General features: G+C 35.0%; 3 protein-coding genes across 3 annotated transcripts; 2 read left to right on the forward strand and 1 right to left on the reverse strand.

Annotated features, from left to right (window-relative positions):
* Positions 1-6,655: 6,655 nt before the first annotated feature.
* On the reverse strand, positions 6,656-32,609 carry LOC111064430 (alpha-taxilin). Its single transcript, XM_039433376.1, is given in 11 exon segments — positions 6,656-8,518; positions 9,315-11,166; positions 13,392-14,434; positions 18,149-18,290; positions 18,292-18,363; positions 19,691-19,849; positions 21,717-21,845; positions 24,703-24,897; positions 27,035-27,181; positions 30,841-31,047; positions 32,213-32,609. Coding segments are annotated over 10 exon segments (2,211 nt in total). The 5' UTR covers positions 32,306-32,609; the 3' UTR covers positions 6,656-8,518; positions 9,315-11,142.
* A 3,598-nt stretch (positions 32,610-36,207) lies between these two features.
* LOC111064437 lies at positions 36,208-43,216 on the forward strand. Its single transcript, XM_039433377.1, has 5 exons — positions 36,208-36,481; positions 37,438-37,582; positions 40,145-40,339; positions 41,600-41,711; positions 42,955-43,216. Exons 1-5 carry the CDS (start codon positions 36,379-36,381, stop codon positions 43,165-43,167), a joined length of 768 nt encoding a protein of 255 aa, XP_039289311.1. The 5' UTR covers positions 36,208-36,378; the 3' UTR covers positions 43,168-43,216.
* A 6,410-nt stretch (positions 43,217-49,626) lies between these two features.
* LOC111064438 (negative elongation factor A-like) lies at positions 49,627-64,853 on the forward strand. Its single transcript, XM_039432020.1, has 4 exons — positions 49,627-49,702; positions 55,669-55,732; positions 58,429-58,559; positions 62,835-64,853. The coding sequence occupies exons 1-4, from the start codon at positions 49,627-49,629 to the stop codon at positions 64,769-64,771; spliced, it is 2,208 nt and encodes a 735-aa protein (XP_039287954.1). The 3' UTR covers positions 64,772-64,853.
* The last annotated feature ends 7,236 nt before the right edge of the window (positions 64,854-72,089 follow it).

Genomic DNA, 72,089 nt, shown 5'->3' on the forward strand with positions numbered 1-72,089 from the left:
CAAAACAAGAGCATTTTTCTCATTGTAAAGACATAGAAATATCAAATATCAAATTTGGTAAAACTAGAAAAATGCAGTTACAAGATTGTTTATTTTGAATCAAGGAATAAAAATCTAGTTTTTATGCCAGTAGGCCTATTGAATAATACGAAATAAACATTCAAAACAAGAGCATTTTTCTCATTGTAAAGACATAGAAATATCAAATATCAAATTGGTAAAACTAGAAAAATGCAGTTACAAGATTGTTTATTTTGAATCAAGGAATAAAAATCTAGTTTTTATGCCAGTAGGCCTATTGAATAATACGAAATAAACATTCAAAACAAGAGCATTTTTCTCATTGTAAAGACATAGAAATATCAAATATCAAATTTGGTAAAACTAGAAAAATGCAGTTACAAGATTTTTTATTTTGAATCAAGGAATAAAAAACTAGTTTTTATGCCAGTATTGAATAATAAAAATAAACAATCAAAACAAGAGCATTTTTTCTCATCAGGGAATTCAGTTTTTCACGTTATTCAATAATGTTTATTGATATTTGACAAAAAATATGAAGGAGCTGAATGATTCAGTTCAAGTAGTCAGCATGTGGAGAATAGGAAGACATGCTATACTTTTTAATTGTCTACTTCCAACTATTTGAATCTATAGTAAGATCCACGTTATAATGGCAGGGGAGAAAGATGAGCGTTGCCGATTCTCTGCCTTGCCACTGCTTTCTATAGAGGTTAGCTGATCCTGATACCGGTATATCTAATGTAATATTAACTGTTCATAATTGTTTAAAATAATCATATTTTATTCGTCAAGAATATATACTTTTCAATAATTTAATAGTGAATTTCAATATTTTGTCAATTAATTACATTTCTACATTGTTGAGAAACGATCTGGCAACGTTGCGGAGCTAGAAAATGATATCCGATTCTCAGTCTTATCAATGCCTTCTATAGACGGTAGCTGACACAGGTTTAATGATGCAATATCAACTGTTCATTCTCTTTTTAAATAATCCATTATAATTTATCTATATATATGTATAAAAGCGAAATGGCACTCACTCACTGACTGACTGACTCACTCACTCACTCGCAGAACTAAAAATCTACCGGACCAAAAACGTTCAAATTTGGTAGGTATGTTCAGCTGCCCCTTTAGAGGCGCACTAAGAAATCTTTTGGCAATATTTTAACTCTAAGGGTGGTTTTTAAGGGTTTAAAGTTCGTCTTTTAGCATGTATATTCTTCTTCTCCCAATCTCTTAATTATAATTGAAATTTCCATATCATATATCATATGTTACTATAGAGCTATAATCTAGATAGAGTACCTCTTCGAAACAGTTGTTAACTGGCAACTAAATTAATAATTTTGTCAGGTTGGCATTAAGTTGAGTTGACTTTGTTAGGTTGGCATCAAGTTGAAGATTTAAATGCATTTATCGCGGAAAAATTGATTGGGCACTGCTACTTCAATCCTGGAAATATTATATTACTAGCCGTCAGGCTCGCCATATCCGTTTAGCCAGACGTTTAGTCTGGACCCCCGACTGGATTGTCCTAACATATGATAAAAATGCTCAAATGAAGAATGCAGGCGAGCGAAGCGAGCCTGCTGATCTCATTCTTGGACGACCCAGTTGGGGGTCCAGGGGGCGGAGCCCCCTGGCTAGACGGATATGGCGAGCGAAGCGAGCCTGACGGCTAGTTAAGCAATAAATTATATTTTTCAATAATTCCATAATGCATTTTCATAATTGAGATTTAATATTTTGTCAATTAATTACATTCCTACATTGTTGAGAACCGATCTGGCAACGTTGCGGAGCAAGAAAAGGATAGCGTTATCTGCTTTGTAGAATGACAGACAAGGATAGCAACACCATTTTAATCAAATACTGCCATTATAACGTGGACCTCACTATAGCCTGATTCTCTTTAAAGCTATGTAAGATTCATTAAGTTCGAAATAACTAATCAAATTGACAAACATGTTAGCTTTAAAGCTGGGTTTACACCAAAGTTATTAACAAAATCCTTAAAGATTCTATTAGATTGAACGGAACTTGACAAGCACTATGTTTATCATGTGTATGATAAGTTGTATTCAATCTAATAGAATCTATAAGGATTCAGTTATCAACATTTTGTTAATAACTTTGGTGTAAACGCAACTTAACTCTCCGTGTCTTTGTGTAAGAGTGATGTTGTCATAAATATCCATATTTTATAAAAACAATTCGATATCGTCAAATCAATGATCTATTGTACTGTACATTATTACAAAAACATCCGTTAGGTAAATTTTGGTTTAACCTATCCAATACTTTATTAGAAAATTCAAGTAATATTGTCATAAATATCCATATTTTATAAAAATCTGGTGTGGCGCACTCACACAACTTTCCTTGCCGTTATGAAAATTGATCATCTGACGCTAGTGTTCCCGCGCATCTCAAGTCTACTATTCAAAGATTTGAGCCAGCTGGTGACAGGGCAATAACGCTGGAGACACACATGAGGTCTGCTATCTCTTCATAGTGAATGATTTAATAGAATCAACAATAATTTGCAATTGAATAATCACATTTTCTTGAATTTAAAGCTTATCTTCAATTTTAGGTGAAAATGTTACAGAACATTAATTGTAGAGATTTTCATGCTCAATCTACTCCACTTGATTTTTTTGTTTAAATTGTATCTGAAGCCTGATAATTGGGAATCTATCTGCATTGATGGGGTGGAGCTTCTGAAATTTTTCCAGATATGGGACTTGTGGCAGTTGATAGAGCTTATCGATAACTATTTTAGGTATGAATTTGATCAAAATCGTTGTAGCCGTTTCCGAGAAAATCACGAAAACCCCTGTTTTTGACAACATTTTTGCCATTTTAGCCGCCATCTTGAATTGCATTTGATCGAAATTGTTCGTGTCGGATCCTTATAGTGAAAGGACCTTAAGTTCCAAATTTCAAGTCATTCCGTTAATTGGGAGATGAGATATCGTGTACACAGACGCACATACACTCATACACACACACACACACACATACAGACCAATAACCAAAAACCACTTTTTTGGACTCAGGGGACCTTGAAACGTATAGAAATTTAGAAATTGCGGTACCTTAATTTTTTTCGGAAAGCAATACTTTCCTTACCTTTGGTAATAGGGCAAGGAAAGTAAAAACGACTTGATATCGTCAAAACCAATGATCTATTGTACTGTACATAATTATTAAAACATTCGTTAGGTAAAATTTGGTTCAACCTATCCAATACTTTATTAGAAAATTCGACCTCTCATATTTAAATTGATTTTATTATAGAATTAAACTAAGTGTTTACAAGTTTGTGTTTCTTCAATGGTTCCAAATTTTTTAAAAATAACTCGAAAGTATTAGTTTCAAGTGGTAATTGAGTAGAATATTACTTATCAATTTATTAATTCAAGTCATATAAATTCAAAATTTATAGTTTTCATGTTTATTTTGGACTAAAATTTTACAAAAATTGTACACGTGAAATTCTAACCTCATCTTGGACTTTGTCACCTATAAATTTGGAAGAAAAATAGCACAAGAACTACCTTATTATTTTGTCTTCTATAATTTTATTGCATTAGTGTCATTTGAATTGTAAATAAATAAAATCAATAAGTATTTGGTACGTTCTCAATTCTGAGCAAAACGTCCTTTACTGTATCAAGATATCTAGATTGTTTTTGAGAAAAATATCTTGGGTTTTTCAGAGGAAATGCAGTTGAAATAAATCATCAATATTTAGAGATGACATTCAATTCAACGAACTACCTTGAATTTCAGCTGAATTGCATTGATTAATCACAATGAATGATTGTCTATAAATTGCGGAAGGAAGGAAGTCTATCTTATCGGCATAGGAAGGTTGCAACATACACTTGAACTATAATGATAAAAAGATGCACGCATTGTCCCTAAAACAATTATTTTTCAAGAATAATTATTTTGAAACAATTGAGAGTTTTGTTTGGTGGTAGATTGGAGTATTTCTAGTCAAAATATACTTTGAACCACAATTGAACTTTCTATTATGATATGACGAGGTCTTATTGCAAGGTTGGGTTGGGAATAGGGAAAAATAACAAGGCTGTTTGAAATCATAATTAGTTGGATTGATTTGAGATTATGATTTTTAGGCTATTGGCTGATGTTTCTAGATTATCTCTCCTGAGAATAATGGAATAAATATTGATACCAAGGTTTCCATGAGCCAGCAAAGTCACTCAGAATTTACTTTTTCAAGAAGTTCTAAGTAGGCCTACAACATTTAAAAAAAATCATTGGGAAGAAAATAGGAAAGGATATTTGAATACATAAGAGAAATAGCTCATTCTTCAGATTATTTTATTCAAAATTATTGGAAATATTAGTTCTGTGAACAGTTAGACCTCACGCAGTTTTCTCATCCACAAGTATCTGATGTCACCTGTTCTACAGTAGTTGATTCAGTTGAATCATAATTTACTCTTAAAAACTGTTATTTGTTTTCTCCAAGATCAAAAACTCACTTATGTTGATAAACTCAGTTCACGTTTGAATGTTTATCCCATATGATAATTTATCCAGTTCCGTGATAATCTTTCCATCTGATAAAAATATTTCTCAACTATTTTAAAATTAATTTTTGTCAATCAAGAATATTATAATTTCTTGAGCATTATTCAGTTTATTTAATTAATTTTATTTTCAATCACCGATTTGTTTTTCAAATGTGAGAATATTGATACTGATAGGCACGCATCATAAAAAATATTTAAACCCTACCTCATAGAAATAGAGACGGCCAGACATCTGTGTAATGCATGCAATGAATTCACTTGTGAGCTGATTGATTGTGAATAATTCTATAGTCTGATTGACTTCCTACCTTCAAAGTAGATGATATAGTGATATCAGAGTATGGAGGATTTTTTTCATATAATCCTTAAAATGCAAAATTTCAAAAAACCTTGTGTATACATCGACGCGCAGTTGAAAAAGGAATATTCCTGCCAAATCTCATCGAATTCTATCTACGCGTTTGGCCGTAATGGCGTTACATACAGACAGACAAAAGAAAATCAGAGATGAAAGTTAGACCTCACGCAGTTTTCTCATCCACAAGTATCTGATGTCACCTGTTCTACAGTAGTTGATTCATTTGAATCATACTTTACTCTTAAAAACTGTTATTTGTTTTCTCCAAGGTGAAAAAAAACTCACTTATGTTAATAAACCCAGTTCACGTTTGAATTTTTATCCCATATGATAATTTATCCAGTTCCGTGATAATCTTTCCATCTGATAAAAATATTTCTCAACTATTTTAAAATTAATTCTATTCAATCAAGAATATTATAATTTCTTAAGCATTATTCAGTTCATTTTATTAATTTTTATTTTATTTTCAATCACTAATTAAATATTTGTTTTTCAAATGTGAGAATATTGATACTGATGAGCACGCATCATAAAAAATATTGTAACCCTACATCATAGAAATAGACACGGCCAGACATCTGTGTAATGCATGCAATGAATAATTCACTAGTCAGCTGATTGATTATGAATAATTCTATAGTCTGATTGATCCTGTCTTCAAAGTAGATGATATTTATATAGTGATATCAGAGTATGGAGGAATTCCTTTTTTTTTCATATTATTCTTAAAATGCAATATTTCAAAAAACCTTGTGTATACATCGACGTGCAGTTGAAAAAGGAATATTCCTGCCAAATCTCATCGAATTCTATCAACGCGTTTGGCCGTAATGGAGTTACATACAGACAGACAAAAGAAAATTAGAGATGGAACATAGACCTCACTACGTTCGGTCAATAAATGTTGATACCGAGATTTTAATGGGAAATAGTAAAAAATTAGGAAGGTTGAAATTCTGTGAGGTCCACGTTATAATGGCAGTATTTGATTGAAATTGGTGCTGCTATCCTTGTCTACCATCCAACAAAGCAGATAGCATTATCTTTTTCTAACTCGCTTGCCATATCGGTTTTAAACAATGTAGAAATATAATTGATTAACAAAATATTAAATCTCAATTGAGTAAATTTATTATTCAAAAATGAGCCAGACTGGTCCACCAATATATTCCGCGGAGTGGAAACCTTAGACCACGAAAATGTGGAATTTTTTTTCTTTTTTGTGTAGTTGAGAAGTTGATATTATGGTAATTATTCATATTAAATATAAATACAAAGAAATTGTCAAAAACCACAGATTTATTGATACTTAGAAAGACCGGTTTAACTGGTTTATCAGAGATTGACAATGGTGTAACAACCGCAACCGGTCTTTCTAAGTATCAATAAATCTGTGGTTTTTGACAATTTCTTAGTATTTTTATTTAATGTCGAAATTTAATAACAATAGGCGACCACTGAAGGGTCACTAGAGTTTCTACCTGTCCATCCATTGTTTTCAGATGCCCCGTCTCGTTTCTTCAACCCGCTTTCTTCTTTAGAAGGCAGTGGAAAGGCAGAGAATCAGTAACGCTGTTCTCTCATCTTTCTTCACTGCCATCATAACGTGGAACTCACTATAGAAATAACTGAAAAGGATATTGGAATACGGATACATTAATAAATAAATCTAAAATGAAAAGCTGAAACATTGAATCAAAAACAATTTATTAATCAAGTCATACAATGAACACCAACATTGAACATTAAATAACCCTTCGAGCGCTCAACAAAACATTCAATATTTTCTACAATAACTTGACTTTCAATATGTCATCAATATCAATTGAAAATTCTTCGTCGACTTCAATAATTATACGGACATTCATTGAGATTAATATTGGTAGACAGTTCTATTATTAACAAGAAAATATCCAAGACTTAATGTACTATGAGAGATCTAAGGTAAGGATAATTATTTAATTCAATTTCTTAATTTTATAAGGGAAACTGAAGTTTGTTGAAAAAACAAAGATGAAAGATATGAGAGAATACTTGTTTTTGATCAATACTTTTGTATGAAGATAAAACATTCAAGTACCCAAGAAATTTGTTGAAAAAACAAAGATGAAAGATATGAGAGAATACTAACTTGTTTTTGATCAATACTTTTGTATGAAGAAGATAAAAGATTTAACTGCCCAAGAAGTTTGTTGAAAAAACAAAGATGAAAGATCCGAGAGAATACTTTTGTATAAAGAAGATAAAAGATTTTAGAAAATACTTTTGTAAGATAATTGAGGAATCGTAATATATTCCCCAAAATATGCTTTCGATAATTTGAAGTAATCAATTTATTAACCAACAAAACACAATAAATATTAAAATTTCAAAAACTTTATAAGAGCTCAAAATCCGAATCTTCCAAAACAAATACTGGTGCAAACGGTGAGATATACAATAAATATTAATCATTAAACAAATCCTAAATGATTCTAATGAAATAGTTCTAAATTACAGAGATTCATTGCAGAATATTCATTTCAATTAATTAGAATAGTCAAACTTACACCCAATCAATAATGATAAATTTGCCAGGGGATAAAATGAATTCCCAATTTTGTCAAGATCTCAAGTTGAGTGAACAATCGAGAGCCGGTCGCACAAAAACCGGTTAAATTTTAACCGTGACTATTTTCACAAGAACCAATCAGAGAAGCCGTCTTTTCTAAAAGGCCTTCTCTGATTGGTTCTCGTGAAATTAATAACGGTTTAAATTCAACTGGCTTTTGTGCAACCGTAGAATCATTTATCAAGCTAGACTTTTCAAAGTAAATTATTAAAGAGTAATATTACAACAAATAATAGAGTTAAGTTACATTTAAAACTTGTTTCTTGAGGCAGGGAAAAGGGAACAACAACATTTGAAAAATCTCTCTCAAGATTTCAATAATTTGAAAGCATATCTAGACACATCGATGACACATAAATTAGACATTTTAGGTTCAATTCTGTCATAAATGATCATGGAAATTTTCATAGATTTATTACAGTACACAGATTTGAACCGAACATTTACCTGCTTACAACTTTTCTCAATTAACCATGGATTTACACTATAAACAGAGGTATTGTGGAACTTCTCCATATCAAGGTGGAATGAAAACGGTATTGTCTAATTCTGTGGAACTGACAATTCACCTTAAGCATGGATTCCCATTTACAAACATAGAAAATCATGTAAATAGAAGATTTCCATTGGATGAACTACTTATTAGAATTTTTATTTACACAGGACGTTTTCAACATGACAGCTAACACGAAATCCACCAATTATTTATTTAAACAAAGTATTATTCCTATTAATTCGTGGAAAACATTAATTTATTCACATCGATTCAGTTACTGATGATTTTTCTAACCCTACAGGGAATTGGATGAAACCTACAATCGATTTCCATCGTATTTCAACATTTTCATGTATCCAACAAACTATTTCCACCAATTTTCATACTATTTAATAATTATTATTAAACGAAAATCCAAATTAAATGCCGTGAATCACCCCGAAGACCTACAATTCCTACAATTCAAAAGTAAATATAATTCAGTAGAGGATAGAGAAATAAATGTGTTTGTAGAGGAAAATGAATTAGACCAAGAAGAGAAAGTAGCATTCTTGGGAATTTTATTGGACAGGAAATTAACATGGCATCCTTACATTGAGAGGATATGTAATAAGATATCATCTGGGGTATTTGTCCTGCGGCAGCTTGCTAGGCTGAATGATAAAAAACTACTGTTAACTGCTTACCATGGATTTATACTATCTCATATTAGGTATGCTATTTTAGTATGGGGTAATTCATCTCAACAAAATATGGACAGAGTGTTTAAGATTCAAAAGAAGGCACTCAGATGTATAGAGAAAGTGAATAGGTTAGACTCTTGTAGGCCTTTATTTAAAAAGCTTGGTCTATTAACTGTGCCATCTTTGTATGTATATGAAGTTGTAATGCATGTGAAAACGAGTGGTGTGATCCAGAATTCAGATGTTCATAAGTATAATACGGGAAACAGAGTATCATATAATGGGTCACAATAGTAGGTTATTTGAACAAAAACCAGATTATATTGGTAGGAAATTTTATAACAAGCTACCTCAAATCTTGAAAAGTAATGATGATTTGAAGATTTTCAAAAAACAAATGAAAAAATATTTAGTTGATAGAGCTTTTTATAGCGTACAAGAATTCCTTTCAAACCTAAACTAGGTTGAACTACTTAGTGTTAGAATTATTATGTAATAACATGACTTGTCTTATACTCCATGACTGGAGTCTTTAGGACGTAATCTAAAAAAAAAAGACTTCTGCTACTGCAAATATTGACAACAGGGTAAACAGCTAGATAGAAATTCGATACCCTACTGCAAATATTGACAACAGGGTAAACAGCTAGATGGGAATTCGATACCCTGTTGTCGATATTTGCAGTAGACTTGCAGTAGGGTATCGAATTTCCATCTAGCTGTTTACCCTGTTGTCAATATTTAAGTACCATAGCAGAAGTCTTCGGGGTGATTTACAGCATTTATTTTGGATTTTCGTTTAATAATAATTATTAATTCATTAGATTTTGAATAAATGCAATATCTCAGTAATTTCCATCTGTAGACTTAATACTAGTTGAGGCTGAAATTGAGACGTCAAGATAATACTGTACTATACGCTAAGGGGTGAAGAAAGTTCCTATAGTCAAGGAAAATATGATTACGTTGAAGAATTTTACTCAGAATTCTACCTCATCTACATCGTATAAAACGGATGTTAAAACATTTAAGCAATGATATTACAAGTACTTATTTCATTTCATTACACTTCTACTAACTACCATTGTACAAATATTGGTTATTATTCAAATCCAGCTCTTGATTGAGAATGATTTGCTGGAGACATCTGTATTTCAAGATAAAAATCTACCAAAATTCTCTCATATTGGAGTCATCTTGATTGAGACTGATTTGCTGGAATCATCTGTATTTCAAGATAAGAATCTTCCAAAATTCTCTCAAATCTGATCATTTTATATTTTGTTCTTTAGAATGATTCAAAAAATAGTATGGACAGGATGAAATTGATTTCAATAATACTGACTACATCTTATCATGTTGAATATATGAGAATTATGAAGAAAATAAGTTCTAAGAGTTATGAATTCGTATGAGAAAACAATGAATTATACATAAACCAATTCAACGACCTGTGATCTGTTCCTCCTCCCAAAAATTTTAAAAAGTGTAACATTATGAAAAAATGATAGATTTGTTGGTGGAAAACCTGAAGGGTGTTCAGGGCATATCTTCTTTCAAGTTTGCCTTCTTGCAAGTATTAAAGAAATCCAAAAAAAGTGTTCGATTAAGAAAACATGATTTTGTTGTTGAGAAAAGCCTGTTCAGGACGTTACTTGTTCGTCAATTGCATCTTTACAACTATTAAACAAATTCAAAAAAGTGAACAATTATGGAAAAAATGATAGAGTGAATTGTTGTTGAGAAAAAGTTGTTCAACAGATATCTTGTTAGTCATTTGCCTCCACCCAAATAAATTTTAAAAAGTGTAACATTATAAAAAAATGATAGATTTCTTGGTGAAAAAACCTGCAACAGTGTTCAGGGCATAACTTCTTTCAAGTTGGCCTTCTTGCAAAGTATTAAACAAATTAAAAAAGTGAACAATATTATGAAAAAATTATTTTTTTGTTGAGAAAAGCCTGTTCAGGACGTATCTTGCACGTCGTTTGTCTCTTTCCAAGTATCAAACAAATTCAAAAAAGTTTACATTTATGAAAAAAATTATAGAGTGCATTTTTGTGAAAAACCTATTCAGCATGTATCTTATTCGTCGTTTGCCTCCTTCCAAATATCAAACAAATTTAAAAAATGAACAATTATGGAAAAAATGATAGAGTGAATTGTTGTCGTGAAAAACCTGTTCAGGACGGTTCTTGATCTTCGAAGAACTCGTCGAATCCGGCAAGTAAGTCGAAGAAGTAAAGTTCGTGATTGAAATCGAGCGACCTCTTGTGCAGGTAGAAACAGAGAGGGATGAAGATGAAAATTAGAACGAGAGCGACGAAGTAGAGCCGGAAGATCCAGTAAGGGTTCTTGACAAAGAACTCAAACAGCGATATCAACTGTCATTTCTTCTTCTTCTTCGAGTCCTGTAACCGAAAACAATGAGAATTAACACACAAAAATAGAAATTGAATCGATAAAGATATTCAAAAATTGAAGGTAGACCACAACATGTAAAATTAACAAACAAAAGTATAAATTAAATTTATAAAGTTACTAAAAACTGAAGATCAACTATGTTTTTGTTCTTCTTGAGGTGCGTACAGACTAAAGGTGCATTTCCGTTTGTGCGTCAATTTCCGCAGTAGACGACGATTAGCATTTGTTGACATTCATATTATCCAAATTTCAAGTGTGCTAAAACAGCTGATCAATAAATAACTTTTCGCCACACTGCACAGAAAGCAGCTGTTTTTCAGTCCCTACGTAGATCTGAAAGACCTTGTTTGCAGACGACTCTCGTCTGACGTAAGAAACAGGCCTAGGCCGGAAAGAGTACCCTTTCCAGCCGCTAATATGGAACTAAGAAAGGTGATTTTATTATTTATGTTCATTATTCAATAATTAAAACATTTATACACTAATAATATCATCTTATTGTCATTTGAAAGAATAAAAAAGTATAAACTCAACCTCCCACATAATTGAACATCATCTTTTAGGTTATTTAGACAAATCAGAATAAAAAATAAAAATACTTGACAATTTCCTGATATTCAGATTACCTCAGATTTACTAGAGCTATGACCTTCCACTACTGCTTTCGGAAGTGCTTAGTAAACAATTATTATTATTTTATATATATATATTGTTTATTTTTGTGTGTGGCGAAAAATAGCGTTCGCACCACGGGCAAAAATGTTTTTCCGGCTCTCAATCTTTTCTAGTCCTCGGCCTACGGCCTCGGACTTGAAAACCGATTTCGAACCGGAAAAATCTCATTTTCTGCTCTAGATGCGAAATATACTATTGTTCGTACGATATTTTGCCGTCCTTATAAATTCGATTATATTAAACAGATGATTTCAAACAGATGATGTTTGTCAAGTTCCCTTCAATCTTATAGAAGTCATAATACGGACGGCAAAATATCTTAGGAACAAAAATCGATGTGTTTGTAGCTAGCCTTAAGGGTGTTATCACATTGAATGCGTACATGTGCAAGTGTAGAACCATGAATAAGCGTCCAGATGAGAAACAAAATCTAGAAAGAGCATTAGGAACACTCAACGCAGTCAGTGCACGCGTTCAGTCTGCTACATGCAAATCACAATGTGTTTCAATAGCAGCGATTTTCAAATTATAATAGTAGTTCTGCGAACAGTAGACGTCGCTCATGAATAGCCTACAACTTTCAAACTAATGAGAAGGGCCATTAAGAAAGTACAGTATATTGTGAAGATTTATCCATGACATCTATTATTTTCTCATTTGAAAGTGCTAAAGACATTGTTTCCAGGGACACCGGACTTATAAATGTCTCTCAAGGAGGTACCTTCATATCGTCCACATATTTACAATATTACAAATTTTCTAACAATTAATTATAAGAAATCGGTCAACTGACAGAGAAATGGAATATGCAGTAAGCAATTTAGACCATAAATCGTCTCACAGACGATAATGAGACGGAAATGATTCTAAATAACATGGGTTTGTTGTGACAATGACAGGAGGTTGCTAATAATGTTTTTCATAAAAAGTGGATTCAATGTTATGGCGGCTTGTTATGCCTATGCAGAATGTTTATGCTCACAAGTCGGTTTCCGATCTCATACTAAAACGAAAACAAGAGCTAACTAACTAAGCTGTGATGTCTCCGGCCGGTTTGGTAGGTCTAGAAACTATGAAACAAGGAAATATCGTGTTGAAAAGGGAAGAAATGGTACAATCAAGTGAGAAGTTTTCTTCAATTAATAAATACAGTATGATTTGGAGCGGCTCAGACGTTTCAAGGTTCACCGCTGACAACTCTTGTCCTCTATCGATAGCATTTCAACGATACCATTCATTCAATACAGCACATTTTAGAGCGGCACAATTTATATTAAAACCGGAGGTCTTATCAAAAATCGTTACACATACGTTTCTACGCCTTGTTTCAAAGAACTAGCATACCAAATTTCATCCAAATCGAACAATAACTGCGACTGTAACTGCGGTACAAACAAACAAACAGACAAAAGCCGATCGAGTCGAAACTAAGACCTCAGCTTCGCTTCGGTCAAAAAACAATATGATTAATCGAAAAATCAGCAAAATTCGTCTCAACTCACCACAAATGAAACTAACAGATAAAATATCAACTAACCTTAGCCTTCTTAGCGTCACTGTTGGCAGCTTTCTGTGAAGAGGCTCCAGCTTTGGTTGCTTCCAATGATGTCGCAATACTGTCTTTAGCAGTCGTCGGCGATGACGGTGTACTCTCTTTAGCGGCTTCGCCTTTCGACGGTGTACTCTCTTTAGCACATGCCACTTTCGGGGGTGACTGCACTCGTGGTGGACTTTTCTGACACGTCACTGTACTCTCTTTAGCACATGCCACTTTCGGTGGTGTACTCTCTTTAGTACATTTCGGTGGTGACTGCACTCGAGGTGGACTTTTCTGACATGTCACTGTACTCTCTTTAGCACATGCCACTTTCGGCGGTGACTGCACACGAGGTGGACTTTTCTGACATGTCACTGTACTCTCTTTAGCACATACCACTTTCGGCGGTGACTGCACACGAGGTGGACTTTTCTGACATGTCACTGTACTCTCTTTAGCAGCGGCGACATCTTTCGGTGGAGAAGTCAAACGAGAATTTCTCTTACAAGCTTTAGATTTCGGCTGTTTAGAATCGGCAGGAACATTTTTCAAATCACACACACCTTGCTTAGGATCAGCTGGACTTTCTTCCTTCTTTACTTCTTGAGAATTGGCACTTATTTGCTCAGAACCTGGTTTATGATCGACATCAAGGTTAGCAGTAGGATCCTTCTTCAAACATACATCGCCCTTTAGAATATTATCTTGAGGTTCACTACAAACTCCATCGTTCGACTGATCTTTAACCTCACTTTTGTCATCAATTTTAGGAGGTGAACCGTTAACATCACTCACTGCCGTGCTACCGTTAACCTCAGATTTCAACTCGCCGTCACCTGATTGGCCGTTAACATGGACCGCATCTTCACTAACCGGCGTTCTATCTTTTATGCACTTTTTCGCCGAGTTTTTCAAACATTTGGTGGACGTTTGATCGGGTGTTGGTTTCTTGTTGACCACCGTTTGAGGCTCCTGATCTTTGTCGGCATCGATTTCAGCGGTTGCATCACCATTAGCCATTAACGGGTCATCGCTTTTGAGACCTGAAAAAGGAGAGAAATGGTTGAAAATAGAGGGAAAATGGTTGATACACATAAAGAAAATTTATCAACGATTATTTGATAAACAGTACAGTATTAACAGCACAGTACAATTCAATTACTAGTAGTTCTGTGAACAGTAGACCTCGCGCAGTTATAAACGACGTCCCAAACCATAAGCACTTCCACACTGATACACTATTCATTTGATCAGATCATCCTTACACAAGATTTAATTATTATCACAAAACGCTTTCCGGAATTTAGCGCGAGAAAACCAGAAGACATCTAGGCGCCCAGACGAGCTGTTATAAGTTCTTTGCATCCTATTTAATAGTGCATAAAAATTGCATTCAATGAGGCATGCAATTTATAGTCTACACAGCTGCTAATTTGCTGCTAACTTTTTACCAAGTTACATTGAGATATTGAATTGCATGCGTCATGGCATGCAATTTATAGTCAACTCGACAGCTGACTTATGATGAATAATTCTATAGTCTGATTTTCACTCTAATATTGACGTATGAAGGAGGCTCCTTTTTCCTTTTATATTATCCTTGAAATGCAAAATTTCTAATTGTATATACGTCGACGCGCAATTTAAAAAGGAATATACCTGTCAAATTTCATGAAAATCTATTACCGCGTTTCGCCGTAAATGCGCAACATATAAATATATAAACATATAAACTTTTAAACATTAAGAGAAATGCCAAACCGTCGACTCGAATCTTAGACCTCACTTCGCTCGGTCAATTATACTGTACAGTATGTTCAGTACAGTACAATTAAACAATTGAACAGTATAGCACAATTTATCATGCCCAGGCCACACTCTCACCAAGTAGCAAAGTGGCTTGTAAGATTGACCACGTTGGTCTTGAAATGTTCAACTTTTTAAACTAGCGGATGGATTCCTTTAATTAGCCTGTACTACAAAACAAACTAGGGATGAGGTATAGGGTGGTGCATAGGAAACGCATGTTTTTCAAACCGCTAGTACTCGGCGACAGGAGGAGGTATTGAGACTTGGCCCTCTATAGAATATCACTTCTCTCAGAATATTATTGGATGTCGTTATGAGTTAGAATTTCATATAAAATTAACGGGGAAAATCTGTCCTCTTTAACGGTGTCTTGATAATTTTATCCGGCCTAGTAGTTCCTCTAAATATGATTTAATTGCTTTCCATGAATGTGCAGGATGGTGCTGAAGAGACGCATGTTTTTCGAACCGCCAGTACTCGGCAACGGGAGGGGGTATTGCCCTGGAACGAATGTTGGCAGACGGCCCATACTATGCCATTTCAGTTGCTATGATCGTTGGACCGTACAAAATCGTGTGTTCGCTGTCGAGCAGTTTTCTTTAAAAACAATGAATCTTTAGTGACAGTGCAACGCTTTACCGTTAATATTTTAGAGTTTGGCGTCGAGGTGCAATGCTTGATCGAAATACTGTACTCGGATGGGTTGCAGCGTTTGGAAGTACTAGTGCTGTGATGAAAAAGAAACCACCTGGTCTTCTCCGTTCAGATCATACTCCTGAAAATATAGACAGAGTCATTGTCGTCTAGTCCTGAGACCATGTCATCGAGTCGATCGTCTAGGACTAGTAACAACTGCGGTTCTGACTCGGTCTACATTCTCCGGAGTACGAACTGAACGGGGAATCCAGGTAATTTTTTTCATCACAGAGCTAGTACTTCTGAACTAGTAATTCGATCGGGCATTGCACCTTCACGTCCAACTCTAAAAAATATTGACGGCACTGTTTCTACAGATTCCTTGTTTCTAAAATACTGCTCAACAGCGAAAACACGATGTTGTACGTTCCAACGCTCCATAGAGACTGAAATGGCATAGTATGGGCCGTCTGCTAACATTCGTTCGAGGACAATACCCCCTCCTATTGCCGAGTACTGGCTGTTCGAAAAACATGCGTTTCCTCTGCACCACGCTTTATTTCTATTCTAGATGCGTCGACCTACCAGCTTCCTTTCAACTAATCAACATTGGTCCTAACCTATGGAATATCTTCTTATGCTATCTATGCTATGTCTATGGTATCACCATAAATGATACAATATCAACACACATGATACACTATCAACACAGAATGATACAGTATCACCACACATGATAAAGTATCAACACAATATGATACAGTATCATCTCAACTTGATACGCAACACCATAATTTGATACAAAACTTGCAAACTTTGAATGAATTCTAGAAACCATGGAGTATTTTCTTAGGCCAGGTACACACCAGTTAGTCAGGACAAGACATTACATGAAAAGACAAGGCAATACCGACAACTTCAGTGATATTGAAGCAACACAAACCAGTCACATTAATCATGTCAGAACATGACGTTGTTGCCGGTGTGCTTATGATTCGGTAGTGGATTTGCTTGCAAGAAAGAGCAAATAGGAAACACTGGATTCATCCATATAATAGGAAACCGGAAGAAGAAAACATATTGCAGAATTTTATTCTAGAGCTGAAAAGTGATGAAGAAAAATTTCATAATTACACACGATAAACATTGGAATCATGCAACTATCTGCTGAAACTGTTATAAAATAGATTGAAAAAAGTCACAAATTCTAGGAGAAGCTAATTCTAATTGAATTAATATCGGGGAACCGAGTTAAGTTCTGGAGTACAACAGCATAGAAAATTTATTACAAAGAGGACATTATAATATATATTTATAGTTTATACGGAGAGGTTCTATCTAATCACAGTGGATTGAGATTAATTTCCAGTGGAATGCAAAAATCTCTCTCACAAAGGCCCGGTTGCACAAAAGCAGGTTAAATTTTAATCCACAGGATTAATTTCACGTGAACCAAATCAGAGAAGACCATATTTCAAAAATACGGCTCCTCTGATTGGTTCTCCTGGAATTGATCAGGATTAAAATTTAACCGGCTTTTGTTCAACCGGCACTAAGTAATTGAATGATTGCAATAGTTCAAACAGCTGAGTCATAATTCTGTCTCAGTCCCACACACATGCACTCGCTCACTCACTTCCATCATAAACAGACGACAAAATTATCAGCTGTTTTTCCAAGGATGAATAATAATTATCCTTTAAATGTCCTTCAGCGAGTTTTCCCAGAGATGAGACCAGGCGCAATCGAATTTTTATATTATAAACCTACTTTGTTCTGAATTTCGTGAGAATCGTTAGAACCGTTTTCGAGATCCGGTGATATACAAACATAAATATAAACAGAAATTGCTCGTTTAATAGTATAGGATTATAAACCAATTCTTTCGACCATATTCCTATTATGGCGCTCCGTCAGTCTTGGATTGTAAATCAGTTCTTTTGATTGAGCGAGCAACAAAAATTGTTCATCATCGGCCATCATGAACACTGAATTTACACTGACCACAACTACCGATTGTCAAATGATGACTGATAGAAATGGTGCACGCTCTGTAGTACACCTGTAGTACACCGGTTTAGTCAAGACAAGACTAGTCATGTTTAGTCACGCTTAGTCACAATATTTCACATAACTGCTTATGAAGACAAAACATGTCTAATTGCAATGACTAATCAGTGTGAGTGGCGTCACAAGTAACAATGTGAAGTATTGTGACTGAACGTGTCTGATTATCTCTTTTCTTGCCTTAACTAACTGGTGTGCGCCTAGCTTTATGCTATCTTATCTCTATGGAAACAGCGTCAACCTACCAGCCTCCTTAAGCCTCGCCAACATGGCGGTGCGCTCAGCCTGCAGCGTGCGACACAATCCCTGCAGTGCGCCCAGCTTCCGGCTGACCAGACCCAACTCCTGGTCGCAACGCTGCTTGTCGTCGGCCATACTCAACAGCGCCCTGGTGACTGTTCTCCCACCGCTGTTTCCAAGTGATCGTCTCCTTCTCCAGCTTAATGATTTTCTTCGACATCTGAGACAAACACAACAACAAAATTACACATTATTCAAAACACACAAAAAATAAAAAGAGAAAAAACAATCTCTAATACAGAATGAGCATAAATTACTGAACACATTTCACAGGTGGATAAAATTTTTTTTTCACCTATGAAATGTGTTCAATAATTTATGCTCACCCTGTATTATAAAGGGAGGAATTGGCCTACACATGTACGAGATGGGAAATCGACGAATGACGCATCATCACGTCTGAACAACTCAATTGATTAACTTGCAATTTTTCATTAAGATTCTGAAGTCACCGAGGATGGTTATAGGCTTATTCTCATTGCAATAGATCAATAATTTCAATCTAATAATAATTATTGAGACAAATTTATTTCTAATTTACATAAATACAATTTCAATCAGATCTTCATCATAAGTTACTTCATCTATCTAATTTTCTATATATCTAATCTTCATCTATTTATCTTCAAAGACAATTTTCCACAAGTATTTTAAGCCCAGGTGATGAATGATAATACAGTACAAAGATGTTACTATTACTATTTGTGATGATTTCATGAATGGATCAATATAAGTGGCAGTATTGGAGTGTTTATTCATTACTCTGCTTGTACTAGTGACCCCTTGGGTTGAAGAACTCGCTCAAGAACTGTTGTATTGTAAAATTTGAAGCCTGCAACTTTAAATTATACAGAGTTGATGAAAATTATGAAAATAGCTAAATATTTCTCATACAAGAATCATTTGACAGTAGGTTTCATTGGGGATCCTATTTGAATTGAAATATTACTTTTCAAATATTACTCAGTCGCTTCAACGTCTAATATTAACCAGCTGGAATCATGTGTCAGCGCGTGTGATAGGTTCCAAATAGCCTCAGCTGATGTTATGAATGAATGAAAAAACTGTAGTAATTGCATGCAATAAGTTATTCAGTTAACTTAATCATAACATTTTTTTGTTATGCACTTTCAATGTTATTTTTATATCCTGAAAAAGTGTGAAGGAGTGAGTGAATTTTGTTGTCCAACGATCTTGACCTGTGAAAAGGTTCGAAGAATACGTGCTCAAAATTTGAAGCTGAGTGATCAATTCTTGCTAAAGTTATTGTAGAACATACACACAGACGGACAACGATTTTGGCCTTCAGTAAGTCAAAAATGAGAACAATGCCTCACCAACGCTCGTTCAATGATTACATTAAAAAATTAAATTTATGATTCTTACTTCAAAGTCAGCTACTAAAAGAGCTGTTAGTAGTCAATCTAGTGTAGAAGAAAGAAAGAAAAATATAAATATCTACTGAATAATATAAAGCACAAACTAACCTTATCCATTTCGACTTTGAACCCTCCAAACACCTCATTACTTTTTGCCAGTGCCTTCTGGAACTCGTCGTACTTTTCGTTGTACAACGAGATCTGTTTGCGTAGATTGATCTCATTCGTCTGAAACTCTTGACAACGCGCTTGATACTGGGTTATTTCCTAAAAAAGACAAAAAAAGTGAGAGTGAAACTTAATAGTATATTTCGCACCTAGGGCCGAAAATTAGACTTTTCCGGCTCGAAATCGGTTTTCAAATCCGAGGCCGTAGGCCGAGGACTAGAAAAGATTGAGAGCCGGAAATTGCCCATGGTGAGAACGTTATTTTTCGCCACACAGAAAAAAAAATACATTTGAGAATCAGGCCTGTGTTCTATAGTAAGGTACACGTTATAATGGCAGTGGAGAAAGATAGGAGAACAACGTTGCCGATCCTCACTGTTTTTATTTTTTTTCAATCCAATTTATTTCACCAAAACACAGAAAACAGTACATAGATGTGACAATCAGAGAAAAAATAACAATAATTATTATTCTAAATATCTATATCAACTGTTTTGTCAATGCCTTCTTGACAGTAGCTGATACAGGTTTATTAGTGTAATATTAATTGTTCATTCTCGTTTAAAATTATCAATTATATTTTTTTAAACAAAAATTATATTTTTCATAATGAATTTTCATAATTAAGATGAAATATTTTGTTAATTAATTCAAATTCAAATTCAAATTAAATTAATTATTAATTCTACATTGTTAAGAGCCGATCTGACAACAGAGCAAAGCGAGAGAGAGATAGCGCTATCCGCTTTATTGAATGATAGACAAGGATAGCAATACCATAGCTCATCAAACACTGCCATTATAACTTGGACCACACCTTGCCATTAGTTCTAGGACACTTATTAAACCAATCAGACAGATCATTAAATCAATGAATTTAATATAGAATTAATGGTCCATTAGATTTAAAAAGTGTCCAGGAAACCGGGTCTCAACATTACTTCTTCAGATAATTCTAGTGAGACACTTTATTTAAAGTCAGCATTTGATTAAAATTGGTTTTCTATCCTTGTCTGTCATTAGAACATTGTATGTTCTCTGTCGAGCAGTTTTTCAGAAGCAATGAATCTGCAGTCACAGTGCAACGCTTTTCCGTCAATATTTTAGAGTTGAACGTCGAGGTGCAATGCCCGATCGGAATACTGTACTCCGATGGGTTGCAGCGTTTAGAAGTACTTGCTCTGTGATGAAAAAGAAACCACTTTGTCTTCCCTGTTCACTTCGTACACCTGAAAATGTAGACCGAGTCAAAACGGCAGTTGTTACTAGTCCTAGACGATCGACTAGACGACACTGACTCGGTCTACATTTTCCGGAGTACGAACTGAACAGGGAAGACAAGGTGGTTTCTTTTTCATCACAGAGCCAGTACTTCTTAAACGCTGAACCCATCGGAGTACAGTATTTTGATCAGGCATTGCACTTCGACGTCCAACTCTAAAATGTTGATGGAAAAGATGTTGCACTGTGACTACAGATTCATTGTTTCTAAAAAAAAAAACTGTTTGACATCGAACACACGATGTTGTACGTTCCAATTCTCCAAAGCAACTTGAATGACATAGTATGGGCCGTCTGCCAACATACGTTCAAGGGCAATACCTTCTTCCATTGCTGAGTATCAGCGGTTCGAAAAACATGGGTTTCCTCAGCATCACCCTGTAGAAGGCTGCCGACATACGTTCAAGGGCTATACCCCCTTCCGTTGCTGAGTATCAGCGGTTTGAAAAACATGGGTTTCCTCAGCACCACCCTGTAGAAGGCGGTGGAGTAGGAAACGTGACAACTATGCTCTTTTATGAAATTCATTGATTTGGAAACGTGAATCTTACTGCAGGGGAAGACGAGGATGTTGAAATAAAGATGAGAAATCGGAAATTACTGAACAGCTGATAAATATAGGAACAAACAGCTGATAAATATAGGAACAAACAGCTGATAAATATAGTAACTAATTGATACTCACAACAAGCAACTGCTGTTTCTCTCTAACAAATAGCTCTCTCTCAGCAGCCATTTCCATTTTGGCTTTTGCCAATTTTGCCTCGGCAAGCTGCGACTCCAGCTGCATTTGTTTTGCAATTCTGTCCACCTCCTGAAAACAATAAAAACCATTTAAACTGTGATAATCAGACTTGATAATAACAATACCTTTGTAAATAGTCATTTGTTTATTGTGATAATCACAGCTACTTTTTACTTTCCTTGCCCTATTACCATAGGTAAGGAAAGTATTGCTTTCCGAAAAAAATTAAGATACCCCAATTTCTACATTTCTATACGTTTCAAGGTCCCCTGAGTCCGAAAAAGTGGTTTTTGGGTATTGGTCTGTAGGTCTATGTGTGTGTGTGTGTGTGTGTGTGTGTGTGTGTGTGTGTTGTGTGTGTGTGTGTGTGTATGAGTGTATGTGCGTCTGTGTACACGATATCTCATCTCCCAATTAACGGAATGACTTGAAATTTGGATCTTAAGGTCCTTCCACTATAAGGATCCGACACGAACAATTTCGATCAAATGCAATTCAAGATGGCGGCTAAAATGGCGAAAATGTTGTCAAAAACAGGGTTTTTCGTGATTTTCTCGGAAACGGCTCCAACGATTTTGATCAAATTCATACCTAAAATAGTCATCGATAAGCTCTATCAACTGCCACAAGTCCCATATCTGTAAAAATTTCAGGAGCTCCGCCCATCAATGCAGATAGATTCCCAATTATCAGGCTTCAGATACAATTGAAACAAAGAAAATCAAGTGGAGTAGATTGAGCATGAAAATCTCTACAATTAATGTTCAGTAACATATTCACCTAAAATTGAAAATAAGCTTTAAATTCGAGAAAATGTGATTATTCAATTGCAAATTATTGTTGATTCTATTAAATCATTCACTATGAAGAGATAGCAGACCTCATGTGTGTCTCCAGCGTTATTGCCCTGTCACCAGCTGGCTCAAATATTTGAATAGTAGACTTGAGATGCGCGGGAACACTAGCGTCAGTGAACACTAGCGTCAGTGATCAATTTTCACAAGGAAAGTTTATGTGAGTGCGCACACCAGATTTTTTGATTAGTTATTTGCTAATTCATTTTCACAGTTTACTGCTTGGTAATTAGTTATTTGTTTGTTGTACGATATCCAATAATTATTCTATTTAATCACAACAATTTATAAGAATTGTGAGGGGGATAAAGAAAGAATTAAAGATGAGTAAAATAAGGATTAAGGAAAGTCAAAATTGAATTGATGTGAATTGGTTTAAAATTTGAATTGAGTATTCCATCTCTGCCAATTACACACAATTCTGTTTCAAGTTCGTAATGTTCACAGACACTCTGCAAGAGCCCGATTACACATAGCCTTTATTGATCAATAATTTATTACACAAACCTGTTCCCTGGGTTCGTACCATTCACAGACGCTTTTCAGACACTCTGCAAGTACCCGATTATCCATAAACTAAGAGGGTCATTTTTTCAACCTCCGATCACATATCATAAGACACAGACTCACAGACAAGTGGTTACAAACGTGATCTCTTGCATACCGGGTGCTTCAAAATAGTTATTTGTGCAACTAGTGCGCAAAGTGACAGTTTGCTGCACCGAAAGAAACGTTTACGCCCGAGCCGTAGGCGAGGGCGGAATGGTTTCTTGAGTGCAGCAGAGGAACTTTGCGCACGTATTTCACATTAAGTTTTTCCTACAGTTACCATTGAATATGAAAAGTGGGTAATTATGGGTAAAATTGCCTGAAATGCATCAAATGTTTTTCTGTGTAATTTTATTATTGATAAAAACCTTAATCCTAAAATCCTAAAGTCCTCGTTGTCCTTGGTTATAATATATAATGAATAATAATTAGCGCGTTGTGCTTGGTTGCACCTCTGCTCACTATAGCAGCCACAGCAGTCACTGTTACCAACTTCATTTTGATTTTGCTGCACTGTTGCTCCATATAACCTACTAAGTATTTTGCGTTGCCATGTTGCAAATCTGGAGTGCAGAAAAATTTTTCCCGCACTAGAGCGGAAAAGTGATTCTTTGCGTTCTGTAATCAGTGCAGCAATGGCCACTTTTCAACATAACTGTAGGAAAAAATGTATACACACTTTAAACAATTGTAGTTTTACCGCTCTACAAGGCTAATGTTATATTTCTTCGCCAGGTGGCAGCATAATCGTCCCTCTATGTTATATTGTTAGTTGGAATTTGTAATATCAACATGGCAGACGTACGTTTGAGTTTTGAAGAACGTAAGCAGGTTATTAAGTGGTACTGGAAGTTTGATAATGTAAATGAAGTTCAAAGACAGTAGAGAAGGGAGTATGATACAGAACCACCTTCAAGATTAGGGATTTATACAGTTAAAGATGAGGTGTACAAACGTAAACCACGTAACCTAGACATTCTTTGGAATGAGATTCAAGCAGTGTGTAGAGAAATCTCATTGGACGTTTTGATACGATGTACAGAATCAGTGGTGACTCGTACTCAGAATTGTATTGATGCTGCAGGTCACCAATTTGAACAGTATTAACATTTGTTATTTATGTTTCATTTACATTGGACTTTCAGCTTTCTTTTTCCTGAAATTTAACTTTGTAGAACGGTAAATAAATTTTCTATGAAAGTTCAAAGTGTGTATACATTTTTTTGAAGCACCCGGTATATCTTATGCTCATGGATCAAGAAAGATATCGATCTAGGGGATGATTTTCACAGTGCTGAACAGTTTGTGATCCCCACCAAACGCCCTGTGATGCCTCAACGGACAAATGCCTCAACCTTTACGGCAATTACGTTGAAGAATAATAATAAATGTAAGTAACTTTCAGTGAAAAAGTATTCTTATTTTTATTAATCTTTTATACATACATTCGTCTTTTATTTTTGGCTAATCGGAGGTTGAAAAACGATATAACCCTCGTACAATCAAGCAACAATCACACAAACCTTTTCCCTGAGTTCGTACTGTTCGCAGACGCTCTTGAGACGCGCGTTCATGTCAAGATTGTCATCTCTTAGCTTGGAGTTCTTGTCGCTGTTTTGCTGCATCAAGTTGTTGATCTCCGAAAGGGTGCTCTGGAATTTTGCCGAAACCTCCTTTCGTTTTTCTTCCTCCTCTCTGATTTTCGACAAGCTCTCGTCCTAAAATATGGTACAACGAAATAGACGTCAAGTGAAACAAAGAAAATCAAAACAAATTGAATAATATAAATTGACTGAAATTAGTAGAACCATTTTATTCTTATTTCAAGACCGATCGTGTCTTGAAAAAGAATAAAGAAAACTATAGTGAAATACACGTTATAATGGCAATGGAGAAAGATAGGAGATAGCCGATCCTCCATCTTGTCAATGCCTTCTATAGACGGTAGCTGATACAGGTTTATTGATGTAATATTAACTGTTCATTCTCGTTTAAAATCATCAATTATATTTTCATTAAGCAAGACATTATATTTTCCAATGACTTAATAATAATTTTTTATAATTAAGATGAAATATTTTGCTAGTTAATTATTAATTCTACATTGTTAAGAGCCGATCTGGCAACAGAGCGAAGCGAGAAAGAGATAGCGATATCTGCTTTGTTGAATGCAAGACAAGGATAGCAATACCTTGCCATTATAACGTGGACCTTACTATAGATCAGGGCTCTCCAACCTACGGCCCGCGGGCCACATCCGGCCCGCGGATGGATTTTGTCCGGCCCACCGAGAGTTATTGCAACAGATTTTTAAAAATATATATTTATACACATTTTTGACAACAACTGTGAGTTCAGTACTCTTCTCTTATTGGCCACTCCATTTCTTAATAAGTTTAAAATTAGCTGTGAACAAGCAGGGATCAAGCATTGTGAGATATTAGCAAATGGTCTGCACGGACTGTAAATGTCCCTCTTTGAACGCTACAAAGAAGGTAACCTACTTCCATTTTACAGTTCTCTCCCAGAAAAAGACTTTAAAAATATAAAAAACCATGCTAACTCAAGCTATGTTTTCTCTTTTTTGGATCTACCTACAAGTGTGAGCAGACATTTTCAAAAATGAAGTTTGATAAATCCAAATACTTTCTTGTCAGATGAACATTTGATATCAATATTAATGATCGGAACCACAAAGTTTGATCCTAATAATGGGCGGACAATTCAAGTGGAAAACAAATTCTCACTAAAAATGAGTACCTATTCTCTTTTAGCATGGTAACTTTTTACAAATTCATGCATTGTCAAGTTTTCTTATGAGCTTTTTACACTCAATAAATTGGACTTTGTATTAAAATGAAATTACGAGGGCTATTTTTTTTCAACTTCCGATCGTGCCGCTAGATGGCAATGCGAGCGGCATTGGCCAACAATGCGCGGCAGCTGACTAGTCATATCTCACACTATAACCTCACTCGTTTTCGGCCATCTATCGTCATTACCAGTTCATCTAGCGACACATAAATATGGTCAATATGATAGAATCTCCCGCCAAGTGTGAGTTGTGAAGTGTAATTCGTTTTTTGCAAGCTGAAGGGTTATCCACAGCAGAAATTCACCATAGAATGAAACGAATATATGGTGAAAGCTTTATGAGTGACAGTGCAGTGCGTGATTGGAGAGGAACTGTGCAGAACAAAAGGAGAGGAATGCTCACATCGGGAGTGGTGCTCATTCATGACAACGCCCGTCCTCACAGTGCTGCTGTGACGAAGCGTCTTCTTAACGGGTTTAAATGGGACGTTTTTGACCATCTGGCGTATAGCCCAAACTTAGCACCAAGCGACTATCACCTTTTCCCGGAACTGAAGAAAATGCTAGGAGGGCAGAGCTTCCGAACAGACGATGCGCTGCAAGATGCTGTGAAAAATTCATTCAATTACTCTCACTCGTTTCTTTTTCATACCACATCGGGAGTTGAAAAAAAATAGCCCTCATAATTGGTTTGTTTCTTCCTACTTAAAACTCCTCATATTATATAATAAGTGTACACCCCCCAAATCCCCCGTTGTGTGTGTCCCCACAAGTCAAATTCCACGTAGGGCTACATCCTTGTTATTGGCCCTCTAAGCCTCCCAAAAATTAACAATGTGGCCCTTGGATAAAAAAGGTTGGAGACCCCTGCTATAGATCATCAAGACTCAGGAGTGAGTCCTGGTGATCTGCCAGGAACCTTGGCGGGCGATCGAAGGCTATCTGGCAATGTATGGCTTAAACAGATATCTTTATTGTAATGATTCTTTATTGATTCATACAGTAATTACATCATCAAAATGATCTGAACATGTAACTCACTTTGATAGCCTTATTCTGTCTCTGGAGTTCGCGACACAGATTTTCCAGTCGACTTCTGGTCAAAATCGATTTGCTCTGGTCAGCCTGGAGTTGTTCTTTCTCACGTTGTAGCGCTCCGTTACGCTTCTCCGACTGTTTCAGAGCCAACTAAACACAGAAACAATCAATATTAAATAAATATTAAATATCAAAAGAATGAGAATACAGAATACAATAATACTTTTAACACAAAATTATTCAACACTTCAAGATGACTTTCTGTTCTGTTGTGAAGGTAATGATGTGGTGAATATTTGAATGAAAAAGACTAAGAAATTGTCAAAAAAACCACTGATTTATTGATAATTAGAAAGACTGGTTTCGGTTATTACACCATTGTCAATCTCTGATAAACTGGTGAATATTTAATTAATATTAATGGTGATGGTTTCTTGATTCATTCCGAGCTGCTTTGTATTAACACACTTTTTTTATGTATTTGAACACGACTAAATGAACAGCTGAATTTCAAATCCAACAAACTTTTAGATCACAATATTAAACACCAAAAATCTTCCTAACCATCAAAACATTTCCGGTCTACACTGTTGAAAATGATCGCTAGACGATTGGAAGTACTTCAGTCAGTGAGTAAAAGTTGTTAATTATTTACTCAATAATTGACTGCATGTCGTGTTCAAATACATAAAAAAGTGTGTTAATATTAATATTGTGTTTAATATTAAATCAAAACAACTTGATATTGTTAATGTGCTAGCTTTTATTATTTCAAATACCGTATCCAATGAAAGCACTTTCGAGGGATTGGTTGATGGCGTCAACCGAGCTCCTGAGAGAGGAACTTGGCTGACGGGGACCTTGGTTATCGTGAGCGTGCGAGGAGCTTGGTTGTAGTCTACGGTCCCGACAACCAGTCCCCCTCTTAACCAGTAGCGGATTGGCTGTCGGGGAGACTCGTTGACGCCAACGTGCAAGGAGCTTGCTTGTCGTCACCGAACCCGACAACCAAGTTCCTCGCACGGAGATAAACATTTCCAAGTCAGTTGGATTCGGAAAGATAAATAGTTTATTTCATTTAATGTTTGCAGTGATAGAAGTGACAACATTAACAAGTTTTTCTTCTAATAACCGAATTCATAGAATGTGTGAAACAGTGTCTGTGATTGTACTACTTCCCCGCCCGCTTCAATCTGGTTTCAATCCCTAATAGGGGATCGGCTGTCGGGGAGCTTGGTTGTCGGGTATGATCACGACAACCAGACCACTCATATCTTGCATGGGATTGGCTGGCGGGAAGGTTGGTTGCCGTGAGTGTGAGGAGCTTGGTTGTCGGCAACAACCAAGCTCCCTCGTTCCAGTAGGGGATCAGCTGTCGGGGAGACTAGTTGACGACAATGGTACGGTATGTTTTGCCAGGGGATCGGCTGACGCCTGTGGTCAAAACTGCGAGGAGCTTAGTTGTCGGGAAGACAGGTTGGCGGTGACCCATTTTAAACAAGAATGGACAGTTAACATTACATCAGATATACCGGTATTAGATATCATCTATAGAAGGAAGTGGCAGATGTAAGTGTAAGTGTTCTCCTATCTCTCTCTTCTTATCTCTCTATCTCTCTCTTATTTGGTAGAGAGTGGGGAGGATATTTTTAATATTCTTTTCGAAGAATGGACATTGATATGTCCAAAGCTCCGCCAATTTATGTAGATGCATAACAATATAATTATCCATAGTTATTATATTACAAATTACTTTTTCATATCATATACTTTCAATAATTATTTTCTTAGTCTATATTATGTAAATTCATCTATAATTTTGCTGTATTGTAAGCTATTGTATATAAGTGTATAAGCCAGTATATATTGTAATCTACATAAATAAAGTACTCAATCAATCAATCAATCTTAAATGCCATTTTAACGTGGACTTTACTATAATTATATAATTGGATTTGGAAATCTTGAATACATTTTATTCCATGAAAAATTGGTAGGTCGACGCTTTTAGAATAGAACACAATTATTTATTGTTATTAAAAGTAACGAACTCACTTAGGTGGGCCGTCTACTAGAACCGTTTTCGTCCGAACTAGCATCGGCCGAAAACTACCGAACTCGTCTGAACGATCCCCCAACAAAGATAGGAATAGATGCTCAACAGGTTCATACGGCCGTCTCCGGCCGATCAATTTTACGATCCGAATTGAATGGGATTATACGGATCTATCCGGCCGAACTAACTAGTCGAGCTGAGACTACAAAGTGTTCCTAACCTAAAATTGTTTCACAGTCTTGTTTTTTTTTGAAGTTGTTCTGTTTTATAAAGTTGTAACTATGGACAATGAAAGGTTGATAATTGAATGAGAAAGACTAAGAAATTGTCAAAAACCACAGATTTATTGATACTTAGAAAGACCGGTTTATCAGATAGTGACAATGGTGTAATAACCGAAACCGGTCTTTCTAAGTATCAATAAATCTGTGGTTTATGCCAATTTCTTAGTCTTTTTCATTCAATATGAATAATTACCACAATATCAACTTCTCAACTACACAAAAAAAAGTTGATAAGTTTGGTTCAAGAGCATGTTCCATTGTCAGATAAACGAGACAAAAGATATCATCGTCGTGATGTCCAAAGGAATCTGTGGACAAGATTGCTGAACAAATAGGATCGGAAGATTATTGGAATGAATAACTAATTTATTGGATATTTGTTCAATTAAATTTTCAAAATATCAATATAATTATTGTTTATGAACAATTTTGGTGACTATGATAGTAGTTAATTCAATATTCAATCAACTTCTGAACTAGATTGACGTAAACATATCCAATGGACGACCAAATTATCGGCCAAATGAACTGCCGTCAGATTCGTCCGATCCAACGGCCGAACGGATCGGTTGAATACGGTTCCAGTGGACGGTTACCCTTAGTGCCATTTGCACAGTGAAATCTTACATTAAGTTGGATCAGTTTGATCATAACGTGGACCTCAATATATTCAGCCCTTGACTCGTAGACTGCCATGTGTGCCATTTTTGTTAAACCGCCGCATTCACCACTATTCCTTGTGTACCAAAACTGGCACGCACTACATTCCTTCTTTAAATCTCAGAAAAAAAACTGGAGCTGTAGAATGAATCCGAACAGAAAGCCTAAAATAATATTCAAGGAGAGGCTACATTCAAGAAGAAAGAGAGGAAGACAGATTGAAGATTGAGGTGGGAAGATGAAGTGAGAGACGATCTCCAAAAAATGGGATGTAGAGGATGGAAACTAATGACAGAGAGCCGAGAACAGTGGAGAGCTGTAGTGGAGGCGGCCAAAGCTCATATTGGGCAGTAGTGCTAAATAATAGATAAATGAATAAACTGGAGCATAAGTGATCTAATAAAAATGGGATGTAGAGGATGGAAACTAATGACAGAGAGCCGAGAACAGTGGAGAGCTGTGGTGGAGGCGACCAAAGTTCATATTGGATTGTAGAACTAGAAAATGTATAAATAAATAAACTGGAGCATAAGTGATCTCCAAAAATGGGATGTAGAGGATGGAAACTAATGACAGAGAGCCGAGAAGAGTGGAGAGCTGTAGTGGAGGCGGCCAAAGCTCATATTGGGCAGTACTGCTAAAAAAATAGATAAATGAATAAACTGGAGCATAAGTGATCTAATAAAAATGGGATGTAGAGGATGGAAACTAATGACAGAGAACCGAGAACCCGAGAAGAGATGAGAGCTGTAGTGGAGGCGGCCAAAGCTCATATTGGGCTGCAGTGCTAAAAAAAAACTGGAGCATACCTGGACTTTTCTGTTCTCGTCGAAAATATCGGCGTACTTCTTGCACATTGCTGCCAATTTCTCTTCGGTTGTATTCAAGCTGTTCAGTGCTTTCAACACGTGCTCAACACTTTTGTCATCCTTTTTCTTCAGTTTTTCTTCGCGGGAAGATCGCGTCTTAGTAGTGGATGGTCCATCACAGCCGCATTTCGACTGACCTTTCGATTTCTGCGAAAAAAATTCAAATATTTCAATCTATTTTTGAAGAAATTGGCATGGTTTGCTGCAAAAAATATTATAATTTGACAACTTTTAATCTATATTTTAAAAACTTTACTTGGTTTTCTGCAAAAAATGGTGAAATTTGAAAAAAATGTTGGAAGAAATTTGAAAAAACTTTCAACATCTTTGAAAAAAGTTGACAACTGATGGAATTAGGAACGAGTACCATACCAGAAAAGAACGGAACACTTGAATGTCAGTTTTCACACTTAAAACTTTCGGTCGAAATTATTTATTAACAAAGTCCTCCGATTGGCTGAGAATAATTTTTTGGTGAGAATTGGCCTATCAAATGACATTTTAGGTGTGGTAAAATTGGAAAAACTTGACTATTTATTTTTGAAAAAACTTGACTATTGATAGAATTAGAAACTAGTAACGCGTACCATTAAAGAATGGAACACTTGAATGTCAGTTTTTATACAAATCTCGACCGACATTATTCATTGTCAAGATATCCAGAGAATCCTCCGATTGGCTGAGAATCAGCTGTTGGTAAGATTAAGCCTATCGGATGACATGAGAATAAAAAAAGTAAAGTGTAAGTGTGTAAACGGGCAATAAAACAAACATTAAAGCTGGATTCGCAGGTCTTGACCTGCCTCATAGCAGATTTTTTTTATTGATCTTGCCAAATGGATGCCAAAAATAGGCTATTCTATAATATTTGTTTTAACACAAATATGATTGAAGAAAAAAATGAATAAGTTAGATCTATATAGGTCTAAATATACAAGAAATCTCGTTTAATGTCAAACAGTTTTTTCTTATAATTTTAATGATAATTGTTTGTAGAGATTTCGTAGTCAGCTTTAGTCTGATCTGTTATGGAGAAAAGAGGAGTCGTCAATAATTTATTTTATGTAAAACATCTAGAGTACAGCAGTACAGTATACATAAAAACGATGGAACAAGTGAATGTGATAGCAAGCGCTAATTTACAAAACCATATGGATAGGTTTCTATTTTCATAAATTAAGAGCATTTGACTGTTTTATTGTTGAGTTCACCTTCTAATAAATCATAGAAATTTTGAATTATACATAAATTAATATTGTTTATGAGCAGAAAATCTATAGGATATAGGATTGCAACTTTTTAAATACTTTACCATTGGGCCAGTTTCTTTTGATTGCGGCTGATCATTTTCTACAGATTCAGCATCTTTCAAAATTGGTTTGTTTTCAGCTTCAGCACCTTCCATCGTGTAGAAAATCTAAAAAATTCGTAGACAAAAAATGAACAATCTTTTTCAAGAGGATTGATTGCACTAATCCTGATTGTTCACGCAAGGCTTTCGATACGGTGGAAAATAAGATGTTCCTTTTTCAACACTTTCAAATGTCTAATCGATTTAAGGAGAATAAAAGCAAAATTACATGTTGGAAAGACAGATCAAACTCGAATCCAAACTAAAATCAATTGCTACAACAATTTTCACGGCAAAAGTTAGCAGTTCATTGTTTTATCAATACCGACTGCCGACTTCTTGACTTTTTTAGGTTATGTGCGTTCGAAACGAAAAGGATTAAAACAAGTTCTACCAACAAAACAGAATAAATAATATGATTTTCTATTTCTTCCAAATTTGTAAATAAATGAAATTATTCCCATAAATTACTCATAACGATGTTTTTTATTGGATTCTGTACAAGAATTTATAAAATTAGATATTTTTAGATCAGTGAATTTAAATCAAGTATGAAGTGGTAATGCATAGCAGATAAGGAAGGCATTAACTTTTGTCGTCTGCTGAACACATGATTTAACCTCAAAATTCAAAACCCAATTTCAAAAAAAAATTATTAATTTCATAATTTGATCATCTTACTTTTTAAGCTTATTATTTATTCAATATTCTTATCTTAACACAACCAAAAATAAATATGTTTTCCTATTTTGCATTTTTGAGCTTATTTATTGCGACACCTAAAAGTGCTCTTTACATCTTGAAAGTAAAGGCACAAAGGTCATGAACATATTAATAAATATTACTTTTAAATTGTTCAGCTCAAGTAATTAATAATATTAAGCTTTCGATCTATAAGAATGGAATAAAACCAACTTTGAAGCATGTGGTTTATTAATACCAGAGGAGACTCGTGGTTACTGTAATACAAAACTTTTACTTGAACTAAAAGAACGTTATTTTGTACTGACAAAAAAGAACAACTACGCTTTGAATTAGCTCAGAAAATAGATACAAGTTATATGGTTCTTCATATAATAATTTTTTACAGTAAATAAATAACTACTTTACCTTCACCCACAAAAACTATCCAATTGAGACAATTTTTTATAAGTATCAAACACTAAAAAATACTTCAATTCTCCATCAGTTGAATAAAAGTTCCCAAATCCTTGAGATAAATGTTCACCTGTAAAACAAGCCTACCTAATTCGTAATTATGTCACAGCTACCAAACTAAACTACTTAGGATAATAGAGATGAGATGAACAAGATATTGAAACAGGAGGGATAGGGAGAGAGTTTATTTTGGTAAAATGCTATTTTCAGCATAGGCACCAAACACTCTCTACTCCTGGATTAAGCGCCCTGTCAAACGGTGGGAATTTTAAATGAAAGTGATTGTTGTATCACCTACTTATAAATCCCAAAAATTAAAAGGTGTTATAAAACATCAACCATCCAAAAAACGTTGTTTTTTTATTTCAAGGCACCTACTGAAAATTAATTATTTTTTGGTAGCACCTATAATCCTCAACACAATAAGCTTGTATTTTTTCAAAACCGTTGGATATGAACCCTAAATTGGAATTTGGATAAAAAAATGTAAACAGAAGAGATGATGAAACTACGGCATCTATTCCTACATATCTGACCTCCAATTTGTCTCAGACTCCTTTTTCTCATTAGAACCTCCACTTAGCATGATACGCAGAAGCTTTTATATTAATAATTGTTTTATAAATTTTTTAAACATTTATTATTCAATTATCTACCGCCTGGTTCACTCAAATCAAATAAATAGTATTCTTTATATTCTACCATATTTAACGACTATTTATGTAGAGTTTAAAAAATAGATACCGTAGGTAGCCTACACGCAGTCCCTGTGACAATAATAATTATATTTCTCAAATAGGCTACATATATATCCTGAATACTGCTTAATATATTTCTAAAGAAAATTCCCCCATTGTTTAATTGAAAGAGTTTCTGTTAGGTACAGTACCTAATATGGATAGAATAGGTATGCTATTTTGAAGAAATAATCTCTCAATAATATTGAGATATAATAATATATATATATTATTAATATATATTTTTGCTGGTATCCGTTTTTCTATGTTATTTTTATGTAAAATTGGTGTTGTACCGATGAAATTTTAATAAATAAATAATATTATAGGCCTAATTACTTTACTGTCTAAATAACTGGCAATGAAGAAATGTACTACACGCCTATCCCTTAAGGGTATCATTCCTATTTTTATATAACATAAAAATTAAAAATTAAACTACCCTTTTGAAGTGAATCTTCTAATCATTGTTAATTCATTTTGTTAATGTATAATAAATACCATTTATAAAATAGCATCATAGTAAGCTACCCTTTTTTGAAAAGTTTTTAATATAAAATAACAGATTAAAAACACAGAAAAGGGTACTATAATGTTATTTTATAAATAAAATATTAAGTAGCCCTGAGTGAATACATTCTAAGAATAAATATCATATTGCAATAAATAGTGATTTAGTAAACAATGGATCTTCATCAATTTACAACATTTATTGAAACTAATTATATTTTACTACATATTATTAGACTACCTACTATATCACATATAAAGACAAAGGGAACATGTACATAGTCTCTTTTACGGTAATCTATATATTATATAAAAGCGAAATGGCACTCACTCACTGACTGACTGACTCACTCACTCGCAGAACTTAAAATGTTCAAATTTGATAGGCATGTTCAGTTGGCCCTTTAGAGGCGCACTAAGAAATCTTTTGGCGATATTTTAACTCTAAGGGTGGGTTTTAAGGGTTCAAAGTTCTTCTAGCATGTATATTCTTCTTATTCCAATATCTTGAAATCATAATTGAAATGTCCATACCATATATGTTAATATAGAACAATAATCTAGAGAGAGTACCTCTTCGAAACAGTTGTTGTTCTGGTAACTAAATTAAAAATTTTGTCAGCTTGGCATTAAGTTGAGTTGACTTTGTTAGGTTGGCACCAACAAGTTGAAGATTGAAATGCATTTATCCAGGACCTCCTAAATACCAATTTATCCAATTAGCCAAAATTAGCGTTTTCTCAGCTTTTCTGCGTTTCCTCACCTTTTTCAATAATTGATGGAAATATATTTAAAAAAATTCAGTACACAGGTTTAGCTGAGGTGGAAGAATTTTGTTTGCCAAAGATACGCCGATATAGTAACAGGTGTTTTTCGAGATCAAAATGACATAATACGTTCAAATTCGGTACAGAGGTTCCGCTGAAGTCTACATGCAGGCGAGCGAAGCGAGCCCGCTGATCTAATTTTTGGACGATCCAGTTGGGGGTCCAGGGGGCGGAGCCCCCTGGCTAGACGGATATGGCGAGCGAAGCGAGCCTGACGGCTAGTCTATAATAATTATGATAATAAAGGGAAGAATCGGCTCATAATGGACTGACTGATAAATTAAAATTTTTGCATATAAATTCTTAATTTATCGAGGTTGGTTCTTGGTCTATTTTATATTCTTCAAGATTCGAGCACGCCAAGTTTCAAGATTGCTTCAATGTTTTTTCCATCATGAAACTGCTTATCATAGAATCACCTTTTGCTATTAAGAAGAACGACTAGGAGTCAGATTTTTTCCAATAATCAATCACTCACTGTGACAACGAGATTTCCTTTTAAATAGCAAAAAGTAATATTTAGATTGGCAAGTTTTTAATCAGACCCTTGCTGAGCACGGGTTACCTGCTAGTGTATAATAAAGTAAATATTAAAGGCTTTATTGTAATATAGAAGTCTACTCATATCAATTAAATAGTTTTTAAAACTGGGTTCAAGTGTTATTCATTCATCCAAAATACACATTCACAATGTACGGTATTGACGAGTGGGATATCTTATCATTCAAGTGCCTTGAAACCTTCATATTTCTACACAGTTGATCACAGTTCAACAACAGTGATCATCATTTCTGATTCTAATTTTGTGTCAATTTTATAATTATTCTACAATGTGAATTACAAATCGTCTATTTAAAAGAGAATTTTGTTACACTTTTTCAAATTAATTTGGAAAATGGAAGCATTTGTTATATTTTTACTGATGGTTACTGTGATAGTTTCAATAGTAAGCTGTGTCACTAAAATTAAAATTGTCGATCAAGAGGGGAGTGCTATAAGTAAGTACCTAATCAACTGGACTACATTTGCATTTTTACTGTAGGTTATCATAATATAGATGGAAATTGATGAGGAGTTCCAGAGGCCTGTTATACATTCAAATGTTTTTTTAGTTTAATACTAATTTTTAAGACAAAGAATAAGGAAGATTATTTGAGGAAGACAGAGAATAAGGTGGGAGGATGAAGTGCGAGACAATCTCCAAAAAATGGGATGTAAAGAGTGGAGACGAATGACAGAGGACCGAGAAGCGTGGAGAGCTGTAGTGGAGGCGGCCAAAGCTCATATTGGGCTGTAGTGCTAAGAAAAATAAATGAAAATAAGAAAATATATTATTGACTTATAGCGTAGCATGCTTTATTTCACACATTTGAGCAAGACTCTATTGCACAAAAGGCTGTTAAATTTTGATCGTGAATAATTATTGAATGCCACAAGAACTAATCAGAAAAGCCTTCTTTCCAAAAAAGGCTTCTCCGATTGGTTCTCATGGCACTTAATCATAGTTAAAATTGAACATCCTTTTGTGCAACCAGGTTCCAGTGTAAACTGCGTTTCTATTGACTACAGAGCAAGAATATTTCCTATTTCAGTTATAATAATGTGACATATTTATTATAATGTTTAGTTTTGAAGCATCTAAATTTGTAAATATACTTTGTGAAAATACCTGAAGACTAAAAATTCTGTGAATTGAAGAACTACAAGACTCAAACCCATTTCGGACTATGTGTTATCTAAATTTGGGAGAGGAATAGCACAAGGTTATCTTATTTTTCCTCTCCCTCATTTTGATAATGTAGGTACTTATTGTATAAATGAATGAATAAAGGAATGAACCGAATAAATAAATATTTTATGACGTTTATATTAGCCTATAAAATATTACATTCAATACACGCTCTATTTAACAAAAAAGTGATTGAATATTTTCAAAATATTCTCATAAATTCAGGTAAACAGGACCGTGATAGTGGAGACGATGTTGACTTGGATACCCTTCTTAATAAACTGGCCGACAAAATAAAATCAATGCTGGATAATAATGATCCTTATACTGTTCCATCCACAGACCTGAAAATGAATAATAAATTAATACGGTAAGTAGGCTACTACTATCATACAAAAATATGATTTTGATTGATGTTTTTTAAATAAAAAAATATAGGCCTAAAGATGATGAATTATTTTTTGTGTAGTTGAGAAGTTGATATTGTGGTAATTATTTATATTAAGTAAGAAAACTAAGAAATTGTCAAAAACCACAGATTATTAGAAGTTAAAGTTAGAAAGTTTCTAACTTTCAATAAACCACAGATTTATTAGAAGTTGAAGTTAGAAAGTTTCTAACTTTCAATAAATCTGCGGTGTTTGACAATTTCTTAGTCTTCTTATTCAATATGAATTATTTAAATCAATAGCTCATTTAATAGAAACCCCATGTAGAGGAGTATATTATAAATGTGGTACTTTTCTATAAGTTGTGCAATTTTGAATTATTGGTTAATAATTCAACAAAACTTAAGGGCCCCATACACTAGGGAACTTGGATCGGCTAACTTGGGTCGGAGAACCAAGTTTGTGCGAAGGATTTGCCCACACACTGTAGTGGGGAGAGCGAACAACCGTTCGTTACTTCAGTGTCTTTCGGGGTCTACAGATGAGTGTTTCAAAGTTTGCAGCTGCTGTGGGAAGAAAATATATTGAATATATATAGATAGAATATATCATCCTGGCGGACAAACCGAACAAAGTTCTTAATCCAGATTGAAGACCAAGTTCGTCACGAATTTGGTTCACGGTTCGCCAATTTTCCACATACACTAGGGAACTTGGTTCTTAAGAACCAAGTTCGCTGATCCAAGTTCCCCAGTGTATGGGGCCTTTTAAAGAAAAAGAATAAACCATCAAGAGCCTCATGCATAATCTATGTTTAAACAGAGATAAATCTGCTTTTTAAACCCGGTTTAAACCAGGAATGGAAGAAACTATAATAAATGCGACCATAAAATCTTCATGTAAACCAAGATTAGCGTTAAACGTGTGTATGGTGCATATTATGTGCCTAAGAAAAGCCATTCATAATTGTCTTTGATGAAATTCATTGATACAGTATTATCAACGTCTTGTATGATTGCTTTAATGAAGAGTATTAATATTACCACAGATAAGACAATGTCTGAAATACGAATAGGACGAAGTTTAAGACAAATATGACAGAGTTTTAGACAAATAGGACAGAGTTTAAGACAAATAGGACAGGGTTTAAGACAAATAGGACAGAGTTTTAGACAAATAGGACAGAGTTTAAGACAAATAGGACAGGGTTTAAGACAAATAGGACAGAGTTTAAGAAAAATAGCACAGTTTGGCTCAACTCACACTTACGCGACTCAGGTCGAGAAGAGACTCGACTCTAGTGGAGAGCATGTGTTTCCAAATGGTGACACTCAGACCAGTCGGTTCTAGTCTCCGCGACTGTCACCATTTGAAAACACATGCTCTCGACTAGAGTCGAGTCTCTTCTCGACCTGAGTCAATTTCTCTCGTCTCTTGTATTAAAAGAATCTCGTCAAGAAATATCGTCTCTTGTATTACAGAATACCACTTGTATTTTTTGTTTCTATTGTTGCTGATTTCTTCTGATGACTCATGCAGAGAAAACTATACAATAAGATTGTTCATTCTATGACTAAACTTGAAGAACTGTTAGCAATTATATCCATATTAATACTAAACTCTTGACTCATAGCTTCACTCTATAGTGAGGTCCACTTTATAATGGCAGTGGATGAAGATGGAAGAAGAGCGTTGCATGCTCTCTGCCTTAATTAATTATATTTCTAAATTGTTAAAAACAGATTTGGCATCGTTGCGGAGCAAGAAAAGGATAGTACTACCTGTTTTGTCGAATGATAGACAAGGTTAGCAACATCAAAGTTGATCGAATACTGTCATTATAACGTAGACCTCACTATAGAAAAATATCTTCCCTCACAAACCTATTGGCTCTTTGAGGCCTAGAAGTGTCATGAGTGATTATTTGGAAAATCTCTACCGCCTCTAAACGATTCGAAAAGTAATTTTCAAATTAAAATTTCAAAGATATTAAACAGAGAGCACTAATCTGTAAATTTATTTACCTGTGAACTAAGTTTGTTTTTTCGGTCCTTCTTCAAAATTTCTTCAATTTGTGATTATTTCCTATTTTAGAGACCAAAATGTGTAATATTTCTTCAATGTTTGGTTTTGAAGCATCTAAATTTAAGAACCTACTTTGTGAAAATAATCAAGGACTGAAAATTTTGTGAAGTGAACAAGTCTTGACCTATTTCTGACTATGTGCAACCTTATCTAAATTTGGGAGAGGAATAGCACAAGTTACCTTATTTTTTCTCTCCCTATCATTTTGAGGATGTACTTATTGTATCAATCAATAAAGAATAAAGAATTTCACTCTATAAAAATATCTCCCCTCACAAATCTATTGGTTCTATGAGGCATGACCGACTATTTCAAAACCTCTCTAACACCTCTATGATGATCTGAAAAGTAATTTTTAAATTAAAAATTGAAATATATTAAATAGAAAACACAATAACCTGCTCATTCTATCATGGAAGTAACAGTCTTTTTCAAATGTAATTTCTAATTATTTCCAGAGTTAGTGGATCCATGGAGGAATCTCAGGTACTAGATGCATCATCAACTCGCATAAAAACTCACACAGTGAGAGAGAATGAAACTTATTTCATTGGTTGTAATGTAACCATGAACCTGTTCCATATGATGGGCAAATATGCTTTGGATTTGTATCTTATTGAACAAGTGTACATTACTGGTGAAGGGGATTTTAGGTGAGTAATAATAGAAATATTTTTGTAAATAACTACAATATTTACATTTATTACATTTACATTCAATGATGAATACTATACTGTGCACTATACTGAGGTCCACGTTATAATGGCAGTGAAGAAAGATAGGAGAAAAACGTAGCCGATCCTCTTCTTATTGTCAATGTCTTCTATAGACGGTAGCTGATACAAGTTTATTGATGTAATATTAAACTGTTCATTCTCGTTTAAAATACCTAATCAATTATATTTTATTAAGCAAGAAATTATATTTTTCAATAATTTAATAATGCATTTTCATAATTAAGATGAAATTTTTTTTAAATTATTTATCAATATTCTACATTGTTAGAGACGATCTGGCTCTGTTGCAAAGCGAGAAAGAGATAGCGCTATCCGCTTTGTTGAATGATAGACAAGGATAGCAATACCATATTGCCAATCAAATACTGCTATAATAACGTGAATCTTACTATAATAATCATGAATAATAAAGCCATGAATTCTGACGATGATAGCTGCTGCTTCTATTAGTATTTTATTCATTTCTGTTTTCTGAAGTTTTGTTTTTATTTATTTATTCATTTTATTGACAATTACAAACCATAATTATAATAAATATAATATGATTGGGAGAAGACAACAGGCATAGCCCTAAACTGTCTTCTCCCAAATTTTTACAAATAAATGTTTCAAAAAAGAATAAGGTTAAGATTACACTTTCACTTCAAAAAGTCCAATTTCCACTCCAAAACTAATGACTAAACTAAAAATTTTGAATTTTGATATTTAAAAACTGATAAAAAACAAAAATATTTCACTCAAATCTCTATAAATTGGAAATGTTTGAGTAATTTTGCAAAATTTTGAGCCAGAAAAGAAACACAACTTCACTATGACTATGATATTTTTCTTTCAATTCATTCAAATGTTTATTATATGGATATTTTGATTCAATAAATCAGTTCTTGAGTAAACGCATGGGTTTTTATCAATTCAATCCATAACAACTCGATGTCATTATTATGAAACAGATATGAATAAAATTGAAAGTATTATTAGTTTAGAAACTATTATTATTAGACATTATTTATAGCCTACGGTATCAGTAATGGATAAAATTCTTGATTCTCAATTCTACTGAATGCTTTTTTTAGAAACTATTATTATTAGACATTATTTTTAGCCTACGGTATCAGAAATGGATAAAATTCTTGATTCTCAATTCTACTGAATGCTTCAAAATAATATTTTCAACAGGATCTCTCTGGATGATATAAACATGATGACAGTCATTGAGGTGACTGAAAACGACAGCACGCTCTTGAAAGTGAAAGATTTACATTTAAAATACGATGTGGGAGATGTTAAAGTAAGTACCATAGTTACATTTTTTCATCTATTCCACTATCCATGACGAACTGCAAGTTAATAATTCGTTTTGAACTATTTCTGACGACACTAAAATTTAATTTTTGAATAATAGCTATTAAAAACTAGTACTCACGTGTGAAGCGCTTTCGGATTTTTAAAAATGGGTGTAGAAAATGGATTTTAAAAATCCGAAAGCGCTCCAAACGTGAGTACTAGCATAGAGAAACAATAGCATAAGTAGATATCCAATGGTATAGGGCGTTTATGTCGCAATTTTCAATGTTAACTCAAGCCGATAGTCCACGTAGTTCTTTCCTGTGAAGCTGTGTGACGCTGGTAGTCTCTCATATTGTGCCATTCATACACTCTCACCCCAACAAAACAGTAAAAATCTACAGTAATCGACAATAATAGGCTTGAGGTAACAGTAAAAGTTGCGACATAAACGCCCTATACCATGGGATATCTACTTACGCTATTGTTTCTCTATGGTACTAGTTTTTAGTAACTATTATTCAAAAATTAGACTGCAGTGTCGTCAAAAATAGTTCAAAACGAATCACATTTTTTATTACTTTTTCCTGTAAAACTCTTATCTTGAAGATTTCCAAAACTGTTCCACATTTGCTCTCGTTAAACTGATCCTCAATATAAATTTATTTGCAAAATAAAATAAGTTATAAACATAATGAATAAAACATAAATTTTATGAATGAATACATCATATTTTAGAATATTCAATTTAAGCTGCGTTGACACCAAATTATTACTGTAACAAAATGTTAATAACTCAGCAAGGCTTATAAATTCTATTAGATTGAACGGAACTCGACAAACACATATGTTCATCATGTGTATGATAAGATATGTTCAATCTAATGGAATCTATAAGGATTAAGTTGTTAACATTTTAGTTGATAACATTAACAAAATGTTGATACTGTAGCTTTGATGTAAACGCAGCTTGAGTTTGTTTTTGAAGCATCTAAATTTATTTAAAATGGGCTATACTTTTGTACAAATTAATAAAAAACAATATAACAACTTGTAGTACCCTTTATTATTAAAAACTTTAAAATATTTCAAGGACTAGTTACTACCATAGTTTCTTGAAAATCACCTATGGTCAAAACTAGTCGTTAAAATATTTTAAAGTTTTTAATAATAAAGGTTACTACAAGTTTTTATATTGTTTTTTATTGACTTATTTGCTTCTTTTTATTGAATCTATTGTTTTGCAGGTAGCGGTGTCAGGATTATTTGGAGGGGGCGCCGTTGGAAAACTCGTGGGAGATGTTTTGAATGATTTGGTGAAGAAGATTGTAACCGATTACAATCCGCTTATCACGAGGATTGTCAGAGAGATTGGCAGAACATGGCTGAAGAGTAATATTGACGGATTGACTATGACAAATGTTACTGAAATCATACAACAGTTTATTGATGAGATGTAGTTGTTGATTTGTACTTAAAAGTTTTGATAAATGATTGATTATTTTGTTACTAGATAATTTATTATTATTTTTTCATCATTTATTATTCTTTAGTGATTGATACAATAAGTACATAATCAGAATGATAGGGAGAGAAAAAATAAGGCGACCTTGTGCTATTCCTCTCCCAAACTCAGATAAGGTTACACATAGTCCGAAATAGGTTAAGTCTTGTAGTTGTTCACTTCACAAAATATTTAGTCCTTAATTATTTTCACAATAATCAATTAATTCATATTAGAATAATCTCATGGTTCATCGGATATATTTCATGAACTGTACCAATGTTGCAAGATAATATATTCTACAAATGGAAATAAATTGGAAGTTGCATTTGTTCAAATGCTAATTAATGAATAATTATTATTAAACGAAAATCCAAATTAAATGCTGTAAATCACCCCGAAGACTTCTGCTACTGCAAATATTGACAACAGGGTAAACAGCTAGATGGAAATTCGATGTGCGCTACTATTTAAAAATTATTTTTCAGCCCGGGAATTTCCATCTAGCTGTATACCCTGATGTCAATATTTTCAGTAGCAGAAGTCTTCGGGGTGAATTACAGCATGTAATTTGGATTTTCGTTTAATAATAATTATTGCTACTTAATTTCTTCTCAAAAAATTCTTTAAAAGGGTACTATGATGTTATTTTACAAAAAATATTAAACTAATGAATATTAAACAATAGTACAATCTAGAACCTCATTGGGTTTCAAGAACGCTTTCTGTGCTAAGACTGTGAGCTAAGACCAGTGTATCCTTGATACATGATGCTGTGTGATTTCTCACACATTTGAACACGAATTACACAAAGTAGACTCCCCGACATGTGGCTCACGGTTGTGAACAGGTAGATTCGGCACCATTAGTTTCAAATCAGGCCCGAAAAAAGATTGGTCAGGCGATCGTTACCGTGTACACGTCTAGAACTGGAAGGAGTCTAGTACTGGAGCCTGAAGGTATTTTCCAGAACACATATATATCTATACAGATCTTGCTAAGTGATACAGATACATGTATGTAATAATGGAGATACGCAAGTTATATCTTTCCACACTACTTTTATCTAGCTATACGACTGAAGAGTGAATCTGTTTGAAGGAATAACATGTGAAGGGTAATCTTCAACACCTCTACCCCATAATTATCTGCCCCCTTTTCACACCTTTCTCGTGGAAATAGAACGCAATCGAAAATCATGTTGTGGACAGGGGGGTGGATTTGGCTCTCTTACGTCATCAGATTCGGTTGCTTGGGAATTCAAAGTTTGAAAATCTGGTGTGGCGCACTCACACAACTTTCCTTGCCGTTATGAAAATTGATCACCTGACGCTAGTGTTCCCGCGCATCTCAAGTCTACTACTATTCAAAGATCTGAGCCAGCTGGTGACAGGACAATAACGCTGGGAACACACGACGTATGCTATCTCTTCATAGTGAATGATTTAATGGAATCAACAGTTGCCAACAGTTTGAAATTGAATAATCTTATTTTCTCGAATTTCGAGCTTATTTTCAATTTTAGGTGAAAGTGCTACTGAACATTAATTGTAGAGATTTTTATGCTCAATCTTCTACACTCGAAATTTCTTGTTCAAATTGTATCTGAAGCCTGATAATTGGGAATCTCAAATTAAACTTTGCATAGATGGGGCGGAGCTCCTGAAATTTTTACAGATATGAGACTTGTGGCAGTTGATATAGCTTATCAATGACTATTTTAGGTATGAATTTGATCGAAATCGTTGGAGCCGTTTTCGAGAAAATCGCGAAAACCCCTGTTTTTGACAACATTTTCACCATTTTAGCCGCCATCTTGGATTGCATTTGATCGAAATTGTTCGTGTCGGATCCTTATATTGTAAGGACCTTACGTTCCAAATTTCAAGTCATTCCGTTAACTGGGAGATGAGATATCGTGTACAGAGACGCACATACACTCACACACACACACACACACATACACACACACACACACACACACACACACACACACACACACACACACACACACACACACACACACACACACACACACACACACACACACACACACACACACACACACACACCAATACACAAAAACCATTTTTCGGACTCAGGGGACCTTGAAACGTATAGAAATTATTGAGTAATTGGGGTACCTTAAATTTTTTCGGAAAGCATTACTTTCCTTACCTATGGTAATAGGGCAAGCAAAGTAAAAATTCGACTGAGTCAACTTGAAAATGTGACCGGTGTGGTCACGAAACCATGGTCGTGTACCGAATAAAAATGTGTAGAATTTGACAACATATTTGTGTTTTTATTAAATTCAAAGTTTGTTGAAATAAAATCAGTAGTACAGTAGTGATTGGTCAATGTATTTGTATCGTCTCCTCCAACGTGAGACCTACCTTATAATGGTGAGGTCTCGTCTACAGTGAGGTCCACGTTATAATGGCAGTGTTTGATTAGCAATGGTATTGCTATCCTTGTCTATCATTCAAAAAAGCGGATAGCGCTATCTCTTTCTTGCTTTGCTCTGTTGCCAGATCGGCTTTTAACAATGTAGAATTAATAATTAATCAATAAAATATTTAATCTTAATTATGAAAATTCATTACGAAATTATTGCTTACTAAAATATAATCGAATATTTGAAACGAGAATGAACCGTTAATCAATAAGCCTGTAGGCCTACCGTATCAGCTACAGTCTATAGAAGGCATTGACAAGACAGAGGATCGGCAACGTTTTTCTCCTATCTTTCTCCACTGACATTATGAAGTGGACCTCACTATAGAACACATTGTATTCTAGGTATATTTGTCTCCTCTATAATTTATGGCTTCATAATTTTCATTTCACATTTTGGTTGTTAGGAAATCTAAAGTTTGTTGAAACCACAGTTGTAATTGGTCAATTGGGAGTGGCCGTAGTCGAGTGGATCAGATGCTGGCTTTATGATTCAGAGGCCCGGGTTCAATTCCCGGCCCGGGCAAGATATTTATCTCGGGCCACTCCCGTGTTTCGGATGGACACGTTAACCGTCGGTCCCGGCTGCCTAAAAAGCAGTCGTCAGGTCATGTCAGAAGCCCTGAAATTGATCAGTTGCGACCTGAAAACTCTGACACCAGACCTCAGCCAGCCACGTCACACGATATTATTATTATTATTGGTCAATGGATTTGTATGGCCTCCTCTATAATTTATGGCTTCATCATTTTTATTTTGAGTCTGATATGTACTCAAGATGAGACGTAAAGCGAGCTGTAAAGCTGCGTACAGATTTATCCACCACGAACACGCGTATGCTGCTCCTCATCAGCTGATACTTATGAATATCAGCTTTGCTTATTATATATGTATGTTACTGTTTCTGAACAAATACAGATATAATAGTATAACATCAGTTGATGATAAGCGAAATGCGTGTGTTCGTGGCACATAAGTCTGTACGCAACTTAAGATAGGCTGCTCATACCGTCCATAAATTACTATTCATTGTGAGACCCGGTTGCACAAAACCCTGTTGAATTTTAATCATGAATCAATTCCACGATAACCAATCAAAGAAGGGTTTTCTGGGAAGAAGGCTTCTCTGATTGGTTCTCGTGGAATTTAATCGGGATTAAAAGTTGATGGGCTTTTGTGCACCCAGGTGTAAGAGGCACAGATTTAACCCTGTTGCATTTTAATCAACAATCAATTCCACGATAACCAATCAAAGAAGGGGTTTCTGGGAAGAAGGCTTCTCTGATTGGTTCTCGTGGAATTGAATCGGGATTAAAAGTTTATGGACTTTTTTGCAACCGGGTGTAGTCACAGATTTAGTCACAGTTCTCCCACGACTGTAGCACATACGGTACAGCATACATTCAGCTAACTGTTGCATACACATAAACTCGACCAGTTTAATGGAGAATTATGATGTAATTGTAACAGTGTATTATTCATGTCTTTATAATATTTGAACAACATTTGACGGATTGAAACGCGAAAATAAATGATATGCGTGTAGTTGAATGTCAGATGCCACATCGTTTTATGCTACTGACCTTATTCCTCCACTCCTCCTTCTTATCCTCACACTTCTTCTTCTTCTTCTCCTCCTGTCTTCTTCTTCTTCTTCTTCTTCTTCTCTTCTTCTTCTTCTTCTTCTTCTTCTTCTTCTTCTTCTTCTTCTTCTTCTTCTTCTCCTCCTGTCTTCTTCTTCTTCTTCTTTCTGCATAACGGGTTGTTGCATTGAGTCCGGCAGTCAGTTAGGAGTGGTTCTTCCAATATTATTATTTTGATCTCGTGCAAGGTCACTCTATTATAATAATACTCTGAGGTAGATTGCATCTGTTTGAGGTGTGCTGCTGTACTCTATATCTATACATACTTGAATCTATATACACAATCTATCTATATATCTACTAGCCGTCAGGCTCGCTTCGCTCGCCATACCCGTCTAGCCAGGGGGCGGCCGACTGGATCGTCCAAGAATGAGATCAGCAGGCTCGCTTCGCTCGCCTGCATTTTTCATTTGAGCATTTTTATCATATGCTAGGACAATCCAGTCGGGGGTCCAGACTAAACGTCTGGCTAAGCGGATATGGCGAGCGAAGCGAGCCTGACGGCTAGTAATATAATATTCGCAGGATTGAAGTAGCAGTGCCCAATCAATTTTTCCGCGATAAATGCATTTAAATCTTCAACTTGGTGCCAACCTAACAAAGTCAACTCAACTTAATGCCAACCTGACAAAATTATTAATTTAGTTGCCAGTTAACAACTGTTTCGAAGAGGTACTCTATCTAGATTATAGTTCCATAGTAACATATGATATGGAAATTTCAATTATAATTAAGAGATTGGAAGAAGAAGAATATACATGCTAAAAGACGAACTTTAAACCCTTTAAAACAACCCTTAGAGTTAAAATATTGCCAAAAGATTTCTTAGTGCGCCTCTAAAGGGCCAACTGAACATACCTACCAAATTTGAACGTTTTTGGTCCGGTAGATTTTTAGTTATGCGAGTGAGTGAGTGAGTGAGTGAGTGAGTCAGTCAGTCAGTCAGTCAGTCAGTCAGTGAGTGCCATTTCGCATTTATATATATAGATTGTATATTTAAAATAATAGGCTATTTCTCTACATTTATACATTTAATCTTTTATGAGGAGTGCTACAGTATTTTGTATCCCGAAACATACTTAAATCTCTAGACACATCTTTACAATAATTCATCTATATTTAAACATTCATAGTGATGTCCACGTTATAATGGCAGTGAAAAAGGATAAGAGAACAGTGTTTCTGATTCTCTGCCTTTACACTGCCTTCTATAGAGGATATCTGATACCAGTATATCTGATGTAGTATTAACTGTTCATTCTTTTTTAAAATAATCTATATATAACATAATGAAGGAAATTCTTGGCTTATACACGTACGGGATAGGAAATTCACGAATCACCAAGTCTCAACTATTGGACTGATTAACTTCGAATTTTGCATATAGTTTTTGTGTAGCTGAGAAGTTGATATTGTGGTAATTATTCATATTGAATGAAAAAGACTAAGAAATTGTCAAAAAACCACTGATTTTTTGATATCAGTGGCTATATTCAATTTTGCATATAGATTCTTAATTTATCGAGGATGGTTATAGGCCTATTTAGAATTCTTCAAGATTTCAGTAAGACAAGTTTTTAATTGCGGAGTACTGTTTACCTGCTAGTCAATAATATTTCATCTCCTGGGAAAAAATATTTTTCAAATATCCAATAATAAATTGTAATAATTGAGATAAAATATTCTGTTTAATTAATCATATTTCTACATTGTTGAAAAACGATCTGGCCACTTTGCGGAGCTAGAAAAGAATGGTGCTATCGGCTTTGTCAAATGATAGACGAGGATAGAAACACCAATTTTAATCAAACTCTGCCATTATAATGTGGAGGGTGTAGTTGCAGTGGACGATGTGGTAGACAAGGATAGCAACATCAATGTTAATCAGATGTTGCCATTATAACGTGGACCTCACTATAACATGATGTGTGGTGGACCAAGCCTCAACATGTTGTGATGGCGGGTGGAGCAACGAAATAGAATAAACACTCTTCTGTGTGTTGAGTGTGTGTGTGTGTGTGTGTGTGTGTGTGTGAGTGTTACGGTACAAAAGATTGCATTTTTGGGAGTGAAAATAATAATAAAAGTGGGACAGAAGGTAATAGAGACTCATTTGCGAGAGAGGGTGGATATCATAGAAGAGTGGGATGAACAGAGTGAGAGACTCAGATCTAGGTTCAGATTCAAATACCTCCATATTCATGTGTTGAACAAACAAAATGCAACTTACGATCTGGTGTTAAAAAAAATGAGTAAGATTAAAATACCGTAATGGACCTAGAGATAGAAGAGTTTTACTATAATATGGAGCAACTATGGAGCGGTTTGACTCGGTTGTCGTGCTGATAAGCTATCACTTGGATAAATTGAGAACCATACACCGTTGGAATGGTAACCGCCCACCACCCACTTTTCATAGATGGGATCAAAAATTTTGTTGATTATTCATATTCCCGAAAAAATATTCAATATGATGATGAAAGATGGTGTTGGAAAGATGATGTGGAGCAGGATTTGAGAAGGCTTTGAGTTCGCAACTGGAAAAGGCAGGCAGAGGATCGGGAGAGATGGAGAGGTTTTGTAAGGGATGTCAAGGGTTGTAGCGACCTGTATAGCTGAGGAGTAGTAGTAATCATATTTCCACATTGTTCGAAACTGTCCTTGCGACGTTGCGGAGCTGGAAAAGGATAGCACCATCTGCTTTATCGAATGATAGACAAGGATAGCAACACCAATGTCAATCAAATACTGCCATTATAACGTGGACCTCACTATATAGTAGGCGGATATCCTAATAAAGTTACAGGCATCCTAAACTAGTCTGATAATTTATGGTTGTAGTACTGAATACCAAGCAAGCTCAAAATTTATTATTAAACAGAAAAAATCTCGTCACAAGGTCACAGTATAAAATTCTGCCCTACCAGATTCAATGAACTCTAGCTATCTTTTTGGTGTGGATGACATTTAAAAATCAGGTCACTTTTTTCAGCCGGTAAGTGCCTTTGTTTGCTTGTTTATACGGTAGAAAAAATTCATCATCGCCTTAAATCATACATATTCTTTCAACTTTGATAAATACAGTACATACAGTACTACATTTTTATATCTCAAACTGACAAGTTTGAAGAAGAAGAAGAAGAAAAAAGAAGAAGAAAAAGAGGAAGTAGGAGTTTGAGGAGGTAAAATTGACTATTTTACTGGGAGGAAAAACAGGATGAGTGGTTGAGGAGAGGTGGTTGGAGAGAAAAAGAAAGGAGAAACGGAAGAAAGAGAATGAGAAGAGCGCGTGGAGCCGAGAAGGTAATGGAGGAGGAGAACAAGGAGAGAAAGAAGAAGTGAAGAACAAGAAGTGGGAGAATGAGAATAAATAAGAGATAAAGAGAAATTTGGGAGTTGAGAAAGATAATAATAATAGTAAAGATCAGAGATGTCTATGAATATAGACGACGAGGGGATAAAAATATTATTCAATTATTTATTCAACAAAGATTTAAAACACAAAGACCCGGTTGCAAAAAGCCGGTTAAATCTTAACCTACCTTAATTTCACGAGAACCAATCAGAGAGGGACTTCTCGATAAGACGGCTTCTCTGATTGGTTCTCGTGGAATTAATCACAATTAAAATTTAACCGGCTTTTGTGCAACCGGCACATAATCATAAAATTATTGGAGTTAGAAAAAGAGGCTTACTATCCCATTCCCGACTTTTGATTGAGAAGAACAATATTAGAAGAAGAAGAATGGTCAAAAGGAAAGAGACAGTATCACTGAAAATTATCACAACCTTTCAAGTGCATAATAATTTATAAGAAGGAAGAAAGACGTTGAGCGGCAGTGCTAAGAGATACTTTATAGGCTGTTATTACCTGTCGAATGCTCACCGTGTCAGCTATAGATTAAGTTGAAGGTGATGCCTTAAGTTCAAGTTTGAACCATTTTTTTGTTTAGCTAGAAGGATATCAGATAAATCAAACATCCTAAGTAGGATATGTAGGAGTTATACACGATGATTTACATCCTAAAAGATTGTTAGACTTATTAATGCCCCACCTGGATTCAAATATCTCGTTCAAACCTGACATTTAAGTACAGTAAAATGGAATTATCAGATACATTGCATTCACAGTGTATGTTTAGGAGGAGAAAATCACACCTTTTTGCCCTATTTCCATAGGAAAGGAAAGTATTGCTTTCCGAAAAAAATTAAGGTACCCCAATTTATAAATTTCTATACGTTTCAAGGTCCCCTGAGTCCGAAAAAGTATTTCTTGGGTATTGGTCTGTATGTGTTTGTGTGTGTGTATGAGTGTATGTGCGTCTGTTTACACTATATCTCATCTTCAAATTAACGGAATGACTTGAAATTCGGAGCTTGAGGACCTTACACTATAAGGATCCGACACGAACAATTTCGATCAAATGCAATTAAAGATGGCGGCTAAAATGGCAAAGATGTTGTAAAAAACAGGGGTTTTCGCGATTTTCTCGAAAATGGCTCCAACGATTTTGATCAAATTTATACCTAAGATAGTCATTGATAAGCTCTTTCAACTTCCACAAATCCCATATCTGTGAAAATTTTAGGAGCTCCACCCCATCTATGCAAAGTTTGATTTTAGATTTCCAATTATCAGGTCTCAGATGTAATTTGAACGAAAAATTTTGAGTGGAAAAAATTGAGCATGAGAATCTCTACAATCAATGTCCAGTAACATTTTCACCTAAAATTGAAAGTAGGCTCGAAATTCGAGAAAATGTGATTATCCGATTGCAAGCTGTTGCAACTGTTGATCTAAAAAATGATTTACTATGGAGAGATATGTGTATCCAGCGTTATTGTCCTGTCACCAGCTGGCTTGGATCTTTGAATAGTAGACTTGAGATGCGCGTTTACACTAGTGTCAGGTGATATAAATTTTCATAACGGCAAGGAAAGTTGTGTGAGTGCGCCAACCCAGATTTTTTTATTTATTTATTAGAACAGTCACAAACACGATATTTGGAAAGAGAAACAGGCAATTGCCCAAAACTTCTTCAATTCCTTGATTTTGGCACATAAATAGTCCAAAGTGAGGTTAAGTTTAAAATTTCTGTTTTCACCAAAGATTAACACTCAGAGAATACGTATTCGAGATATGACTGATGAATTTTGAATTTCGAAGGGTTGATAAGAGCCGGAAATAACACAAAACAATCCGAAAGTTTCAATAATATTGAAATAATTTTTGTTTTGAAGAGCCTTTGAATAACCTGGAAACAGGAGCTTTGTATTCAACCTAATTAAACTAGTAGTGAATATTTCCTATTTTAGTGATAATAATGTTAAATATTTCTTCTATGTGTTGGTTTTGAAGCATCTAAATTTGAAAATCTACTTTGTGATCTAGAATAAATCTTAAATAATTAAGAACTCAAAATTTTGTGAAGTGAACAACTACAAGACAACCTATTTCGGACTATGTGTAACCTTATATAAATTTGGGAGAGGAATAGCACAAGGTTACCTTATTTTCCCCCTCCCTATAATTCTAATGATGTACTTATTGTATGAATCAATAAAGAATCACTCAATCAATAAATAAACTATTCTACTATAGAGACTCACGAGTTTGAACAAGCATTAGTGAAAATAATCATGTTTTTACAAAAACAGAGAAATTAAACAAAAAGTTTTTTCTGCTTAATGCTACAATTGGTTCAATAAGTCTCATTTTTTCGCCGCAAGAAAGCTCCAGGCTTATGCATGTGGAAGAATCAAAATATATGTGAGAATTACAGGGTTTACAGCTTTAGGTGGGTTCCAAACCACCGGGGAAGCGATTTTCGAACGTATATAGATGGTTTTATTTAGCGGAGATTGCTACTCAGACGGTCACCCATCCAACGGAAGGAGCAGACACATGTCTTTTAACTTATCCCAGTGATAAGATTGCAATATGTTTATTTATTTATTTATTTGTTGATAGAATTACAAATCATATGAATATGATCGGGACAGAATAACAGGCATAGCCCAAAACTATTCTGTTCCCAAATTTTGATAAATAATAAAATGTCCAAAAAAATAGGTTATGTTCTTACTGAAAAAATTTAAAGTTCAATTTCTGTCCAAAAATATATATGAGACAAAAATGTTCATGGAGATAACCGCTTTAATTATTTCACACATTAATAATCACAAAAACTATAATATATTATTATAAAGGAAAGAATTAGCTTATAAACGTGCGGGACAGGAAATTTTACGAATGACGCTTCATCACGTCTGAACTACTCAACTGATTAACTTGAAATTTTGCATACAGATTGTAAATTCACAGAGGATGGTTATAGGCCTATTTTCAAATCATCAAGATTTCATTACGTCAAGTTTTCAATTAGACTCTTGCGAAGCACGAGTTTCCTGATAGTGTTGTAAATAACTAGCTGCTTAGCTAGATTCTTAGTTTACCGAGGATGGTTACAGGCCTATTCTCAATTCTTCAAGATTTCAGTAGGTCAAGTTTTCAATTAGACCCTTGCGGAGCACGGGTCACCTGCTAGTCGTTTATAAAGAAGAACTAAAACACAATCAAACTGTATTTAACAACTCTGCTAGCCTTGTCTTGAGAAGATCACTGATGGACGTCTCAATTTTTAATTTAAAACTGATTTGACCCAAAAACGAAGCTATTACCTGGCGAAAACGTAGGCTAATTCAACCATAATACAAACTTGATTACACCGCTTTTAAATAATGTGAATAAATTATCTCGATTTTTTTTTCAATTTTCTACAAGATTTGATTATGGATAATCACTTAATCTGATTCCATCTGTGATAACGGGTGTTCTCAGATTGGACTTGATTAAGTTATATAATCTAGACTGGATAAAATTTAATTCAGGTAGGTGTTTAGATGATAGCCTCATCATGTAAAGTTCAAGTTTGTCATTAATGATCACTCCGGTTGCTCTAATTAAATATTAAATACATCCTCATTACCTACATGGATAATGCAGATTGTCTCCACGCTTGAGACATTGACCTAACTATAGTCAGGTCCACGTTATAATGGCAGTATTTGATTAAAATTGGTGTTGTTATCCTTGTCTATCATTCGACAAAACTGATAGCACCATCTTTTTAGCTCCACAAAGTTGCCAGATCGTTTTTTAACACTGTGGAAATATAATCAATTAACCTGATATTCAATCTCAATTTATCTCAATCGTTTCTAGATCCACAACGTTGTGGCCAGATCGTTTCTCATTAAATGTAGAAATATAATTAGTTAACCTGATATTCACCTTATTAACGTTTAACCTGATTAGTTAACCCTATCTCAATTACGGAAATTCTTCATTCAATCATTGAAAAATAGTATTTATCAACATAAAATATTCCGGTATCGGCTATCCTTGCTATCGGCCATCTACCTTTTTTGGTAGAGAGTTAGTGGGAAGGATATTTTGAATATTCTTTCCCGAAGAATGGACATTGACAATATATGTCCAAAGCTCCGCCAATTTATGTAGATACATAACAATATTATCTACAGTTATCACAAATTGCTTTTTTCATATCATATACAGTTCAATAATAATTTTCCTAGTCCATATTATGTAAATTCATCTATAATTTTGCTGTATTGTAAGCTATTGTATATAAGTGTATAAGCCAGTATATATTGTTGTAATCTACATGAAAAAAGTACTCAATCAATCAATCAATCCTTTATAGAAGGCAGTGGCAAGGACGAGCACTTTATGATAATATTATGATGTCTTATCTCAATAAGAAGTTTCAAAGATAAAGAGTATGTTACGATAATTCTTTATTCATTCATACAATAAATACATCATCAAAATGATAGGGTGAGAAAAAATAAGGTAACCTTGTGCTATTCCTCTCCCAAATTTAGATAAGGTTACACATAGTCCGAAATTGGTTGAGTCTTGCAGTTGTTCACTTCTCAAAATTTTCAGTCCTTAACAAAGTAGATTTTCTAATTTAGATTGGAAGCTCTCTCAGTTTTGGCAAACCATCTAGGATAGATAAGAAAATTCAAATTGGAAGGATTTATTTCTCGAAAGATTATTAACAAATCATTACAAAGAACAATATCAGGGTAATTATTAAAGTCATTGATAACTCTCATAATAAACAGATAGTTAATTGTCTCATTCACTAATTATTAATTATTTCGTTCATCAATACAGTAGTTACAAATCATGATACAGATATGACTGGGCGAGAGCAACAGGCCTAGCCAGAAGTCATATTCTCAAATTTTATAAACATAAAAATTTCAAAAAGTATATATTTTTACTATTATTGGAAGATTTAATAAGAACATAGTTAATTAATGAGAGTTGAGACGTACAGAGTATGAACAAAATTATGGGAGAAGACAAGATAGAAGGATATACGAAATTAATGGATAGAGAGAGAGTGTGTGAGAGATTAGATTAGATTAGATTTCTTTATTTTATGTATGTTACGAAATTTACTGGCTTTTACACTAATTTACATTAAATGACGGTAATGCTAATTATTCAACGAATTATACAAAGTATAAATAATTAATCAATGAGAATAAAGATTGAGTGCAATAATTAGAATAACGATAATATAATATTGTGATGTAACTTCATAAATCGGCGGTGTTTCAACAAATAATTGTCGATTCTCTAAGAAGGATATAAAATAATATTCTTCCCATCAACACACGACCGGGCGATTGATTGATTGATCGATTATTATATTTATGTAGATTACAATATATATTGGCTTATACACTAAACTTATACAATAGCTTACAATACAACAAAACTATAGATCAATTTACATAATATAGACTAAGAAAATAATTATTTTGAAGTGTATATGATATGAGAAAGCAATTTGTAATATAATAACTATAGATACCGTAATTATATTGTAATGCATCTACATGAATTGACGGAGCTATGGACACATCAATGTCCATTCTTCGGAAAGAATATTAAAAATATCCTCCCCACTAACTCTCTACCAAGAACGTTAATTCCATTTATACGACTAAAGATTTGTTCACAAATAAAAATAAAAAAAAGACAGAGAGATAATATTATTTGCCTTTATTAGGGCGGAGTTAGGACTCCAGGTCCTCTCTGCCTTACAACCCAATTGAGAGAGAGATTGATTGATTGAGTACTTTATTTATGTAGATTACAATATATGCTGGCTTATACACTTATATACAATAGCTTACAATACAGCAAAATTATAGACGAATTTACATAATATAGACTAAGAAAATAATTATTGAACTGTATATGATATGAAAAAGCAATTTGTAATATAATAACTATAGATAATTATATTGTTATGCATCTACATAAATTGGCGGAGCTTTGGACATATCAATGTCCATTCTTCGCAAAGAATATTAAAAATATCCTCCCCACTAACTCTCTACCAAAACGTTAATTTAATTAATTAAACTAATGATTTATTTATTAATGGAAATATTGTAAAAGTTTTAATTAATGAGAGAGAGAGAGAGAGAGAGAGAGAGAGAGAGAAAGTGAGTGGGAGTGAAAGAGACTGAGAGAGAGTGAAGAGTAGTTTCAAACTATTAATACCCAAAAGAGAGCAATAATCGAGCAGAAAGAAGCCTGAAACGACGGGCCAATCACCTACGAGATCGGAATAGACACTCTTCCAAGCTCCACCTCCTTTATTCTGATTGGTCATCAGCCATGCAGAACGAAATATTTCTTAATTTAGCCAGTAGATGGCAGCATGTACCGAGTCATTACTACAACTTCTTGATTTTTACCTCATGTGGAATATTTTGAATCTAGTGTAACAGTTAAATACAAGATATTACCAAAATCGATTGTGTTGGGATACCAACAAAAGTACTAGTAATTCTGTGAAAAGTAGACCTCATGCAGTTTTTTCATCCACAAGTATCTGATGTCACCTGTTCTAGTTGGTTCAGTTGAATAATTGACCGAGCGAAGTGAAGTCTAAGATCCAAGTCGACGGTTTGGCATTTCTCTTAATGTTTAAATGATTGAATGTTTATATGTTGCGCATTTACGGCGAAACGCGGTAATAGATTTTTATGAAATTTGACAGCTATGTTCCTTTCTTAATTGCGCGTCGACGTATATTCAAGGTTTTTGGAAATTTTGCATTTCAAGGATAATATAAAAGGAAAAAGGAGCCTCCTTCATACGCCAATATTAGAGTAAAAATCAGACTATAGAACAATTATTCATCATAAATCAGCTGACAAGTGATTACACAGATGTGTGGAGAAGCCAGTCTATTGATGTATTTCCATAAGGTCTATAGTTTCAATCAGGTACTTGTGGATGAGAATACTGCGTGAGGTCTACTGTTAACAGAACTACTAGTAATTTACTATTAAAAACTGTATTATTATTGTTTTCTCCAAGATAAAAAACTCACTTACGTTAATAAACTCAGTTCACGTTTGAATTTGTATCCCATATGATAATTTATCCAGTTCCAGTATGATTGAATAATATATTTTCATAGTTCAAATAAATAGTTTGTTAATTTATTTTGTTTCTAAATGTTTAAAAAAGATCTGGAACATTGCAGAGCTAGAAAAGGGTAGCGCTATCTGCTTTGTCGACTGATAAACAAGGATAACATCATCTATGTCAAATCAATTCAATTCAAATTTATTTCTCGAAAAACATACACAATTATAATAATCTAATATTATAACATCTAAAAATAATACAAGAAAAATACTATTAAATATATAAAATGATCCCAAAACTGCAGTATATTTTTTTATGTCCATTTATGTTTAAGGAGTAGCCAACAAGGTAAAACCTGTGCGTAGACCTATGTAGCAGTAGGTTTTTATGTGAATCAAATACTGTCATTATAACATGGACCTCCCTATAGAAGGGGGTGTAGCTACAGTGGACGATATGATAGACAAGGATAGCAACACTAATGTGAATCAAATACTGCCATTATAATGTGGGCCTCACTGGACGCTCCCAGTCCATCTCTGTGTGACGTCACAGCACTGGATACAGTCGTCCTAAAAGAAGTACAGCCGGGCTAAAGGCAGTACATTGCGCAATAATTGAGGAGGAGGAGACGCGTTGCCGAAAATCGTATTTGGGGAGATGTTTGGCCAGAGGAAGGACATGAGCGGGCGTGGCCAAGTATATATACCCTGTTTAGTCCCCTAGTCTGCATCCCCACATCCATGCATCGTTCAGGTGAGTAAACTACTAAATATTGCTCTTTTATTTTAGTCTTAGATACCGTAGAGTAGCTGAAATTGAAGTATTAATAATTATAGAATAGTTTTGTGCCAAGGCTTTTGTTCTTTCCCAATCATATTGATATGAGCTGTAATTTTATCCACAATTGAATAAAATGAATTAATGCTCAGACGTCATTAAGATTCAGAATTTATGAGCATCATAAACCCTATGAATACTAGTAGTTCTGTGAACAGTAGACCTCACGCAGTATTCCCATCCACATGTACCTGATTGAAACTATAGACCTAATGGAAATACAGCAATAGACTGGCTTCTCCACACATCTGTGTAATCACTTGTCAGCTGATTTATGATGAATAATTCTATAGTCTGATTTTTACTCTAATATTGGCGTATGAAGGATGTTCCTTTTTCCTTTTATATTATCCTTGAAATGCAAAATTTCCAAAACCTTGTATAATACGTCGACGCGCAATTTAAAAAGGGAACATACCTGTCAAATTTCATGAAAATCTATTACCACGTTTCGCCGTAAATGCGCAACATATAAACATATAAACATTTAAACATTCAAACATTCAAACATTCAAACATTCAAACATTCAAACATTCAAACATTCAAACATTCAAACATTCAAACATTCAAACATTCAAACATTCAAAATTCAAACATTCAAACATTCAACATTCAAACATTCAAACATTCAAACATTCAACATTCAAACATTCAAACATTCAAACATTCAAACATTCAAACATTCAAACATTCAAACATTCAAACATTCAAACATTCAAACATTCAAACATTCAAACATTCAAACATTCAAACATTCAAACATTCAAACATTCAAACATTCAAACATTCAAACATTCAAACATTCAAACATTCAAACATTCAAACATTCAAACATTCAAACATTCAAACATTTAACATTTGAATCTTAGACCTCACTTCGCTCATCATGTGTATGATAAGTTATGTTCAATCTAATAGAATCTATAAGGACAAAAAAATACACATTTTGTTAATAACTTAATCCTTAGGCCTATAGATTCTATAAGATTGAACATAACTTATTATACACATGATGAGCATATGTGTTCGTCAAGTTCCGTTCAATCTAATAGAATCTGTAAGGTCGGAAAAATACACATTTTGTTAATAACTTTGGTGTAAACGCATCTTAAGTCGTGTAGTTTTTCACTTCACAAAGTTTCCAGTTCTTAATTATTTCCACAAAGTGAATTAATTAATTTATTAATTCAAGCCATCTTAATTCAGTATTTATAGTTTCCATGTTTATAATGGACTGAAATTGTATAAAGATTTCACGAGAAAGACAAACCTTATGTTGGACTGTGTTATCACCTAAATTTGGAAGAAAAATAGCACAAGGATTGTCTTATTATTTTATCTACCAATGATCATTAGTAATCAGTGTCATATTTGTATCGTAATTAAAGATAAATATTAATAGTGGACAATAGAAGATTAGATTACTATGGGACACTAGAATAGATTAACAGTGAATTAATAGAAGGACAGTGATATAAGTGAACTTATGCATTGCAGATTGACATAACTATTGTGTTTTCCATAAATCAAATCACAGATTACAGCAAAGATTCAAGCAAGATCTTGTGTCTATTCAGTCTTTGATCAAAGTCAACAAAGTAAATCTTTTGGCAGTGATATAAATGAACTATTCTATTGCACATTGACATAACTATTGTGTTTTTCATAAATTAGAGCACAAATCTAAGCCAAGATCTAAACAAGATCTACATCTTGTGTTTATTCAGTGTACAATGATTAAAGTCATCAGAGGGAAACTGAAATTACTTGACGATGTTGAAGACTACACCTTTTCCAAATAATTAAGAACAGAAATTTTGTGAAGTGAACAACTACTGTACAAGACTTAACTCATTTCGGACTATGTCTAACCTTATTTTAATTTGGGAGAGGAATGGCACAAGGTTACCTTATTTTTTCTCTTCCTATCATGTTTGATGATTTACTTATTGCATGAATTAATAAAGATTTAATAAATGTATTTGTAGAGAAAGAGTGCTTCAACTGTGCTTACTTTTGAGTCGAATTTATTAAAATTTAGTAGTGGAATATGAGAGTAATTGAATATGATAATGGAATTGTACAATTTTTATTAATGGAAATGATAGGATATTGTCTTGAGTAAATACAGTACTTGAGGTTAATGTAATCGGGGTTTATTTTAATGTACTTGGGGTTGATTTCAATGAACGTGGTATTATTAGTTTTTGTGTATATTGTACGGTTTCAGGGCTCGTCAAGTTATTAGTATCGAATTTCCATCTAGCTGTTTATCCTGTTGTCATTTTTTGCAGTAGCAGAAGTCTTCGAGGTGAATTGCAGCATTTAATTTGGATTTCTGTTTAATAATAATAATTAATTCATTAGCATCTGAGTAATTGCAATATCTCAGTAATTTCCATCTGTTATTAGAATCACTTAGCTGTCGGTCCCGGCTACCTAAAAATCAGTCGTTAGGTCATGTCAGAGGCCCTGAAATTGATCAGTTGTGACCTGAAAACTTTAATACCAGACCTGAGCCATCCAAGCCACTCGATATTATTATCACTTATTAGTCTTCTCTTCCTCTTAACTTTGCTTGATGGTTTTTCAAGTGGTCAGATTCTCCATCAACTTCAGATACCATCATTTTCATGTTCTTCAAAATTCTGTTTATCCTTCTTTCAGTTAGTTCACATTTAAGTTTTCCTAGTTCCTCTGTCAAATATTTTCTTATTATTATTGAACGAAAATCACAAGTGTAATTCACCCCGAAGACTTCTGCTACTGCAAATATTGACAACAGGGTAAACAGCTAGATGGAAATTCGATGAGCGCTACTATTCAAAAATTATTTTTCAGCCCGGGAACAAATCTATTTGTCATTCTCTAATTCAAGCGGCTTCTCTGATTGTTTCTCGTGAAATTGATCACGGTTAAAATTTAACCGGCTATTGTGCAACCGGCACAAAGACTTTCAAAGTTGCTCAATATAACATTGAAAAGATAGGAAGAATCCATTTTTAGAGCACCAATGACGTCACACCGACCAGCTGGTTTGATTTGTTACTGTCCACCTTCTCATGGCCACTACCTTGTACTCTGGGTATATTGGTTACAGGTTTCTCCTTCATTAAATAGCATCAAAATGGTTCAATTTGAACTCCTTTAGGACCATATGCACCATCTACATCTAACACTAAACCAAGTCGACTTATAGATATGGTTGTATTTATCATGATGCGATTCATACGGGGTTAAAACAAACAGCTTAAATTCCTCCGTTTAAACCGAGCATCTGCATACAAGCCGCAAAACACCATCTCGGTGCATCATCTCAAATGCACCATTTCGGTTTAAACGGAGATAGATCAGCTGTTGATTTAGACCTGGAATGAAACACATGATTATGAATGCGGCAATATCCTCATGTGATCGTAGATCAGCGTCAAACGTGGGTGGTGCATATGAAAATTATGTTATATCTGATTTATTTCAAAATAATACAGTATTGCAGTGCGAGTTGCGTGACACAAACTGCTCTCATTACGTCATCCTTTAATGCAATCACAAAACCTGTGAGGTGGTCAATTTTGGGAGGGATATTAGAGAGGTCCACTTTAAAATGGCAGCAGAGAAAGATAAGAGAACAACGTTGCCGATCCTCTGTCTTGTATTGACGGTAGCTGATACAGGTTTAATGATGTGATACTATCTGTTCATTCTCGTTTAAAATAATCAATTATATTTTACTAAGCAAGAAATCATTTTTTTCAATAATTTCATAATGAATTTCCATAATTGGGATGAAATATTTCGTTAATTAATTATCAATTCTACATTGTTAGAAGACGATCTGACAACAGAGCAAAGCGAGAAAGAGATAGCCCTATCTGCTTTGTTTAATGATAGACAAGGGTAGCAATACCATTGCTAATCAAACACTGTCATTATAATGTGCACCTCAGTATAGAATTGGAATTGGAATTAATTTCAATCTTCTTCTTAAAAAGTACAAACAATACACAATATACATACAGTATACAAAACTTGAAGAAGGTTCCTCATATGGGCAAAGCCTGTATGCGAGAATAATAGCATAATGGTGATAATGGACACGGGAAATAAGTGAGTATTTCAAAATATTATTTGATTCAATATAATTGTAGTATTATTATAGTCTTCAAACCTCCTTTTTCTCTCTGTTGCAGTGAACAAACACAAAATGGGGTTGCTCTTCCTTTTAGCTGCTCTGGTTCATACATCACTAGCTGGAGACCTATACTCTCCCACTGTATATGGAACAGCACCAGCAACATATGTGGCTCAACCTGCAACATATGCGTCTTCTCTGAGAACTTCAGTTGGCTATGGACCCTTGGCAGCTGCCAGACTCAACGCCCTGGGATACTCAGCAGCTGTACCTGTAGCTGCACCTGTAGCTCCTGCAGCTCCTGTAGTTGCCCCTGTAGCTGTTCCTCTAGCTGCCCCTGTAGCTCCTGTAGTTGCTCCTCTAGCTGCCCCAGTAGCTCCTGTATTCCCAAGGTATGCGGCTCCACTTGTATCAAGATACGCAACTCCACTTGTATCAAGATACGCAGCAGTCCCAGCCGTTGCAAGTGTTCCTGTCACCAAGTACGAGGCACAACCCGGTTACATCCAGAACTACGTGGACGTTGCTCACCAGAAAGTCGCCACCAGCAAAGTCCAGATTCGTAGACCTGCTGTCCAGAAGAGTTTCTACGACATTGAGGAGAGGATCGTTGTGAGACCTGTAGGGTCTGCAGTTCTGGAATTCGATCAGCCCACCTCTAGATCCCAGACTGGACCAACTCTGTTCCAATCTGCACACTACTATCCTGCTGCACATCCAGTGAATGCTATTCCTGTTGGAATCACACATCTTCCAACAGCTCCTGCAGGAATCGCACCTCCACAGACATCCACTGAGGAGTATCTGCCACCTTCAGCACCAGAGGATAACAACCAAGATACCACAGCTACTCCTCCACCTGCTCAGAATTTCCCACAGCAGCCACCGAATTTCCCTCAACAGCCACCGAATTTCCCTCAACAACCACCAAATTTCCCTCAACAGCCTCCAAGTTTCCCAGCAACAAGCCCTGAAGAAGATAACAGCCAGTTTGATGATTCAGACAGTATCACAATTGAGAACCCTGATGTAAGGGCCAGATCACAGCAACCCTCAAGAAATCAGGACAGGATGACCAGTTCACAGTTATCTGGAAACCAGATTCTGGCTGGTGTCCCTAGGCAACCAACACAGTTCCGTACACAACAAGTTGAGACCACAAGTCAACAATCTCTTCCACAATTCCCCAACCAACTTTTCTCCCAGGCTTTGTTGAGTGGCAGAAGACTGCAACCACAGTTCCGCATTAATGTTCCACAACAACAGCAGACACAATTCCGTATCAATGTGCCTCAACAACAACAGCAACAGGATGCCCAACAAGATCAACAACAGGAACAACAACAACAACAGATGCAGGAGCCACAACAACAGACTCAGAGCAGAGCCTCATCACAACAAACTGAGGCTCGATTTCTAAGTGAAGCACCTCAGCTACGTTCCAATGGTTTCCCAGCTCAACAAAACCCTCAGGATCTGTTGACACCTCAGCTTCGCTCCAACAACCTCCCCGCTCAACAAAATTCTGATCTGTCAACACCCCAGTTGCGTTCCAACACCTTCCAACAAACCTCTGATACCTCCTCTGATGTGATCATCTCAACCCGGAGCAGTTTGACCGAGGAGGAGAACATGCAGAACCAGCAACGCTTAATAGATCTGCTGACTGGCAGAAACGGGGTGGCCGAGGTAAGATCAGGGGTGAGCGTGGAGTCTCTAGGGGAGGCAGGCCAGGTACGTACCAGGGTGCTTTCTGTCACTCCTGCTCCACCATCAGCCAACGGGGATGAAAGAGTGTCTACCAGGCGTGTGGTTGTCAGTCGGCCAATCCAGACTCTCCAGGAGGTCGACGTTGTCCAGCCATTCACCAAACTGCAGAGGGTCACAGTTCAACAACCGGCTCTCATAAAGACCGCTCGCGTCGGTCTAGCTAGAGTCAACACTCTTGCGTCTGTTCCTCTACCAGCCTACTCGCCCTACGCTTACGTTCATTGATAAATAATTTTCTTACCATTTTTTAGATCAAAATTTGATATTTATGTACATTCATTTGTAAATAGAACATTCGATCAAATCAGCCTGTGTTTTATTGGTCCTTTGAAGCATTAAGGGTCGCATCTCCAAAAACTTTGAACTCAAATTCTAGTTTAAACCATTAGCTGACTCAATTGAAACACACTATGATATAAACATATACACTGATCAAACATATTTCTTCTTCTTCTACTTCTTTGTCTCTCCCCAGTATTCCTTTAGAGCGTTGGGGTAGCCTCAGTCCATTTCCTCCATGATTCCCTATCCAACGCCATTCTCTTCATCTCTGCAGAGTCTTCCCTCTTCTCCATCCCCAATCCGATCCTCATATGAATAACTTGGACGTCCTACTGCTCACCTTCCTTGCACTCTCACATTAACATACTGGATCAAACGAATTCAATAGCAAAACCAACTTTGGAGAAAGCGACTCTAGTCTCTTATCTCGACGCAGCATGTGCTTTCAAATGGTGACACTCAGACCAGTCGACTCTAGTCTCTGCGACCTCGCGACTTTGAGACTGAGTCGAGCGTCGACTCGACATGTTGGTCGAGCCTCGACTTGAGTTGCATAGTACCGTGCATTTTTTATGAAAGTGAGGTTATGTTTGATGAAAGTGATGCTTTATCATTTTAGATAAGAACTAGACGAGGCAATATATTCATAAAATTATTATAAAATTTGTTATATTTGTTACATAGTGACGAATTGAATCTTATATCTTTAATAAAGTATGGTTAGAAAATAGAGTAGCATGGAACTGAAGTAATGACAATGAGCGAGAAAGTCGTAAGGTCGAGAGACTGGAGTATCCTCGACTGGAGTCGTACGATATGAGTTGAGGTAGTGTGAGTTGAGCCTAAGATTCAACGCTTTTCTTTAATAGCTGCGACCTGTTCAATAAAATTCATAAATGATGTGATATAGGAATAAAGCAAACTTTTAAATATCCCTATTAAAATAAATACGAACTACATACACTAATTTATAGTACTGTTATTACTACTACAAGAATAAAAAAATATCATCTTTTTCCAAAACCTTCATTCTCTGTTCAGCTATAAAATAAGTGATAGATTGTTTGTGAGAGTTCAGAGAGAGAGAGAGAGAGAGAGCGTTCAGATAGGATTCAGAGAGAGTTCTGTGAACGTTCTCTGAGAGTTCAGAGAGAGATGTCTGAGAGTTCAGAGAGAGAGATGTCTGAGAGTTCAGTGAGCGATCAGAGAGAATTCTGTGAACGTTCTCTGAGAGTTCAGAGAGATTTGTCTGAACGTACAGAGAGAGTTCAATGAGCGTTCAGAGAGCGTTCTTTGAGAGTTCAGTAGACACGGGCGAGAGTTGACCTTGACTTTGGCCTTGCTACTTGAGAGAGAGTCAAGCGGAGTGGGCTACTGTGCTTCATAACGGGGCTCCAGGCTACTAGGTCACTGTATTTCTGTACGTTGAACATAAATAATGCAACCGTTGTCTCACTTTCCTTTTCAATATCCACTTTCAATTTCTACTCTCCGTTCAATCTTGTTTGACCCAAACCGATGAAATAGTTCACACTATTCGGAATGCTTCTGGGTTTATGCATTATTAGCACCACAGAATAATTAAATATTTTCGAGTTATTTATATGCATTATCGTGCACAAAAAAAAAAACATTTTAAAATGAATAGAATAGATAACAATAGACTTGAATCTAATTTATTATGTTTGACAACTGTATAGGGTCTATCATACAGAAAACATAGCACAAGAAGATATCTTATGGTTTAGGGCGCTTATGTTCCAAATATTTGTTCAATTGCTTATGTTAAATTACATTTACATTTATTACATTCCTTGATCACAACATCAAATTAATGATTGGGAGAGAATCAACAGGATAAACCCAAAACTGTTCCTCTCCCTAATTTTAATAAAAATAGTTCAAATGAGGTTATGAAAACACTTTTATAAAGATCACAAAAATTTACAGTCCAAATATACATTATACTAAAAAATTTGTATCTCGGTTGATCAGAAAGATGAAACAAATTATTATTACACTTGAAAATGCATTAATGAATTGTAAAATATTAAAAAAAACTTGATAAATTTGAAGCCAGAAAAATCACAAAAACATTCACTATCAGCATAAATTGAATATGATGTTCAATGCTTATTCAAGCCAGTTCTAACGCCATGAAAAGAATTATCCAGCAACAGTAAACTGACCGGAAACGTATTTTAAAACACATGCAATGGTTACTTAACGATAACATACATGACAATATGAAATGTGATCCACAATATGATAGTAACAACTAGATGTATCAATGATTATCTCAACAGGAGGCATGAAAAGATTCATTGGGGGATAAAAGATACCCAGAGAGTGGAAAAATAATACTTAAGTTACGAAGTATTAAAAATAATACTGTAGAGAAAAGATAGCATGAGAAGAAGGAGATATACCATGGTATAGGTAGTTTATGTTCCAAGTTTCAAGCCAATTTCTTGTTAACTCAAGCCGATTACTGGTGTAATACAATTACTATACAATATACTATAATGTCTATTATTTTTGATTTGGCTAGATGTGAGTGTAAGAACGGCACAGTATAATAGGAGACTATCAAAAACAAGTACTAGGACTATCGGCTTGAGTTAACAGTGAAATTTGGAACATAAACGCCCTGTAACATGAGATATTATTATTATAACTTTACCATTTACTTCAAGTCTTAAATTTAAAAGTTCAAGTATATATCCAATTAAGAGAGTTTTATTTATTATATTTTGTATAACATTTATTTTATTAACTTGAGTTGGTGCTAAACCATATCTTCCTAATGCTATATTTCCTCTATGGTATTGCACAGCCAATAGTGTTATTACATGATAACATGTATCATCAAAAAATTCTTTATCTAATGATAACAGTCACCTAGCAACTGTTTCACAGATCACAAAAGTATTTTGCAATAAAACTCTTTTGGTTAACAGCACTTAAATTTGGGCCGAGGTTGTAAACTGGGATGGTCAGCAGAAGAGACCACACCCGCCCCACTTGAACTCCTTCTCCTCCTCCTCATCATTACTTCTTCTTCTATTTCTTCTTATTCTTCTTCAACTACTATTATTTTTTCAGGCCGAATCTGAGTGTTAACAGCAAGCAAGCATTTGAGTGATACACTTTTGTATTCATGTGCCGCCGCCTCGCTAAATGTCAGATGACGGCCTTAGCAGAGCACGCAAGCGCACTAACGCGCATCCTGTGGTCAGGAGAAGAAGAAGGGGGAAAAAAAGAAGAAGAAGAAGACGAAGAAGAGGAGGAGGATGATAAGAAGGATGAGGCAATGAACCAGAAAGAGATGGAGGACGATTCATTTATTTATAATTTTTACAAAGAAGCACTGATCGGGAGAGAAAAACTAAGTATACTCCGTGTACTTTTTCTCTCCCAAATTTAGATAACATTTTAAAATTCCGAAATAGGGTTATGATTGTGAGGGGATGGACAAAGTGGTGGCAGTAGCGTAGCCAGAGTTTTGGAATGGGGGGTTGACCAAAAATTTAGGGGCCCCTATACCTTACCTATCCTAGTGAACTTGCCAAAATGAATTCGATATTGCCGGTTATGGGGGGGGGGGAGTTTGGATATCAGAAAGCAAAAATCTACCGGACCAAAAACGTTCAAACTTGGTAGGTATGTTCAGTTGGCCCTTTAGAGGCGCACTAAGAAATCTTTTGGCAATATTTCAACTCTAAGGGTTGTTTTTAAGGGTTTAAAGTTCGTCTTTTAGCATGTATATTCTTCTTCTCCCAATCTCTTAATTATAATTGAAATTTCCATATCATATGTTACTATAGAACTATAATCTAGATAGAGTACCTCTTCGAAAAAGTTGTTAACTGGCAACTAAATTAATAATTTTGTCAGATTGGCATTAAGTTGAGTTGACTTTGTTAGGTTGGCACCAAGTTGAAGATTTAATGTATTTATCGCGGAAAAATTGATTGGGCACTGCTACTTCAATCCTGGGAATAATATATTTCTAGCCGTCAGGCTCGCTTCGCTCGCCATATCAGTTTAGCCAGACGTTTAGTCTGGACCCCCGACTGGATTGTCCTAACATATGATAAAAATGCTCAAATGAAAAATGCAGGCGAGCGCAGCGAGCCTGCTGATCTCATTCTTTGATGATCCAGTCGGGGGTCCAGGGGCGGAGCCCCCTGGCTAGACGGATATGGCGAGCGAAGCGAGCCTGACGGCTAGTACAATATACTATAATGTCTATTATTCTTGATTTGACCAGGTGAAAGTGTAAGAACGGCACAGTATAATAGGAGACTACCAAAAACAACTACTAGGACTATCGGCTTGAGTTAACAGTGAAATTTGGAACATAAACGCCCTGTAACATGAGATATCTTCTTAATGCTATATTTCCTCTATGGTATTGCACAGCCAATAGTGTTATTACATGATAACATGTATCATCAAAAAATTCTTTATCTAATGATAACAGTTACCTAGCAACTGTTTCACAGATCACAAAAGTATTTTGCAATAAAACTCTTTTGGTTAACAGCACTTGAATTTGGGCCGAGGTTGTAAACTGGGATGGTCAGCAGAAGAGACCACACCCGCCCCACTTGAACTCCTTCTTCGCCTCCTCCTCACTTCTTCTTCTGTTTCTTCTTATTCTTCTTCAACTACTCTTATTTTTTCAGGCCGAATCTGAGTGTTAACAGCAAGCAAGCATTTGAGTGATACACTTTTGTATTCATGTGCCGCCGCCTCGCTAAATGTCAGATGACGGCCTTAGCAGAGCACGCAAGCGCACTAACGCGCATCCTGTGGTCAGGAGAAGAAGAAGGGGGAAAAAAAGAAGAAGAAGAAGACGAAGAAGAGGAGGAGGATGACAAGAAGGATGAGGCAATGAACCAGAAAGAGATGGAGGACGATTCATTTATTTATAATTTTTACAAAGAAGCACTGATCGGGAGAGAAAAACTAAGTATACTCCGTGTACTTTTTCTCTCCCAAATTTAGATAACATTTTAAAATTCCGAAATAGGGTTATGATTGTGAGGGGATGGACAAAGTGGTGGCAGTAGCGTAGCCAGAGTTTTGGAATGGGGGGTTGACCAAAAATTTAGGGGCCCCTATACCTTACCTATCCTAGTGAACTTGCCAAAATGAATTCGATATTGCCGGTTATGGGGGGGGGGGAGTTTGGATATCAGAAAGCAAAAATCTGGTGTGGCGCACTCACACAACTTTCCTTGCCGTTATGAAAATTAATCAACAAACGGTAGTGTTCCCGCGCATATCAGTCCACTATTCTAAGATCTGAGACAGCTGGTGACAGGACAATAGCGCTGCAGAAACACGAAGTCTGCTATCTCTTCATAGTGAATGATTTAATAGAATCAACAGTTGCCAACAGTTTTCAATTGAATAATCTTATTTTCTTGCATTTCGAGCTTATTTTCAATTTTAGGTGAAAATGTTACTGACCATAAATAATTGTAGAGATTTTCATGCTGAATCTTTTCCACTTAATTTTTTCTGTTTGAATTGTATCTGAAGCCTGATAATTGGGAATCTAAAATCAAACTTTGCATAGATGGGGCGGTGCTCCTGAAATTTTTACAGATATAGCACTTGTGGCAGTTGACTTTCAATGACTTTTCTAGGTATGAATTTGATCAAAATCGTTGGAGCCGTTTTCGAGAAAATCGAGAAAAACCCTGTTTTTGACAACATTCTCGCCATTTTAGCTGAATCTTGTTGCATTTGATCGAAATTGTTCGTGTCGGATCCTTATAGTGTAAGGACCTTAAGTTCCAGATTTCAAGTCATTCTGTTGATTGGGAGATGAGATATAGTGTACACAGACGCACATACACTCACACACACACACACACACACACACACACACACACACACACACACAACACACAACACACACAGACACACACAACACACACAGACACACACACAACAGACCAATACCCAAAAACCAGTTTTTTGGACTCAGGGGACCATGAAACGTATAGAAATTTAGAAATTGGAGTACCTTAATTTTTTTCGGAAAGCAATACTTTCCTTACCTATGGTAATAGGGCAAGGAAAGTAAAAAGAGGAATGATACGAAAATTTTTGTTTTTTGAAAGTTTATTCACTGAAAATACATTAATTAATACTTAAATGGTTATTGTATAATTCCATTTTTCATTCCACTATTCTACTTTCAATACCTTTTGGCCTACCAGGTACCGCCTAAGTTAAGTAAGTTATTTCTCCTCCCTGTTTTCCACTGTTTCACGAGCCTTACATTTCAAACTCCAACACACAACACACACAGACACACACAACACACACAGACACACACACAACAGACCAATACCCAAAAACCAGTTTTTTGGACTCAGGGGACCATGAAACGTATAGAAATTTAGAAATTGGAGTACCTTAATTTTTTTCGGAAAGCAATACTTTCCTTACCTATGCTAATAGGGCAAGGAAAGTAAAAAGAGGAATGATACGAAAATTTTTGTCTTTTGAAAGTTTATTCACTGAAAATACATTAATTAATACTTAAATGGTTATTGTATAATTCCATTTTTCATTCCACTATTCTACTTTCAATACCTTTTGGCCTACCAGGTACCGCCAAAGTTAAGTAAGTTATTTCTCCTCCCTGTTTTCCACTGTTTCACGAGCCTTACATTTCAAACTCCAAACGTCTCAAACCTCTTTCTGCCTTTCATATTGACAATAATATTTCCTTTATTCAAGTGCATGCATTACAGTTTTATAATTGTCATGAGAAGATTTCAAAGAAGCAGTAAATCATTGGCATAAGAGTTGAGTTTGGAGCATTGACAGAATAATGATAAGGATGTCTAATCTATTTATTGATTATTTCAATATAGAACATTAAAGAACTTCAAAATTTTATGCACCTTCATAGAGAATAATGAATAAGGATTCATGAATTTCAACAAAGACGATGAAGTTGGAAAAGAAGAAGAACAAGTAGAAGATGATGCTGAATAACAGAAGGAGGAAGAGCAGGAAGATGAAAATGACGATGATGATGATGATGATGATGATGATGATGATGATGATGATGATGATGAGGAGGAGGAGGAGGAGGAGGAGGAGGATGAGGAAAAAGGATGAACAAGTCTCTTTTGCATGAACGGGACATGTGATTGTTTTGACCAACTGAGGCTGGTTACGTAATACCTGAGAGAATCGAAATAGAATCTCCAATTTTTATTCTCTTTGG

The sequence above is a fragment of the Nilaparvata lugens genome, chromosome 7 (assembly GCF_014356525.2).
Source record: "Nilaparvata lugens isolate BPH chromosome 7, ASM1435652v1, whole genome shotgun sequence".
Classification (NCBI taxonomy): Eukaryota; Metazoa; Arthropoda; class Insecta; order Hemiptera; family Delphacidae; genus Nilaparvata; species Nilaparvata lugens.

Coding starts and splice junctions, on each gene's coding strand:
- LOC111064437 (XM_039433377.1), top strand. CDS start 36,379: ATGGAAGCATTTGTTATATTTTTACTGATGGTTACTGTGATAGTTTCA. Junction 37,583..40,144: donor ATGAATAATAAATTAATACG/GTAAGTAGGCTA, acceptor AATTATTTCCAG/AGTTAGTGGATCCATGGAGG. Junction 40,340..41,599: donor ACTGGTGAAGGGGATTTTAG/GTGAGTAATAAT, acceptor TATTTTCAACAG/GATCTCTCTGGATGATATAA.
- LOC111064438 (XM_039432020.1), top strand. CDS start 49,627: ATGGAGCGGTTTGACTCGGTTGTCGTGCTGATAAGCTATCACTTGGAT. Junction 49,703..55,668: donor AACCATACACCGTTGGAATG/GTAACCGCCCAC, acceptor TTAATTAATGAG/AGTTGAGACGTACAGAGTAT. Junction 55,733..58,428: donor GATAGAAGGATATACGAAAT/TAATGGATAGAG, acceptor ATAATTGAGGAG/GAGGAGACGCGTTGCCGAAA.